Here is a 72,089-nt window from a genome sequence, read left to right as displayed (position 1 = left end):
TGACCGTTTAAATTAAAAAAAAAAAAAGAATTTTTTTTTATAAATTAATCTCTATATATATATAACACACACCATTTCCTTCAAATCAAATACTCATACAAACCAATTCCTTCAAAAAATTTATCTTACAAAATGTCGGACGACCTCCCCCCGTTATGGTTCCCACCCATGAGTAGCGATTCATCCGATAGTAGCATTCTTTTTTTTCAAAATCTTATCGAAGAAGCCGAACTTCAAGATACCGGCACATCTAACCGAAGGAGATATATTGAACGTCAACGTGAGGAGGGGCACGAGACACTCATGGCGGATTATTTTGTCGAAGACCCGAAGTACAACGAAGATATCTTTCGACATAGGTTCCGTATGTCAAAACGTTTGTTTCTACAAATTGTGTCCGATGTGGAAGAGAACGACCCGTGGTTTGTAGAGGCCCCCGATGCGCGAGGTAGGCAGGGCTTTACGCCCTTGCAAAAGGTGACATCGGCTATTAAACAGCTCGCAACTGGAAACACTCCAGACGAGAACGACGAGTACTTGCATATGGCCGAAAGAACTTCCCGCGAGTGCCTAGAATATTTTTGTGACACGGTTTGCAAAATATACGGTCCAGAGTTCTTACGTAGACCGACAAGCCACGACATGGCACTTTTATACCAAGCTCATGAGGAAAAACATCACCTTCCAGGTATGTTCGGTAGCCTTGATTGCACCCATTTCGTTTGGCGTTTTTGTCCGACAGAGTATCGAGGCCAATATATGCGAGGAGATCATAGATACCCGACTGTTATGCTCGAAGCGGTTGCTTCTCAAGACTTATGGTTTTGGCATGCTTTTGCCGGTCCACCGGGTTCTCAAAACGATATCAATGTTCTACAACAATCTCCGTTATTTTTAACGGAACGAAATGGAACCGCGCCAAAATGTCCATTTTACGTTAACAACCATTTATACAAACGTGGTTATTTGCTCGTGGATGGAATCTACCCTTCGTGGTCCGTGTTTGTGAAGTCTATCCCTTACCCTCACGAAATAAACGAAAAGAAATTCAAGAGGCAACATGAGGCGGCAAGGAAAGACGTCGAACGGGCTTTTGGTGTTTTGAAGGGGAAATGGGGTGTATTGAGTCGACCGATGCGAGCAAGATCGGTTAAAAAAATTAGGAATGTCGTGTACACGTGTATTATTTTACACAACATGATTTTGAAAGACGATGGAAAGGCGATAGCACCGGTGCACATTCGGGATCCTCCGGTCGAGCCGGCTCTAGACGATACGGTGTTGGGCGAATTGTTGAATGAAGACACCCATTGGAGACTCAAACACGATCTCATAGATCATCTCGCAAGTCAAGATTTGCCCCATCTTTTGGCCGATTCCGACGAAGACTAGTTTAAATTGTTTCATGCTAATGTAATTTTATTGTTTTTTAATTTAGTGTAACTTTGATGTTTTTAATTTAATTTATTATGAAAGTTTATTGTTTTTTATTTATTTATATTAAATTAATTATTGCAAAAAAAAAAAAATAATCATAAAAGTTTACCACTTCAGCAAGTGTTTAAACCAATGCCAACACTTTTCAGCAAAGTTTAAACACTTTTGCCAAATTGACATGGCACGCTCTGATTGGTCGGTTCAATGTTTTGCCACTCTAAACTGTTTAACCACTCCTTATACCCTTATACCTGAAAGATAAATAATAAAGCACTAGAAAACAACAAACCTAATAAAAGATCATAACGCGATGATAAGAAAATAACAATATCATATAAAGGGTCGGCCCTAAGAATTTGTGTACCCTGTTCGAGCTCAAAAAAATGTACCCTTAGGCCTTAACGAAATAGGGTATTGGGCTCAATAAAGGTCTAAACCTAATGCGAAAGGAGTTAATAACTAATCTAAACCATAAGAATAGTTTTTTAAGGGGGCATTTGTTGATGTTTGTATGGGTGTACCATATTAAAAAATTATTTTACATATACATATCGAGTTTTTTTCATAAAAAAACGTGTCACTCAAAATATCGGGCCCTCCCCGTCCACCCCCAGGGCCGGCCAATATAATATAGTAAATATATAAAGTAAAGGTAAACAGAAAATGATCTCATGATCGCACACGGAGTCAGCTACCTGGAAAAATACAATTAGTATGAGATAGAAACATAGCTATATTTGGCTTCTTATGGTTTTGATTGAATCAACTTGATCATGAGGCATTATCTTTATAAAATTGAACCAGTTTGGCCATCGACATAAAACCAAGTTGATCATTAGGCATTAAGCTTACACGACATGAACCAACTTGACCATCAACATTAAACTAATTTGACCATCATGCATTATGCTTACAAGATTTAACCAATTTGATGCCATAAATCTTTGATCATCTTCTCTCGAAACCCATAAATCATCGTCATTGCTTCAAAAGAAACGAGGGGCCGGGTCTGATTTCATCTTTTAATAGTAAAAACTTACACAACCTACGTTCCATCGAGCGCAGGATTTTATTTTATTGTATTTATTTATTTTGCCCATGGTAGTAGACCGATGTAAATGTTTTGAACCCACTTAAGAGTTTCTGGACTAGCGGAATAAAGTGAAGTGAATCTAATATTACATTTTTAACCTTGTTGGATTTTATTTTATTTGTTTGGTTGATGGTCTAGTAAAACTTAATTTTGAATTTTATTTATACATGTTTGGTTTATCCGGTTTGTTGAAGTTACAATTGTAATTCAAAAGGATACATGTTTTGTTGAAAATAAGATGAGTATATATAATTTTCTCAATTGTTTCATGTAGTAACTTAATCACACGATATCCTTCTTCTTCTTCACCACCACCACCACTTTCTTCGCCAGCACTGTCATCGTTTGTTGTTGCCACCACCGATGTTATTGACACTATTGCCTCTATCTTCACCATCACCACTACCACCACCACCACAATCCAATTTCTTTAACAAATGTATATCATACAAATAACTATTTTGTCAACTAAATGCATTAGGTGTTACGGTTTCTTTCATAGATTAAAATCCCTTAGAATTTCATTTACTTGTATTGAGTTTAGTTCCAATTCATTTGAAAAATACAATTCAATTATTTTAAAAATTATGTGAACCAAGCATCCTTTTTTGTTAAGTTTTGATAACGAGTTTAAATCTGATATCTAAAATGGATGTAATAACATTCATTATATTTTAGGAAACCATCAACTTATCTTAATTACCCTCGAAAAATGATACGGTCCTTATCACTATTCATTTATTCTTTTTTTTTTAAACGGGAAATGTTACTTCTTTACACTAACTGTTCTAAATTATTTCCCCTTACTTAGGTTTGAACTTAAAACCTTCTCTTTAAGAGACATGCGCCTCTACCAAGTGTGCTATTCGTTTATTTAAATAAATAAATATAACAACTTAGAATACCAATTTAACCGATTTTTGTCCATAAAAACCAATAATTGTATCTGCTATATGAGAAGTATACATAGACGTTGAAGTGTAAAGGATATATAATACTTGTGAGCTTAGAAAACAGCAAGAAGCAATTAAGCATTTGTCTTTCTCCTTTGCAAGTGTTTCCCATCTCTTCTTCATAACCAATGTCACCACCGTCGTCTTTGCTGCAAAATGAAGTCGGAAAAGCTCATCACCACCATAATCCACCACTACCAAAACCAGTCCAACGAAAGCCTGGTGGATGGAGGTCCATGCCTTATATTTTAGGTATTAATATTATTAACTTCTCTTTAGATACGATAACATTTAGACTATGGTAACTTGTATTTTCTTGTTTGGATACTCTATTCATTTTCCTTACTTTTGAAAATATCAACTATGCATAGGAAATGAATCTTTTGAAAGACTCGCGTCAATTGGGTTGGTAGCTAACTTCACGGTGTTTCTAATGACGGTATTCCACATGAACCAAGTATCAGCGTCAAACCTAATCAACATTTGGTATGGAATTAACAATTTTCTCCCGCTCATTGGAGCCTTCATCTCTGATGCTTATGTTGGCAAATTTTGGGTCATCGCCTTCTCCTCTTTCGCTACTCTTTTGGTAATTTTCATCAACTTTGCTAGCTTGCATACACCAAACATAATATTAACGTTTTGCAACTAATGGTATAGTGGTAATATTCGAATTCCGTTTGTAGTAATTTTTGGGGTGAGTTTACATCAAGAACAAATCATCACGTTATTTATTTCGATTATTACGTACAACCATATTGGTTGGACTTTTTTATTCGTCAAGTAAACGACAAAGTCGTTTGCCAGACATTTAATACGGATACCATATATTCATTGGATCTACTGTCATTTTAGCTCAAAATTATTGACCATACAATACCCGTCTAGTCGTCTTCGTCTTTATTATAATTATAATAAATAAGCAATCAAACATCAACAATGTTATCAGTAACTGTTACTAACTATTTTATTTAGTTTATTATCAATTTATTTTTTATGCATGCATGATATATATTAATTACGGATTGGTAATTAAGTGTTTTCGGGTAATATAATATAAACAAACAACTGTTTATATATGTATGTATTAAAAGTAAACATGATGTCATTTCTATCATGATTAAAAGATTATAAGGGGAAATGTTTAGCCTGTATGTCAAAAAGTGTAAATGAATTTGGATGGCCATGAATGTCATGAACGATGAAAGTGAGGTATGATTTTGCTGGTTCTGTTTTCGGACTTTTATCATTCGATTAATCTTTTGATTTAACAAAAATATGGAAATGGTTAAATTACATGATAAATAAACAGATTTTAGACTCTAACATTAATATGAAAACTCGTATTCCACTTTTATTGTAGTTATATTATAATGACAAAAAACATATAAATTACCTTAGTAATATTTTTATGCCGGTTTCTTGGTCCAGACGGTTCAAACAACGTATCAACAAATATGAACACGAGATATTGGAGAACAAACCCACGACTCTTTCTATAACGAACTTACAAAGAAAAAGGATAAATAAAAATATTAACCTAGACCCCTATTTATAATACTACTAAACTTGCTCTCCAAGAAATTAAACCTTTCCTAAATCAATTACAATATAATTCCATAAAATACACCAAACTTTGATAAAAACTAATTATATCAATCTTTCAGTATGGCCCTTCAACTTTCAACTCATATAAGTTTTAAGATTAACTTTGAACAAGGTTTCGTTAAGAGAGCATATGTATCTTGCTAGCATTTGTTTTATATATATAGCAAGTGAACCATAATCTTGAATGATTAACTCTGTTGTTTATCTAGGGAATGGTGACCATGACCTTAATAGTAGCATTGCCAAAGTTGCACCCACCATCATGTGCCCGTCAACAAGCCCTACTCAACCAATGTGAGGGTGCAACCACTAGACAGTTTGGCTTCTTGGTCTTGGCCCTCGGGTTCCTGTCCGTAGGAACGGGTGGGATAAGGCCTTGCAGTCTACCATTTGGCGTGGATCAGTTTGACCCAACCACTGATGAAGGTAGGAAAGGCATTGATAGCTTCTTCAATTGGTATTACACCACCTTTACTATCATTATGCTCATATCCATGACCGTAGTCGTCTACATCCAAGACTCGGTGAGTTGGGTCTTGGGGTTCAGTATCCCAACTATACTCATGGCATGCTCCATTGTGTTGTTCTTTGTGGGTTCTAAAATGTACATTTACGTCAAACCCAGTGGTAGTATTTTCTCTGGGATGGCGCAAACGCTTGTTGCGGCTTACAAGAAACGTAATCTTCAAGTTGAAAAGGCAATGCTATATGATCCGCCTATGACTAAAGGAACATACCAATTTCAAAAGTTGCCTCTGACTAATCGATTTAGGTAAGTTATTTAAATTCAAATGCGTATACTCTGAATAATTATATTTATAACGATCAACGAAAGTTTATTATTATTTTTTTTTAATTTATTATGTAGGTACTTGAACAAAGCAGCTATAATATTGGATGGTGAAACAAACCCGGACGGATCTCGAGTAAGTTCTTGGAACTTGGCAAGTATACAACAAGTTGAAGAAGTAAAATGCCTAATAAAAGTTATTCCTATATTAGTCTCGGGTGTTATATGTTACACAGCGTTAGTCCAACAATGGACTTTCACTGTGACACAAGCCCTGAAAATGGATCGTCATCTTGGTCCACACTTTCAGATACCAGCAGGGTCAATAGGTGTCATATCCATGATCACCATCGGGATATGGCTCCCAATCTATGACAGGATCCTTGTCCCATCTCTTCGAAAAATAACAAAAATAGAAAGTGGGATAACGCTCCTCCAACGTATCGGAATTGGTATTGTTTTTTCTATCTTGGCGATGATTGCTGCTGCAATGGTTGAGAAAAAGAGACGTGATTCTGCAACTTCTCACAACCGGCCAGACGGGGTGGCACCCTTGTCGGTCATGTGGCTCGCACCACAACTGATCTTGATGGCGTTTGCCGAGGTGTTTAACCTTCTCGGCCTATTGGAGTTTTACTATAAGGAGTTTCCGGATAACATGAAAAGTATGAGTACTGCGATGTTCTGTGTGATGGCTGGGGTGGGAAATTATTTGAGTAGTGCATTGGTTACTACGGTGCATAAGGTGACCGGAAAACATGGACAACCGAATTGGTTAGCCGCCGACATCAACGCTGGCAGGGTCGATTACTTTTATTATGTGATAGCTGGATTGGGGGTGTTGAATATGGGTTATCATCTTATAGTCTCATCTCAATATCAATACAAGGAAAAGATCCAAGGTAGTGAAGAAGAATCCAAGTTGGATATTGAGTTAAATGTGTCAAAAAAATGATATCATTTTGCTTTGTAGAGATTGGTACAAGAATATATATGTGTTATAATATCTAGTTGTAATGTAACAAAACGGGAGATGAATATGGTTATAGTTATGATATAATGTATGCATATGGTGCACTTTTTAAAATTGAATATGGTTATAGTTATTATACAATGTAATTTTGCTTATGTGATATGAACCAATCGGTTGATAGATAATCCATTGAGTGGATCAAATTCAAAATAAATTAGCAAGAAGCAAGACTTGAGATAATTCTCTAAACCCACATTGGCATTTTATGAAACAACTTACTTGTAGGCAAAGAAATTAACTAGTAATAACGATGAGATGAGAAGAGCAACAAACCTTGTCTTTATTCTCCTTGGAAATCGAAGGCTCAGAGCTTTCTTCACATCATGTAACCAAATACCCTTCTTCCCATTTGTTTGTTAAATGTTATTCTAAAAAAGTCAAGGTGATAAAATTATCCAGGTTGTTTTATTGTCAAACTAGATGTTTTTAACTTAATCAAAACAAATACCACACTTATACTGCAGCTAATCGCTACAAGACTTCAAACATTGAATTAACACTTATATGTACAATTTTGATTCAAACTCCAAGAAGTAAAAGCATCAGTGCTCATAATTCCAAAATCAGCAGCACTCTTCTTCGTCTCTTCTTCCTCTATGGTCATGAACGATTGATTTAGGGTTCAATCGTGAATTAGGAAGGGTGAAGCATGAGTAACCGAGTTAGAAAAATCAATTTGGGGTTCAATCGTGAATTAGGAATTTGAAGCATGATGTAGTGATAATTTTGGTGCGAGGTTTGATGAGGAATGCATAGGTAGTCTTCTTCTCGGTGGCCTTCTTCTCTTTAGTGATTCCCCCTGCAATGTTTGTTTTCAATTGTTCCATTAGATCGTGGTAGGTTGTACATGGCTTATGGAGGTAGGCGACGTGGGGAGGAAAAAAAGTGGGAGGGCGGTAATTGCTCAACTGAACTGAGAAGACTACCTAGATTTGTAGGAGGTTTGAGTTATAGAGAGCATGGGCAGGAAAATGTGGAGCTAACCACCGACTAAGGAAATCGTAAATAATCGCCCTAAATCGTCACAACGGTTATTTTTATTTAACCTCTACCGGATTCCCTCCAACACAATCACCACATTTGAAATTTGAATTGCGGTCAGTTATGGGATTTTCTTCCTTGACTTTAGCCTCTAATTATAGACTGAATATACAGTTACCTTGACCCTAGGTTGTAGAGATTATTCCATGATTTTATATTCATTTTTATGTGTATCTATTTGACCCAGTTGTGTAATGAAAAAATCGATTCAGTTGAAGCTTTTATATGGTATCTAAGCAGAAGATCAGCCACCCATCATCACCACTAAACTTCTTTTCCGGCCATTGCAATCCCTACCATGTCTACTGAAAGCTCTCTATCTTCTTCATCCATTCCAACAACAAACCTCAATATCACTCTTGTAACCTTCCCCTCCTCCATCAAACTAACATCCACCAACTACTTAAGTTAGAAAACCAAAACCGAAGCCCTCCTTCTATTAGCGGACTATATTATCATATGTTTAGAAACGATTGTATCTCCATATTTATAGGGAATTAGTTAGTCTTGTAATCCCTATATATATCACATTGTATTATTGTATTGGATCAATGAAAGAAATACCGTAAATACTTTTATGGTATCAGAGCCCCAAAATCCTAAAACCCTAAGCCACTGTCGCCTGCCCCCTCCTTCCCTACACCCTGTTCCAACGAGATCATGGCTGGAAAAGACAAAGAAGACTCAGGATCCAAATCGGTTACGACCGATCAGGAGGCTCTTCACCCGGTTTGTTCAGTGACGAATATTTAAAACAAAGTTCGAACCCTAGACGATGTCAAGGTTACCTACACTTCGTGGGTAAAGCTCTTTAAGCTTCACGCTAAAGGCTATGAAGTACTCAACCACATCGATGGTACGGAACCCCCATCAAAAGATGACGAGAGTTACGACTCTTGGGTCAAGATCGACGTGATTGTGTTGCAGTGGATCTATGGTACGTTGTCCGATGATCTTTTGGTTCGAATCCTCGACTATGAAACCACAGCCCAACAGGCTTGGAACAAGATTCAAACAATTTTTCAAAACAATAAAAACTTGCGGGCATCGTCTCTCATGCATGCGTTTACAACAACCACGTTGGCCTCCTGTTCGTCGCTGAATGATTACTTTAAAAAGCTCAAAGACATCGCCGAACAACTTAGCGATGTAGACCAACCCGTTACAGAATCAAGACTTGTGCTTTAGATGGTTCAAGGCCTTCCGCCGGAGTTTGATACCACTGCCCAGTTCATCAATCAATCCAATACTTCGTGGGATGATGCTCGGGATATGATCGACCGGGAGCAGCGAAGACAAGCGGCTCGAGAACAACACTCAGCTTTCACCGTTCCACGCACGGGTCAGACACCAGGTACTGGGGCGGTCGTGGCCGTGGTTGTGACAACTCGAGTTTCCAAGATTTCCATCTTCGCATTAATTGCACGTTAATTGTTTGTTACACGACTTGTTGTTTCACAATTGTACACGTTGTAATATGTTAAATCGTATTGTGGTTGGTATGTTAGATGTGGTGTGTATTAAGTGTGTATGTATTATATGTGTGTGTGTTTATTTGATCTTGAAACCCATCGGCATAATTAGTCGAACTCGGCCCAAACACGACATTGAACACCAATAATTAAACCTTTGGACTTGGCCTAAATATTGAACTGCATGGTTGTGTAGTCTCGGCCCTAAAATCACAGTTTGACTAGCCCTTGTAACCGGCCCAAGTCCTTTAACCATATAATTACTTATACGTAAATGACTAGGAATGCAAACCAAAACAAACCCTACATCTACATCTGTTGTGCGACGGCAGTAGTAAAAGACCCCCCACCCCTCTCTCGTGACATCAACCTAGCAAATCAAATTACTGGTTAGTGATTTCTCTTGTTTGAGTTGTTTTGATAATCATACTTGTGTGAGTAAGATTGATGTGTCGCATGAATATGATGTATAACCTATTTGTTGTGTTAGTGATGTGCGTACGAAATGTGTTTCGGTTTGGCAGAGAGGGATAATATGCTAATTAGTATGGATGGTCGATTAAGTGCATATTATATATTTAAGGTTGTTGTCCGATTTGGCAGTTTTCATCAGTAATAATGATATACTTCTTCATTATATGCATTGAATCCCTTGTGATGTTATTTATAGATTTCATGATTTAGTTGATTTTAGATCACTTGATATGAACATTGTGTACATGATTCGGATTTTTTGATTGGACCGAATACATTAACAGATCATACATATTTTATTTAGGCTATATGCTTGTTAATGGAATTGTCAGAAAGCATGTGATGGGTTATTTGTTTTCAACCTTGATCCTTGTTTAGCAATAATGATGATCCGACAACTGGTCATGCCGTTGACTATTTAGTATGAACTATGTTGGAGGTCCAATAAGAAGTGGTGATTATGCACCTTTGGTCCAATCAAAAGAGTGTCACCATACATACTTGATTACATTTGTGATTGTACTCAAATTAAAAAAATAAGGAACACCACATGGATTTGTCGGATGATATTTCAATAGAGTGATGGCCGACAACTATGTTGTTAAGCAATTCTTATTGGACCGCACCATAATAGCATGTGATTGTCCTATCTTTAATCTGATTCTATGTATGTTGGTTTTGTAAACACCTTTCGTATTGATGAATAACGATTACTACTTACTTACATGTTCAATATGATTGGTGGCTTGATCCTGGTCATGTCACGCCTCTAAGCGGTGATACTCCGCGGGTGGATTTTGGGGGTGTGACAGATTGGTATCAGAGCCATTGGTTATAGAGAACTTGGTTTTAATATGGGAAAAACGTTTTTATTAAAACCAGACTATAACCAGAACAGTGCTCTCAACGATCCACAACGACGCTTCGCTCCACGTGCAAGACTCCACATCCTAGGTAATAAGGTTTATGTTTATTACCTGCTTGCTAGAACTATATAGAACTTTGCTCGTAGTATGCTTAGATTACATTGCCTACTATACGACATTGCATGAGAATACCTATGTGCTTACTCTCTTCTGTCATCGCACTACTCGCGAACCATTCTCACTTACACTACTTTTACTATGAAGAACAATGGCTGGACGCATTAACATGACTCAAGCCCAGTTGACGGCTCTTATCAATGAACAGGTTGCTGCGGCACTTGCAGCTGCAAACGCAGGAGGTATACCCTGCAGTCGTAACTCATCCTAGGATCTTTAGATCCTACGTTCCTAAACCAACTCTTATGTTTAACCTCATTCTGTTCTTACACATTAGGTCAACACGTTCAGCAGCCTGTATGTACTTTCAAGAACTTCATGGACTGTCGTCCAAGCACATTCAGTGGCACCGAGGGGGCAGTGGGACTCCTCCAGTGGTTTGAGAAGCTAGAGTCAGTATTTGAAATGTGTGAATGCCCTGAGGCTCGCAGGGTGAAGTACGCCACTGGCATTCTCGAAGGAATAGCGCTAACTTGGTGGAACGCGCAAGTGCAGATCTTAGGGTTGGCAGCTGCTAACGCCACCCCTTGGAATGATTTCAAGGAACTCATTAAAAGGGAATACTGTACACGGGAAGACATCCACAAGTTGGAAGATGAGCTTTACCATCTGAAAATGACTGGGTCAGAAATCGAAGCCTATACCAAAAGGTCAAATGAGCTGGCCGTGCTGTGTCCAACTATGGTGGACCCTCCAGTTAAGCGTATTGAGTTGTATCTCAAGGGTTTGGCGCCAGAAATCCAGAGCCATGTGACATCGGCTAACCTTGACAACATTCAGGCCATTCAACGCCTCGCTCATCGCCTCACAGATCAGGCAGTGGATCAGAACAGGCTGCCTAAACGTATCAGCGCTACTGCTACCGTTCCTACTTCTACTACACTTGCTACTCCCAATGACAACAAGAGAAAATGGGATGGGGATTCCAGCAGGGGATCAGTTTCTGTTCAGTCTCAAGCACAGCAGCGTAAGACAAATGACTACAAGAATCCGGTTCAGCAATCATCAGGCAGTCAGGGGCAGGGTGGATATCGGGGAATTCACCCATTGTGTAATAGGTGCAACAGACACCACAGTGGACGGTGTCGCAAGGAACGTTGTCAGAGATGTCTCAAGATAGGGCATGAAGCTAAGGACTGCAGGAGTTCGCGACCTGCAAATCAGAATCAGCAACACCCACCACCAGCTCCACAAAACCCGCAGCAGCAGCAACAGCGGGGCAACAGGGGATGTTTTCAGTGTGGGGCTGAAGGTCATTTCAAGCGTGATTGCCCCCAGTTAAACCAGAACCAGAATCGCAACAACAACAACAACCAAGGCAATGGCAACAATAATGGTGGGAACAACAACGGCAACGAAGCAAGGGGTCGTGTATTTGTGCTGGGGCAGGGAGAAGCGAGAAATGATCCCAACGTAGTCATGGGTAAGTTCCTTCTTGACGACTTTTATGTTACTGTATTGTTTGATTCGGGTGCGGATACAAGTTATGTGTCTTTGAAAGTTAGTCAAATGTTAAAACGTACACCAACTCCCTTGAAAACCCAACGTGTCGTAGTGTTAATTAATGGTAAAAGCCTAGAAGCAACACACATAGTTCAGGGTTGTAATCTTATCCTCGCTGGTCAGACTTCCTCCATCGATCTTATTCCTATAGTTCTGGGTAGTTTCGACATCGTCATTGGCATGGATTGGTTATCCGAGCAGCAGGCAGAGATCCTTTGTAAGGAGAAGACCATTCGTATTACTCGTTCGGGTAAGGAACCTCTCGAAGTTCAAGGCGACGAGAGTGGTGCTGTGGTTGGCATCATCTCTTTCTTGAAGGCTCAGAAATGCTTGCGAAAGGGTTACACTGCCATTTTGGCACTAGTTACGGATGCATCGACGAAAGAGAAAAGAATAGAGGATATTCCAGTTGTACACGAGTTTTCTCAAGTGTTTCCTGAAGATTTACCTGGACTACCGCCTCATCGTCAGGTCGAATTTCAAATCGAGCTCGCTCCGGGAGCAGCACCCATAGCTCGAGCACCATATCGTTTAGCTCCAACTGAACTGGAAGAACTGTCAAAGCAGCTACAAGAGCTCTTGGAAAAGGGCTTTATTCGTCCAAGCTCTTCGCCTTGGGGAGCTCCAGTGTTATTCGTGAAAAAGAAGGACGGTACCTTCAGGATGTGCATTGATTACCGGGAACTTAACAAGATGACATTGAAGAACCGCTACCCTCTTCCTCGTATAGACGACTTATTCGACCAGTTGCAAGGGTCGAGCTACTACTCCAAGATAGACTTGAGGTCGGGTTATCATCAGCTGAGAGTCCGGGATGAGGACGTCTCCAAGACAGCATTCAGAACTTGTTACGACGCATGATTTAGAGCTGGGAGCTGTTGTTTTCGCGCTTAAGATATGGCGACACTACCTGTACGGTACCAAGTGCACTATCTACACCGATCACAGGAGTCTCGAGCATATCCTTAAGCAAAAGAATCTGAACATGCGTCAACGAAGATGGGTCGAACTTTTGAACGATTACGAATGCGCTATTAAGTACCATCCAGGCAAAGCCAATGTTGTGGCTAACGCCCTTAGTCGGAAAGACTCTACACCTAAGCGCGTACAAGCATTGCAACTCACCATTCAATCCAGTCTTTCAGCACAAATACGAGATGCTCAGGTAGAAGCATTGAAATCGGAAAACGTCAGGGCTGAAGCCTTACGCGGCTCAAGGAAACGAGTAGAACAGAAGGAAGACGGTGCCTACTATGTAGCATGGCATATTTGGGTCCCACTTTACGGCGACTTGCGTGAGCTAGTGATGGATGAAGCTCACAAATCGCGCTACTCGGTACATCCAGGGTCGGATAAAATGTACCACGACATCAGAACAACGTATTGGTGGCCTAGCATGAAGGCCCACATCGCTACCTATGTCAGCAAATGCTTGACCTGGGTAAGAGTCAAGGCAGAATATCAGAAACCAGCGGGCCTACTTCAGCAACCCAAGATACCGCAATGGAAATGGGAAGAAATTTCCATGGATTTTGTTACAGGCCTACCCAGATCTCAGCGTGGGAATGATACTATATGGGTGATCGTGGATCGACTCACCAAGTCTGCACACTTCCTGGCTATTAAGGAAACGGATAAGTTCTCCACCCTCGCAGACGTTTATCTTAAAGAAGTTGTTTCGAGGCACGGGGTGCCCACCTCCATCATTTCGGATCGGGATGCACGATTCACGTCAGAGCTATGGCAAGCGATGCACAAATCTTTTGGCTTACGGTTAGACATTAGCACAGCATATCATCCTCAGACGGATGGGCAGTCTGAGCACACGATTCAGACTCTTGAAGACATGCTTCGGGCTTGCGTTATCGGCTTCGGCAACGGCTGGGAAAAGCATCTCCCTTTGGTGGAGTTTTCGTATAATAACAGCTATCACACCAGCATTCAAGCCGCTCCATTTGAGGCATTGTACGGGCGTAAATGCCGGTCACCTCTCTGTTGGACTGAGGTGGGGGACAGTCAGATCACGGGTCCAGAGATTGTAGTGGACACCACGGAGAAGATTGCACAAATACGACAACGCATGGCGGCAGCTCGCGACCGTCAGAAAAGCTACGCGGATAAGCGTAGGAAGCCATTGGAATTTCAGGTCGGGGACCGGGTTTTACTCAAAGTCTCACCCTGGAAGGGTGTGGTTCGCTTTGGCAAACGGGGCAAACTCAATCCGCGGTATGATGGACCGTTTGAAATTGCAGAAAGAATAGGCAAAGTGGCCTACAGACTAAACTTACCAGCTGAACTCGGTGCAGTTCACAATGTTTTCACGTGTTGAATCTGAAGAAGTGTGTAACAACTATTATTAAAATCAATAATTAGAATGATAATTAATCAATAAGGAAACCCTAATTGAAACACCCAAGTAATTCTGCACTAACCCTAAAATTTTCGAAACAATCAGAATCAGGATCAGGGCCCCTAAAACTTAGGGGGGTTAAACCCTAGTAGATGTTTATCTTTCAATTTTGCTGTAAAAATGAAATTAGTTCGTGCAAGTTACTCAGCCAAGCTACTGGGACACAAAGCAAACCTAGGGTAGATTAGGGCCTGTCGCGCCACGCGACAGGAACAGGAGAACCCCTCGCGTGGCGCGAGGGGGGTGATTTTCTAACTATAAATAGTAGGCTGTGGGACTGGAACTTCTGCGTTGATTTGACGTTTAAATTCCAAATACACTTCGAGTTATGATAGAAATAGTCTGAAAACACCCACTAATATCGAATCGCTGCCGCAGAACAGGGTAATTACTCGATCGCTATTACGATTCATTTTCCGGGATCAATATATCCAAAGAATGTCTAAGTGCCGCCCACATTGGGTTATACTTTGTCGTTTGTCGTCAATTCGATAAATGAGTTGAAGTATTATACTTTGTCGTTTGTCGTCAATTCGATAAATGAGTTGAAGTATTGCACTTTGTCATTCATTGTGAGAATTTGATCTCGTGAGTTATCGTAACTGCTGTATTGATCACTAACCCTGTTTTGTGTGCATTATTGTTGAATTTAGGTTAACAGGGCTAAAATCATATTCTGTCAGTACTAAATCTGCAATGTGGGTTATTCTTCTTTTATAAACTCTTTTCTCACAGTTTGTGAGTTGTTAACTATTTTACAATACTCCAAATTCATTTTTCCGAGATTATAATACCAGTGATTAAGTTGATGTAATCACCAAATTACAGCCAGTATGTGGGGTATTGTGCACAGTATTATTATTATTGTTTCCTTCACATTAGGTGGGCGAGCCTAAATGTGACATACGTCATTCATTGGGGCAGCCAATGGTGATATGACCACTGTCACAGATCCGGTCGAGTGACAAATACTGTGGGTAGTTGGTTGATATCAGAAACATACGTAAAAGATCTTAACACTGTGAATAATCATAAAATGTGTCATTTTCAGTAACTAGAATAATTCACTCAGTATTTCCCGCTGACAAAATCTTTTTCAAACATGTTTCAGGTAATCTGCTGTAAATCAGGAAAAGTGCTGAGGAGCATTTCAAGCTTAAAATAGTGGCTCAGTATAAAATAAAGAAAGATGTTTTGAAATAAAGATTTATCACTAAACTTATGTATTGTAAATTATCGGGGTTTTATCCCGAATTGTGAAATACAAATAATCGGGAAAAGTTTTAGCTTTACAACGGTCCTAATATTAAAAATTTCCGCTGCTAAACTCAATTAAACAAATATCACGGGGTTTATGTCCCGCGGCTCCAGAAACGGGTCAAACCGGGTCGGGGGCCGTGACAGAAACAAGGTGGTATCAGAGCCACTGAGTTAAGCTAATTAAGTATTTAAAATACTTAATTTTCCTGATTACTATTATGTAATTATGTGTTATGTGCTTTTAACTGATTATTTGTTAGTTATAGTATGGGTAAACAAAAGTTGCAAGATATCTATCTTAAATTAGATAGATCAATTTACGAAGAGGGAAGTTCGTCCAAAACTAAATTTTCAAAGCTCCCTACAATTCCTGAAGAAGGAATATTTGTGAAAAAAGCGAATTATGAATATCCGCTTTCTCCTAGAAAAAGGAGTATGATTATTAAGAAAAGTAAGGAGCAAATCCGAGAAAAGAGGATTAAAAAGGAAACCCAGGATTTAATCAATAAATCACCTTGGGAAGATAAGTTAGATGAAAAATGGGCAAATTTATATATGCTAGCTACTGTAGCAGAAAATGCAAATCTTTAAAGTACTCTAAATATAGTACTAGTATTTCTCAGTAAGTAAATAAATAAAACTGAGTATGTGTTTCCTTGTATTTAGTACAAATAGTGTGCAATAAAACTTCCATGTTATTTGTTAAACTTTGCTCCAAAGTTTTAACTTGAGATTTTGTGCATTTTGCATATATGCCACACAGCATGAACGAGATATCTGAAGCTTTTCAGAACCTCAATCTGTACCCAGTGAATATAGAAGTTTCTCATGAATTTACGGGATATGTTGCTGATGTGGACCAACCTATAAAATCTCCTACTCCACCAGTGACCAAACCAAAAAGAAAGAAAAAGAAAAATTATGTATGGGGAAGCCGTATACGTAAGAAAAAGCCAGTTACAAAACCTCCTAAAATTAGTAAACCTTTAGAGAAAGGAAAGGCAATTATAATCCAGGAAAACCCTAATCAGCGAGAACAGGAAACTGAAGCCAATAATGAGTCTAGGCAAATGGAGGAACAGTTTGATCAGTATTCTCAAGAAATAGAAATAGAAATAGGGCAAGAGTCTAGAACAACTCAGGTAGAAGTTGGAGAGAGTTCTAATCAAAACAAGAGAATTACTTTTCAAGAGCAGATAGATATTTTACTAGAAAAATGTGAGACTATGCAACCTGCCAGTCCGGGTATTTTTACCTATCCTATCGAAAACCCAATCCCTATGAATTTTGCACCAACCATCACTGAACCAATAGTCCATAACCAACCTGTAGAAATGGAAGAATGGTGGACCAACGATTGGCAATTTCAAAATATTGTCAATAGCCCTTACTCGTTTCTTCCACAGTTCGACCCAGAACCCCTACCTAATCCACCAATGAGCAATGAAAATCTGGCTGAACTTCGCCATTTCGGTGAAGAGTTGATGGATGCAGGAAATAGAATTAGGGAGATAGGGGGACAGATTGCCTGGAAGTATGACGAGAGGGAACTCCGTTTCTAGAATAACAAATAGGAGGATGGTAAAACTATCTTTGTATAATAGTAAAAGTAAATAGCGAAACCAGTTGTAACATAACAAATAAAACCTTGTACAATATCGGTGTGTATTGATGCATACTATACTGATATAAAATGGAATCGAGAAATCGATAATTTTGGCTTTATGTGCTTTAAATTGTTTGAATTATTTGTATAAATTGCTAATTGCTAATTACTTATAATAAATTATCATCAGATGGCAAATAATAACGAACCAGTAAATGAAGTTAATCAATCGGAGCAACACCCAGAAGATCAATATATGACCAAACAAGATATTGAAAATATGGTTGCCCAAGGAATAGCTAACGCAATTCCAATGTTCGTTGCTGCTATGAAAAATCCAAACGATCCACAACATATCGTTCCTAGTAAACATACTATCGAAGATAATTTCAGTAATAGTATAAACGGGGGCAATGATCATATGAATCATGACAATGAATCTCAGCACTCGCCGCGCCCTAAGAAACGAAAGGCTGCAACACCTGGTTGCACTTTCAAAGAATTCCTTGCTTGTAAACCCGCTGAATTTGCAGGCAACGAAGGAGCAACTGCAACACTGCGATGGTTAGAGAAAACCGAAGCAGTAATTGCAATAAGTAAATGTGCTGAAGAAGATCAAGTCATGTATTTCTCAAACCTGTTTAAGGAAGGAGCACTAGAATGGTGGAACACAGTACTACAGGCAAAAGGAAGACGGATGGCTTATGCTATCACTTGGGACGAATTTAAAAATCTTGTCGAAAGGAAATTCTGTCCTGAGTATGAGAAGGAACAAATGGCAAATAAGTTCCTAAATCATCGAATGACCGGGGTAGATTGTCGTGGTTATACTTCGACATTCTTCGAATATGCGAGAGTGGTACCTAACTTGGCTTCGCCAGAACCGGTACTCATTTCTCGCTATATTTGGGGATTAATTAGCGAAATTCGCAATATCGTTAAAGCTGCGAGACCTCGCACTATTGACGATGCAGTAGAATTAGCTAACACCTTAACGGATGAACTGATACGCACAAGGGACGAAGATAAGAAGAAGGAATTAGCTCAGAGAATTACCCAAGGATTTAGGATGGGTAATAGTAGTAATTCCAAGAAGAGAGGGACAGGACGATCTGCAACTATGCCATTTTGCAAAATTTGCCGTAAGAGCCATTTTGGAAGATGCAATAGAATTTGCAATTTTTGTAAAACAACAGGACATCGTGAGGAAAACTGCAGGAAGAAATCTGTAATTTGTTACCATTGTGGAGAAGCTGGCCATTTCAAAACTGAATGTCCTAAGTTAGTTAACCCGGTAGACAACAAACCCAAGGCAGCTGAAGGAACTACTAAGAAGAATGCCAGAGCTTTCCAACTGACTACTCAAGAAGCAGAACTCATTCCGGATGTGATCGCTGGTACGTTCTTAGTCCACAACGTCTATGCAAAAGTATTATTTGACTCTGGTGCAAACCAAAGTTTTATAAATACTTCATTCTGTCAAGCTCTTAAGTTACCATTCACTACCGTTAGGCAGATTTTTACAGTGGAAACTGCAGATGGGAATTCTATAGAAATTAATCAGGTTTTGCAAAAAGTAGAAATAGAACTTTCAGGTCATAAATTTGTTGCAAACCTATTGCCTATGAAATTAGCTGAGTTCGATGTTGTGTTAGGAATGGATTGGTTAATAGCCAACCATGCTCAAATCATTTGTGATAGGAACTCTATAGAAATTCAAGCACCTAATGGACAGGTAATTAAGATTTCAGGAGATAAACCTCGGAAGCCATTAAAATTCATATCAGTAATGAAAGTTGCTAATTATGAACGGAACCAAGGAATAGTATATATGATTTCCGTAATCATCTGTACTAAAGGTAAGGAACTCAAGGAAATCCCTGTAGTCTCAGAATACCCAGATGTATTTCCAGAAGATTTACCTGGATTACCACCAGATAGAGAGGTAGAATTTAGGATTCATCTAATTCCAGGAACTACACCGATAGCCAAAGCACCTTATCGATTAGCTCCTACCGAAATGCTAGAATTAAAGAAACAATTAGATGAATTACTAAGCAAAGGATTTATACAACCTAGTTCATCCCCTTGGGGTGCACCAGTGTTGTTTGTGAAAAAGAAAGATGGATCAATGAGAATGTGTATTGATTATAGAGAGTTGAATAAGGTTACAATCAAGAATCGATACCCATTACCTAGGATTGATGATCTTTTCGATCAATTACAAGGAGCTAGGTATTTTTCTAAGATAGACTTAAGATCCGGATACCATCAGTTGAAAGTACAAGAGGAGGACATACCTAAAACTGCTTTCAGAACTAGGTATGGACATTATGAGTTTACAGTCATGCCCTTTGGATTAACTAATGCACCCGCAGCATTCATGGACATGATGAACAGGATCTGTAAACCATATTTGGATAAATTTGTAATTGTTTTCATAGACGATATACTTATTTATTCCAAAAGTCAAGCCAAGCATTGTCAGCATTTGCATGCACTCTTAACTTTGTTAAGAAAAGAAAAATTGTATGCTAAATTCTCAAAGTGTGAATTTTGGCTACAAGAAGTGCAATTCTTAGGCCACATGGTGAATCACGAAGGTATACACGTAGATCCCGCTAAGATCGAAGCCACTACCAACTCGAAAGTTCCACAAACTGCAATGGAAATTAGAAGTTTTATAGGTTTAGCCGGTTATTATAGACGGTTTATTAAGGATTTTTCCAAGATAGCTGTACCATTAACTAAGCTAACCTGTAAAGCCACTAAGTTTGAGTGGGGACCAAAGCAAGAAGAAGCCTTTAGAATTTTAAAGCAGAAATTAACCAATGCTCCAATCTTAGCCTTACCAGAAGGAACAGAAGATTTTGAAGTATATTGTGATGCTTCGAAATTAGGATATGGATGCGTGTTGATGCAACGCAAGAAGGTAATTGCGTATGCTTCCAGACAATTGAAAAAGCACGAAGAAAACTATACAACTCATGATTTAGAATTAGGAGCTATAGTTTTTGCCCTTAAGATTTGGAGACATTATCTGTATGGAAGTAAGTTTACTGTTTATACGGATCATAAGAGTTTAAGGTATATATTCGGGCAAAAAGAGTTAAACATGATACAAAGAAGATGGATGGAAGTTCTGAGTGATTACGACTGTGATATTCAATATCACGAAGGAAAGGCCAACGTAGTAGCAGATGCCTTAAGTCGTAAGTTCCATGAAAAGCAAAAGCGAGTCCGTGCTCTTAGAATAAATCTACAAGTAGATTTACGGGAACAAGTGAAGGAAATCCAGAAAACGGCAATCAAGGACGATGCCGAAGGAATGAAAGGTTACCTAAAAGAATTGGAACAAGGAAATGATGGAATTTGGAAATTTCACCAAAGCAGAATTTGGGTACCTAAACAAGGAAATTTAAGATCGAAAATTTTAGAAGAAGCTCATAAATCTAGGTATACTGTACACCCAGGAAACAACAAAATGTACCAAGATTTAAGAAAGAATTTCTGGTGGATAGGAATGAAAAAGGATATAGCTGAATACGTATCTAAGTGTTTAACCTGTTCACAAGTTAAAGCCGAACACCAGAAACCCTCAGGTTTACTACAACAATTAGAAATGCCTGTATGGAAATGGGAACTCATAACAATGGACTTTGTTACTAAGTTACCCAAAACCAGAAAAGGTAATGATGCAATTTGGGTAATCGTGGATCGATTAACCAAATCAGCTCATTTTCTACCAATAAAAGAAACCTTTAACATGGAAAGATTAGCCAAGCTGTATGTGGATGAAATAGTATCCTTACATGGAGTCCCGCTCTCCATTGTATCGGATAGAGATAGTCGTTTCACTTCCCGATTTTGGACAAGTTTCCAAGAATCAATGGGAACCCGACTCAATCTAAGTACTGCATATCATCCACAAACCGACGGACAAAGTGAAAGGACGATCCAAACTCTGGAAGACATGCTCCGAGCATGTGTAATTGACTTTGGAGGTAATTGGGATAACCATTTACCATTAATTGAATTCTCCTATAACAATAGTTATCACTCAAGTATTGAAGCCGCTCCATTCGAAGCACTGTATGGACGCAAATGCAGAACGCCTGTATGTTGGGCGGAAATAGGAGAAAGTCAATTATCAGGTCCAGAAATTGTGCAAGAAACCACAGACAAGATAACTCAAATCAAGGAAAGATTGAAAACAGCCAGAGATCGCCAGAAGAGCTATGCCGACAATCGTCGCAAACCACTTGAATTCCAAATAGGAGACGAAGTACTACTGAAAGTATCTCCTTGGAAAGGTGTTGTAAGATTTGGTAAGAAAGGAAAACTGAGTCCCCGATATGTTGGACCATTTCCAGTGATTCAACGAATCGGACCAGTTGCTTATCGCTTACAGCTACCAGAAGAACTAGCTGGAGTACATGATGTATTTCATGTATCCAATCTCAAGAAATGTTTATCAGATGAATCTCTGGTAGTACCTCTTCAAGACATAGAGGTAAATGAGAAGCTGAAATTCATAGAAAAACCTTTACAAATAGAAGACAGGAAAATCAAGTTTCTCAAACACAAGCGACTTGTATTGGTGAAAGTCAAATGGAATTCCAAGAGAGGACCAGAATACACTTGGGAACTGGAATCCGAGATGAAGCGCAAGTATCCTCATCTATTTCAGTGAATCTCGAGGACGAGATTTTTCTTAAGGTGGGGAGGATGTAACAACTATTATTAAAATCAATAATTAGAATGATAATTAATCAATTAGGAAACCCTAATTGAAACACCCAAGTAATTCTGCACTAACCCTAAAATTTTCGAAACAATCAGAATCAGGATCAGGGCCCCTAAAACTTAGGGGGGTTAAACCCTAGTAGATGTTTATCTTTCAATTTTGCTGTAAAAATGAAATTAGTTCGTGCAAGTTACTCAGCCAAGCTACTGGGACACGAAGCAAACCTAGGGTAGATTAGTGCCTGTCGCGCCACGCGACAGGAACAGGAGAACCCCTCGCGTGGCGCGAGGGGGGTGATTTTCTAACTATAAATAGTAGGCTGTGGGACTGGAACTTCTGCGTTGATTTGACGTTTAAATTCCAAATACACTTCGAGTTATGATAGAAATAGTCTGAAAACACCCACTAATATCGAATCGCTGCCGCAGAACAGGGTAATTACTCGATCGCTATTACGATTCATTTTCCGGGATCAATATATCCAAAGAATGTCTAAGTGCCGCCCACATTGGGTTATACTTTGTCGTTTGTCGTCAATTCGATAAATGAGTTGAAGTATTATACTTTGTCGTTTGTCGTCAATTCGATAAATGAGTTGAAGTATTGCACTTTGTCATTCATTGTGAGAATTTGATCTCGTGAGTTATCGTAACTGCTGTATTGATCACTAACCCTGTTTTGTGTGCATTATTGTTGAATTTAGGTTAACAGGGCTAAAATCATATTCTGTCAGTACTAAATCTGCAATGTGAGTTATTCTTCTTTTATAAACTCTTTTCTCACAGTTTGTGAGTTGTTAACTATTTTACAATACTCCAAATTCATTTTTATGAGATTATAATACCAGTGATTAAGTTGATGTAATCACCAAATTACAGCCAGTATGTGGGGTATTGTGCACAGTATTATTATTATTGTTTCCTTCACATTAGGTGGGCGAGCCTAAATGTGACATACGTCATTCATTGGGGCAGCCAATGGTGATATGACCACTGTCACAAATCCGGTCGAGTGACAAATACTGTGGGTAGTTGGTTGATATCAGAAACATACGTAAAAGATCTTAACACTGTGAATAATCATAAAATGTGTCATTTTCAGTAACTAGAATAATTCACTCAGTATTTCCCGCTGACAAAATCTTTTTCAAACATGTTTCAGGTAATCTGCTGTAAATCAGGAAAAGTGCTGAGGAGCATTTCAAGCTTAAAATAGTGGCTCAGTATAAAATAAAGAAAGATGTTTTGAAATAAAGATTTATCACAAAACTTATGTATTGTAAATTATCGGGGTTTTATCCCGAATTGTGAAATACAAATAATCGGGAAAAGTTTTAGCTTTACAACGATCCTAATATTAAAAATTTCCGCTGCTAAACTCAATTAAACAAATATCACGGGGTTTCTGTCCCGCGGCTCCAGAAACGGGTCAAACCGGGTCGGGGGCCGTGACAAAGTGCCTGTCAGACGAGACCCTCATAGTTCCTTTAAAGGAGCTCACTATCGACGAGCGGTTGCAGTTCGTCGAGGAACCTGTTGAAATCACGGACCAGGATGTTAAGGTCCTCAAGAACACGAGAATCCCTCTTGTTCGAGTTCGTTGGAACTCCCGTCGTGGCCCAGAGTACACCTGAGAACGAGAAGATCAAATGAAACTCAAGTATCCTCAGTTATTCGAAAACCGTGCAACCACTACTGAGGCTGAAGCTACTACTACAGAATTTCGGGACGAAATTCCAAATCAACGGGGGGATGATGTGACACCCCAGGAAAACCAGTAAACGATACAACTTACCTAGCTTCCTCAGAAACCGCATGCTAAATTTCGGGACGAAATTTCTTTCAAGTTGGGGATAATGTGACAACTCGAGTTTCCAAGATTTCCATCTTCGCATTAATTGCACGTTAATTGTTTGTTTACACGACTTGTTGTTTCACAATTGTACACGTTGTAATATGTTAAATCGTATTGTGGTTGGTATGTTAGATGTGGTGTGTATTAAGTGTGTATGTATTATATGTGTGTGTGTTTATTTGATCTTGAAACCCATCGGCATAATTAGTCGAACTCGGCCCAAACACGACATTGAACACCAATAATTAAACCTTTGGACTTGGCCTAAATATTGAACTGCGTGGTTGTGTAGTCTCGGCCCTAAAATCACAGTTTGACTAGCCCTTGTAACCGGCCCAAGTCCTTTAACCATATAATTACTTATACGTAAATGATTAGGAATGCAAACCAAAACAAACCCTACATCTACATCTGTTGTGCGACGGCAGTAGTAAAAGACCCCCCACCCCTCTCTCGTGACATCAACCTAGCAAATCAAATTACTGGTTAGTGATTTCTCTTGTTTGAGTTGTTTTGATAATCATACTTGTGTGAGTAAGATTGATGTGTCGCATGAATATGATGTATAACCTATTTGTTGTGTTAGTGATGTGCGTACGAAATGTGTTTCGGTTTGGCAGAGAGGGATAATATGCTAATTGGTATGGATGGTCGATTAAGTGCATATTATATATTTAAGGTTGTTGTCCGATTTGGCAGTTTTCATCAGTAATAATGATATACTTCTTCATTATATGCATTGAATCCCTTGTGATGTTATTTATAGATTTCATGATTTAGTTGATTTTAGATCACTTGATATGAACATTGTGTACATGATTCGGATTTTTTGATTGGACCGAATACATTAACAGATCATACATATTTTATTTAGGCTATATGCTTGTTAATGGAATTGTCAGAAAGCATGTGATGGGTTATTTGTTTTCAACCTTGATCCTTGTTTAGCAATAATGATGATCCGACAACTAGTCATGCCGTTGACTATTTAGTATGAACTATGTTGGAGGTCCAATAAGAAGTGGTGATTATGCACCTTTGGTCCAATCAAAAGAGTGTCACCATACATACTTGATTACATTTGTGATTGTACTCAAATTAAAAAAATAAGGAACACCACATGGATTTGTCGGATGATATTTCAATAGAGTGATGGCCGACAACTATGTTGTTAAGCAATTCTTATTGGACCGCACCATAATAGCATGTGATTGTCCTATCTTTAATCTGATTCTATGTATGTTGGTTTTGTAAACACCTTTCGTATTGATGAATAACGATTACTACTTACTTACATGTTCAATATGATTGGTTGTCACGACCCCCGACCCCATCCTGGCCGGAATCGGTGCCGTGAGCAGTCCAGTGGTACCGGTGATTATTTTGAAAAACATTGCAGCGGAAATTTCATCAGGACCGTGAGTTAGGAAAAATATCAGAGTTTAGAAACACCGGATTTTATTTAAAAAGATAGAATAGATTCCATGTTTTACAAAGGTAGCTTTTAATGAAAACAATATTTCTTAAGTTGATTTAATTAATAAAATAAGCCACTTCTTGAAGTCTTTTAGTGCCGGATCCAATCCTTACTCCAATCTACTATAATTACCTGAAACGCGTTTTAAAAAGGTTTTGTCAGCGGGAAATACTGAGTGAGTTCATTCATTTTACTGAAAACAACACATTTGTTATAATTTACAGTATTAAGGGTTTTTACATATGTTTATTATCAACCAACATTTCAAGAATAGGTATTTGTCACAGACCAGCTCTGTGACTGTGGTCATATCACCATTGGCTGGCCCAATGAGTGACGTATATCACTTACTTTTAGGCTCGCCCACCTAATGTGATTAAAACAATAATAATACTGTGCACAATACCCCACATACCGGCTGTAATTTGGTGATTACATAAACTTAATCACTGTAATTATAACTTTTGGAAAATGATTTGGAGTATTGTAAAACAGTTAATAAAAAGAGAATGACTCACAAATCAGTATGCAGGATTGAGTTAACAACTTCTTGATTCTATTTCTTCCGATAATTAAGCATGCACTTTATTATTCTGGATCTTCTGATGATTTAATAGTTTATTTGATTGTAAGGGTGTAGTTGGGAGTATTTCTGGTGGTTTAACATAATGGAATACGTATTGGTGAAAAACCTAAATCAACCTTAACGAATTTTACAAAAACCGGGTTAATGCTCAATACAGCAGTTACGATAATTTCCCGAGATCAAATTCTCACAATGAATGACCAAGTGCAATACTTCAACTCATTTATCAAAATGACAAACGACAAAGTACAATGCTTCAACTCATTTATCGGATTACCGACAAACGACAAAGCATAACCCAATGTGGGCGGCACTTAGACATTCTTTGGGTATATTGATCCCGGAAACTGAATCGTAATAGCGATCGAGTAATTACCCTGTTCCGCGGCAGCAATTCGATATTAGTGTGTGTGTTGGACTGTTTCTATGATAACTTGATCTACGTAACTCGGATTTACGTCGTTCCAAAGACAGAATTCAAGTCCCAACCCCCTCTATTTATACCCGAAATTTGACACCGTCGCGTAGCGCGAGGGGGTACTCCTATAGGCGTCGCGCTACGCGAGTGATCACCCTACTTTCATAGAGTAGCCCTTCGTGCATGTAGGCTTGCTGTGTCAACAGTTTTTAAATTTTCGAATTTTATAATTAGTTATGAGGATAATCGTTGGCTAGGGTTTATCCCTCTCTGAGTTTTAGGGGCCCTGATCCTGATTCTGATTGTTCTGGAAATTTTAGGGGTTGTGCAGGATTACTTGGGTGTCTCAACTATGGTTCCCTATTGGGTAAATAAAATAATAGGCATGACTTTTGATAAAAGTTTGTTTATAAAATAGAAATAATAAATAATAGTTTTGGGTAACTTACAAAAAAAAAGAATAAAATGGTGAGAAAAAGGAATGGACCCACTGGGTAACTTTAGGGTTCAATTAGAAGGATTCATTGTATAAATTTTGGGTATAACTTTTAAGCTATTAAAAATATAATGCACTCATGTTAAGTATAGTACCCCTAATTCAACCTTGTCCCGAAGTCCCGAGATAGAATCCAAATGAACTTAGTCGGGCAGAGCCTTGACATGCGTTATGGGACTCAGATCAATCGGAAAGGGTAGCGGTGATCGGGAGTTAAAACACTTAAAACGGGGCAGAGCCTTATTATTATGGGATGAATTTAAAAAGTATATATAAAATAGAATGAGAGAAATCGAGCTATGAAAGAAAAAAAAATGGACTGAGCAAAGTTTAAATGGTGCTACACCTTCCTATTTATAGCTATTTTGAGAAGCTGCGTAAACTTCAAGCTATTTGACACGTATCCATCAAATATTACAAGTATCCACCAACCTTACTTTGTTTAGTTGATTTCTTTTATATGAAAGACACGTATACTGTCTATACACACAAATTTCAATTTGAAATGGAATATTATTATTATTTTATTTATTTAGGGCAAACGTATATGTACTTACATGTAAGTTTATTTAATTTATTTTTCTTTTTATTATATATATTATAATTAATTTAACTGCTTCATTTATTTGGCGCTTATAACTTTTAAAATATGACGTTCTAGAAAATAATAAATATGTTATTAGAACGAGTATATTTTTGTCTACATTTAGGTCTAAGTTTTATTAAAAATAGTATAGGTTAAAATACAATGTATTTTTATATCTTAATTATTATACGGTTCATGGGTCCGTCTAGTTACTTCATATAATTATAACAGTTGACATACCCATAATCTACCCGTCTAATAATATAAGCTTTTTATAGACTTTTATTTTATTAGGAAGGTCACCCATATACAGGCCAATTAATTAATATAATATTTCAACCCACTTTATAAAATAGTGTTTAAAACTATTTGGGTTGAATATTTATATTAAAAATAAACTAGTTACTAGTTACTAGTGGTTAATAAATTTAACCAAACCTTATAATTTATATGATAAAAATTGGTATGTTACATCCTCCCCACCTTGTTTTAAATCTCGTCCTCGAGATTTGAGCTACGATATTTCTTTTTAGGGTTATGTTACTTTTTTTTTTTTAAATAATATTAAGGTAAATGATATCAAATCAAAATATCAAATTTTGTGATTATGAGTTGTTCAATAGATAGGACTTAGTGGTTCAACTGAATTAGTGTAAGAATTCGATGATAAACGAATGAGATGAAATGGTATAGTTTCCAGGATGACTAGGTTCAGGCCAAAAGGCATGAAAATGATTTGTCAAATAGTAAATTATGATATGAGAAATTCCATGTGTTGAGATGAGTGAATTATAAAGATACACCAGAGGATAATAGAGTTAGTGTATCATTATTTAGAGTTCCAAGTAAATTGTGAAATAATGTGATAGTATATTATTGGTGACTATATTTTTCATATTATGTTATAGAGATGGAAATATAAAAAGAACAAGTTGTTTTGGCATGACCAACTATTATATTATATTACTAAAGCAAATGTAATATATATTATTTGTTACGCAATTTTAGTATATGTAAATGGTTACTACTTTTAAATAGATAGTATTGTATTATACTATGTAAAATAACTTATTTTTATTATGTAATATAGATTACAAAATATTATAGCGAAGTTATTACATTTACAAATATTTTAGTATTATGATTTTGTAAAAGAATCGCTTATTATTTATAATGTTTAAATGAAAATTGTGAATAAAAGGGGTAAAAGTATTTGTAAAATATTTCATATAACACTGGGTCAATTCTAGGTGATTACTTATTTTTATTTCGAAATCATATAGCGTTGTAAAATGTAGTTACAAATGTTGTGGTGATTATTCTTCATGTATTACAATGTTCTTCTAACTCAATGTAGTTGCTGACTACTATATTATTCTTATATGGTTATTTTTTTTATTAGAGTGTTATGGTGCAAAATTACCACAATATAGGTGATACATAATTACTTATTTTATTCGTCCCTTTAATTCTGGTATTGTTTTATGAAAATATGTTTTCTCTTTACAGTACAAAGTAAAATATATGATTAAGATTTACTAAATAAGTGTGATGACTTAATTAACTAGTCATTATCATGGCGGATATTGGTTAGTGCTGCCTTGTTTAAGCATAGGTGGCCAGTCCATGCCTAACTAAGGCTAGGCTATTCAATACATGTCCCTGATAATAACTTTAGTATCTAAAAATAATAATACTAGTAATATTACTAATAATAAAACTAATATTAATTACCAATAATAAATGCATAAACTTAAATGAGAGTATACTTTAAACAAAATTTTATATTTAAAAATATAATTTCTTTACCTTAATGGTTTTAACAAAAATTTTAATTACAGAAATACTATATTGTAAGTTTTTATATATAATCAATTAAGTTTATACAATGTTTTTCGATTAATGAAAGGTAAGAAATATTACGAAAGGCTCGATTGGTTGTAAGGACTACGGAATTTAGGACATGAAATGGTGGATCATTATTTTAGCACATAGTTGTGTTAAGATTGCTTTTATAAAATAAATCAATAAAGCGGATTCAATATAAATAAATAATTAAATCTTAGATTAGCGTAATTTTTAATTTTGTGAAAATGTCATCACAAAGTGATCGTGATCAAAGAGATGATTTGATGAATTCGAAGACTAAACAAGCATGTTATGGTTTAAGAGAATTGGAGTGCTTGTTGGGACTATTTTGTATATGATTGTTTCAATCCATCATATGGGATTTCGAATTGAATACGTGATACGGGCAAGTTTAAACAATTGAACTTGGTGTAAACAAAACGAGTTCATGTATGAATAAGAAATTTTGGATATGGTTATAACAAAACTTATGTATGCTAAAGGAAATTGACTCGATATTAAAGAGTCAATGTTTTGCAACAACCGTGGTTTATAAATGCAAAGATCAAGTATAGTAATACGATATTTAAACTTTTGATAAAAATAACAAATTGAAAGGATGCCTTCCTAGGGTCTTATAACTCAAATGAACCACATGCAACAAATAGTGCATGTGTATCGTGTGGATTTACCAAGAAACGAAATGGATCAATATTTGCTATTATGAAAGAATTCTTTATGGTATGATGACCATTAAAAGAACACGAAAGTCAACTTATTATAGGCAGAAGTTAGAATTGCAACGAAAGAAATATAAGAACTTTATCTGAAATCTCGTGTGATAACCGTTGTTACGTGACAGTGCCAAGGAATGTCGAATGAAATGAAATGAAATAGGGAATTTGCAAAACTATATGACTTCTTTTGTAGTGCTAATAATTATGACTCAGGTTAGACTATGCACCGATGTTTGTGAAATATTGTTCCAACGTACCTCAGCGACCTTTTGATCGTTTGTAAGATCATGTGGCAAAGTGCCGATTTTTTATTTAGGAGTTCTTTTACTGATGGAATTAGTGTAGGTATCATCGTGCCTAATTTATATTTTTCAAAGATCTTGCCTTTGGAAGTCGTGTGTGATAAACTTCGACATCTGTGGATGTATAATTTAAGTTTCATGTGTTTTCTTGTGCATTAACTTTACCAGCTTCTTACTGGCGTTAGTAGTTTATGGTAACGTATTGGAAATTCTTATATTTTTGATGGTGTCCCAACTTAATGGGTTTCCAGTATTATTTTGTTGCACGAGTTACGAGGTAGATGATCAAACGAAAGAATGTTTGATATCAAAATTAAAGATATATGCGAAAGAATTCTGATAAAGAAATCTATATACATATGCTTGTGCTTTATTCTTAATTGACTTTTGGAATTCCTTATAGTATACATATCTATATTATATATTTCATATGTTGTAATATACATACCTTTCATAGGGTTAAATGTATATAATAGATTCATATTCCCAAAAACCAGTTAGATATTTGGTCATGATACTATTTAGGGAAATCTTGTTACTGGTTTGACATACCATTTATCCCGTCTTATCCGGTTCGCGCCGGAGCGGTAATTTCAGTATATCCGGACAAGCTGGAGAGTCTGCTACTCTATACCCAGTTTTGCCGGAGAAAATTTCCTATTTCCCATAAATAGTATCTTTTTCAAAAAGTGCCTCTTTTTATTAGGGCTTTAATCCAGAATTAAGGAAATTTATATTTCCATAATATATTTTTACTCTTGACCAAGTAATACCAATAAACAAAAATAGCAATTAAATGCTATTGCCTGCTAGTCGTTATTCTTATTGAATACCAATTATACTTATTTATACTCATATAAGTAATTTTATCTTGAAGCTTATATTAAGACAAAATTCTTAAGTTCGAGTCTAAATATCATTCAGAGTGCTATCAAATAATATTAAGTTTCTAACTTTCCGTTTAAGCTTAGGTATTATTATAACACCTATTTGCGTAAACAAGTGGCTTAGCTTATACTAAGGCATTTTTTCTTATGTTCAAGTCTAAATACTATCAGATGTACTACCAGTTAAGTTAATAGCAATTTCCTAACTCTTATATTTAAGCTTAAGTATTGTTATCACAACACTTATAGGCTTAAAGCAGTGGCTTAGTTCTGATACCACCTTCTGTCACGACCCCCGACCCCATCCTGGCCGGAATCGGTGCCGTGAGCAGTCCAGTGGTACCGGTGATTATTTTGAAAAACATTGCAGCGGAAATTTCATCAGGACCGTGAGTTAGGAAAAATATCAGAGTTTAGAAACACCGGATTTTATTTAAAAAGATAAAATAAATTCCATGTTTTACAAAGGTAGCTTTTAATGAAAACAATATTTCTTAAGTTGATTTAATTAATAAAATAAGCCACTTCTTGAAGTCTTTTAGTGCCGGATCCAATCCTTACTTCAATCTACTATAATTACCTGAAACGCGTTTTAAAAAGGTTTTGTCAGCGGGAAATACTGAGTGAGTTCATTCATTTTACTGAAAACAACACATTTGTTATAATTTACAGTATTAAGGGTTTTTACATATGTTTATTATCAACCAACATTTCAAGAATAGGTATTTGTCACAGACCAGCTCTGTGACTGTGGTCATATCACCATTGGCTGGCCCAATGAGTGACGTATATCACTTACTTTTAGGCTCGCCCACCTAATGTGATTAAAACAATAATAATACTGTGCACAATACCCCACATACCGGCTGTAATTTGGTGATTACATAAACTTAATCACTGTAATTATAACTTTTGGAAAATGATTTGGAGTATTGTAAAACAGTTAATAAAAAGAGAATGACTCACAAATCAGTATGCAGGATTGAGTTAACAACTTCTTGATTCTATTTCTTCCGATAATTAAGCATGCACTTTATTATTCTGGATCTTCTGATGATTTAATAGTTTATTTGATTGTAAGGGTGTAGTTGGGAGTATTTCTGGTGGTTTAACATAATGGAATACGTATTGGTGAAAAACCTAAATCAACCTTAACGAATTTTACAAAAACCGGGTTAATGCTCAATACAGCAGTTACGATAATTTCCCGAGATCAAATTCTCACAATGAATGACCAAGTGCAATACTTCAACTCATTTATCAAAATGACAAACGACAAAGTATAGTACTTCAACTCATTATCGAATTATCGACAACGACAAAGTACAATGCTTCAACTCATTTATCGGATTACCGACAAACGACAAAGCATAACCCAATGTGGGCGGCACTTAGACATTCTTTGGGTATATTGATCCCGGAAACTGAATCGTAATAGCGATCGAGTAATTACCCTGTTCCGCGGCAGCAATTCGATATTAGTGTGTGTGTTGGACTGTTTCTATGATAACTTGATCTACGTAACTCGGATTTACGTCGTTCCAAAGACAGAATTCAAGTCCCAACCCCCTCTATTTATACCCGAAATTTGACACCGTCGCGTAGCGCGAGGGGGTACCCCTATAGGCGTCGCGCTACGCGAGTGATCACCCTACTTTCATAGAGTAGCCCTTCGTGCATGTAGGCTTGCTGTGTCAACAGTTTTTAAATTTTCGAATTTTATAATTAGTTATGAGGATAATCGTTGGCTAGGGTTTATCCCCCTCTGAGTTTTAGGGGCCCTGATCCTGATTCTGATTGTTCTGGAAATTTTAGGGGTTGTGCAGGATTACTTGGGTGTCTCAACTATGGTTCCCTATTGGGTAAATAAAATAATAGGCATGACTTTTAATAAAAGTTTGTTTATAAAATAGAAATAATAAATAATAGTTTTGGGTAACTTACAAAAAAAAGAATAAAATGGTGAGAAAAAGGAATGGACCCACTGGGTAACTTTAGGGTTCAATTAGAAGGATTCCTTGTATAAATTTTGGGTATAACTTTTAAGCTATTAAAAATATAATGCACTCATGTTAAGTATAGTACCCCTAATTCAACCTTGTCCCGAAGTCCCGAGATAGAATGCAAACGAACTTAGTCGGGCAGAGCCTTGACATGCGTTATGGGACTCAGATCAATCGGAAAGGGTAACGGTGATCGGGAGTTAAAACACTTAAAACGGGGCAGAGCCTTATTATTATGGGATGAATTTAAAAAGTATATATAAAATAGAATGAGAGAAATCGAGCTATGAAAGAAAAAAAATGGACTGAGCAAAGTTTAAATGGTGCTACACCTTCCTATTTATAGCTATTTTGAGAAGCTGCGTAAACTTCAAGCTATTTGACACGTATCCATCAAATATTACAAGTATCCACCAACCTTACTTTGTTTAGTTGATTTCTTTTATATGAAAGACACGTATACTGTCTATACACACAAATTTCAATTTGAAATGGAATATTATTATTATTTTATTTATTTAGGGCAAACGTATATGTACTTACATGTAAGTTTATTTAATTTATTTTTCTTTTTATTATATATATTATAATTAATTTAACTGCTTCATTTATTTGGCGCTTATAACTTTTAAAATATGACGTTCTAGAAAATAATAAATATGTTATTAGAACGAGTATATTTTTGTCTACATTTAGGTCTAAGTTTTATTAAAAATAGTATAGGTTAAAATACAATGTATTTTTATATCTTAATTATTATACGGTTCATGGGTCCGTCTAGTTACTTCATAATTATAACAGTTGACATACCCATAATCTACCCGTCTAATAATATAAGCTTTTTATAGACTTTTATTTTATTAGGAAGGTCACCCATATACAGGCCAATTAATTAATATAATATTTCAACCCACTTTATAAAATAGTGTTTAAAACTATTTGGGTTGAATATTTATATTAAAAATAAACTAGTTACTAGTTACTAGTGGTTAATAAATTTAACCAAACCTTATAATTTATATGATAAAAATTGGTATGTTACATTGGTGGCTTGATCCTGGTCATGTCACGCCTCTAAGCGGTGGTACTCCGCGGGTGGATTTTGGGGGTGTGACAGTGGTCGTTAAAATCAGGGAGGATATAAGCAATGGCAGCAGCAAGGACATTATTAGCAGCCCAACACTACGGCCCAGCCGCCACAGGCCCAGGCAGCAGGCTCCCCCTCGCCGGGCTATGGCTGGTGGCACACTCCGCCACCATGCCCTTACCCGGCCCAATCCCCTTGGCTTTCCAACTGGGCCCAACCTGCTGCACCGGCTCCACCGAACCAGCCCCCTGCATACGGTCACCTCCACCGAACCAGCCACCAGCCGCTCGCGGGTATGGTCTCGCAACCCAACAACAGCAGCCTGCTCCTTATGCCCCTCCATATGGGCCACCACAGGTCGACCCGCTTAATCCCACTACGCTTGGAGCTGCTCTTAGCACGCTTTCTCTGAATCAGTATGATCGTCAATGGACTATGGACACCGGCGCGTCCTCTCATGTCACACCGGACTCGGGTAAAATCACTGCTCCCTCGCCTCGTTCCATTAATGCTAATATATTTGTTGGTAATGGCCAAACGTTGCCAATCACGGGTTCAGGTATTGGCACTCACACTTTGCCAAACAAAACCTTTAAACTTAACAATATACTCCTTGCACACACTGTTATCAAAAATTTACTTTCCGTTCGCAAATTTACTCATGATAACCAACTTTCTATTGAATTTGACCCTTACGGTTTTACTTTGAAGGATCTCAAGAGTGGACAACCCCTTTCCCGCCATGATAGCACCGGTGATCTCTACCCATTTACCGCACCGACTCAAGTTTTTCCCACATCATCTTCTGACAAGTGGCACAATCGTCTAGGACACCCTAGCACCCAAGTTTTACAATTGCTTTCTAGTCATCATTTAATTTCATGCAATAAAGACTGTTTTGATTTTTGCAATTCTTGTCATTTATCGAATAGTAAAAGACTTCCTTTTGTTGAATCTAATTCGTTTACTTATGCTCCTTTCGATATTATTCATTGCGATTTATGGACATCTCCCGTCCTAAGCAAAACGTCGTATAAATACTATATGGTGTTGATTGACAACTTTTCTCATTTTATTTGGGTGTACCCCTTAAAATTTAAATCAGAAGTATTTGCCACATTTGTTAAATTCCATAAACTTGTTCAAACACAATTTCACAAACACATCAAAGCTTTCCAATGCGATCTAGGGGGAGAATTCGATAACCACGCTTTTCATAACTTCGCCTCCACTAACGGGCTTGTTTTCCGCTTCTCATGCCCACAAACTTCCCCGCAAAAACGGTAGGTCCAAACGTATGATACGCCGACTCAATGATATCATACGGGCCTTACTTATTCATGCTCACTTACCACCCACCCTTTGGGTGGAAGCTCTTCACACTGCAGCGTATTTGCATTTTGCCCACCAAAAGACTAAACTATAACACCCCCACCCATGCCTTATATTAGTGCCATCCTACTTATGACCACTTACGTGTCTTTGGGTGTGCATGTTACCCTAACATGTCAGCTACCCAACCCCACAAATTACACACCCGGTCGACCCGATGCATCTTTCTTGGTTATCCCGAAAACTTTCTTGGCTACCGTTGCTTGGATCCCACAACCGGCCAGGTACATATCTCTCGCCATGTGGATTTCGATGAGTCCACATTCCCATTCGCCCACCCAATGCCATCCACTACATACGACTTCCTAACAAATATGACCACTTGCCTACCACATCATTCCAATTTCCTCACACACCCACCTCTACACAGCCTATACCATCACCTACCTCCCCAACACCCACCCCTACTCCATCCGTCCCACCTCCGCTCAACCCGAACCCACTACCACAACCCCCTACGTCTCCTTCGCAACCTACCTCACCACCCCCTCACCCAAACCACCCGACCCAACCCACACCACCAGCCCCCATCTCTTCCGCCACCCACAATACTCACACTATGACCACCCGGGGTAAGGTCGGGATCTCTAAACCCAATCCCAAATATAACCTTCACACAACTACCACTCACATCTCACCCATTCCCACATCCTACCCTCGAGCTATAGCCGACCCGAATTGGCAACTGGTAATGGTTAACGAATATAGTGCCTTAATGGATAACAGTACGTGGGAGTTGGTTCCCCGACCAGAAACTCATCCGGTGATTCGTTGCATGTGGTTATTCCAGCATAAATTTAAACCGGATGGGAGTCTAGGCAGATATAAGGCCCGACTTGTTGTTAATGGGAAATCTCAAACGGTCGGGATCGATTGTGATGACACTTTTAGCCCGGTTGTTAAGCCGGCTACTATACGCACGGTTTTGTCTCTTGCTTTGTCATGTGGATGGGCAGTTCATCAATTAGATGTTAAAAATGCATTTCTACACGGGGATTTACAAGAAACTGTTTTCATGCATCAACCTCCGGGTTTTGTGGACCGGGTGAACCCAAAGTATGTATGTCGCCTTCGGAAGTCGTTATACGGGCTCAAGCAAGCAGCACGGGCGTGGTTTACCCGTTTCTCCACGTTTATCACGTCACATGGATTTTAGGGGAGCTTATGTGATACGTCACTTTTTATTTATCGGCGCGGTCCTAATACAGCGTATTTACTTTTGTACGTTGATGATATTATACTTACCGCTTCGTCCACATATTTTCTTCAGTGTATTATTCGGCTTCTTTCATCCGAATTCGCTATGACCGATCTGGGAGATCTACATCATTTTCTTGGTGTAACTATTCAACGTGATGCTCACGGCATGTTTCTTCATCAGTCATAATATGCGCGCGATATATTACACCGCGCCAACATGAACTCATGCAAGCCATGTGAAACCCCGGTTGATACTTCTTCAAAGTTAAGTGCCACGGAGGGTGATTTGCTGCCCGATGGCACATTATATCGCAGCCTCGCAGGTGCGTTACACTACCTTACGTTTACGCGGCCAGATATCTCTTATGCAGTGCAACAGGTATGCCTTTTCATGCATGCTCCAAGGGAGCCACATTTTGCTTTCATGAAGCGGATTATTCGATACATTCAAGGTACTATTCATTACGGTTTACGCTTAACGGTATCTCCGGCCACCACCCTCACGGCTTACTCGGACGCTGATTGGGGTGGATGTCCGGATTCTCGACGTTCAACTTCGGGTTATTGTGTTAATCTTGGTGATAATCTCGTTTCATGGTCTTCAAAACGACAACCTACAGTATCTCGTTCTAGTGCTGAGGCAGAATACCGGGGCGTCGCTAATGCGGTTGCTGAAACAAGTTGGTTACGCAACCTTTTACTTGAGTTACATGTTCCTCTTCGCCATGCAACAATTGTGTATTGTGATAATGTATCCGCGGTTTATCTCTCGGAGAACCCAGTTCAACATTAGCGGACGAAACATGTGGAAATCGATCTTCATTTTGTTCGTGAAAAGGTTCGTCTTGGTCATGTTCGTGTCCTCCACGTCCCAGCCGCCTATCAATATGCGGAAATTTTTACCAAGGGCCTCTCAAGACAGTTGTTTCACAGTTGTCGTTCCAGTTTGTCCGTGTGTCGTAACCCCCGTTCAAACTGAGAGGGAGTATTAGCGGACTATATTATCATATGTTTAGAAACGATTGTATCTCCATATTTATAGGGAATTAGTTAGCCTTGTAATCCCTATATATATCACATTGTATTATTGTATTGGATCAATGAAAGAGATACCGTAAATACTTTTACCTTCAAGGTCTCGATTTATATAAATACATAGATGGCACACATCAAGCCCTTAAACCTTCTGTTAATTTTGATGGAACCTCCACCCCACACACCGACTACCCTATCTAGTACCAACAAGACAGGCTCCTCTATGGTGATCTCGTCGGTAGTCTCTCCTCAGCCATTATGCCTGTAATCACCAATGCCACATCTTCTTCGGAAGCATGGAAAATCCTTTCCAACACATACGCCTCCCCTTCCCATGGCCACATTAAACAACTTCAACACCGCCTCAAACACACCTCCAAAACTTCTTATCAATCCATTACTGATTATATGCAAGCTATCAAAACTCTGGTTGATGAGCTATCTATCCTTGGTAAGAAAATGGATGCCGAAGATGTCACCGATACCATCCTAAACGGATTAGACCAAACCTATTATAAATCCGTTATTGAATTTGTCCATAGCCGTGATACACCAATTTCTTTTCTTGAGTTACATGAAAATTGATCAATCACGAATTATCCCTAATGCAACAACAACCACCAACAACACATCTACATCAACCTGTCTCAGCTTTTGCAACCCACACCAGGTCCAGATCAAACTATAAACCATGGTCCAACCGTTTTCACAATGACCAAAAGTCGGCTCCTGGTCTGCTGCCTACACCTACTATAGCTTCTAGCAAACCATACCTAGGTAATTGCCAAATTTGTTGCACAGTGGGACATTCTCTCATTTGTTGTTATGCATTTAAAAAGGCTCATCCCCAATTACTTTACTTACATACTAACGCGACACTTCCAACACCAAACCGCAGACAAACATGATGGGTTTATCAAACAAGAACACCTACAACCCTTCTTGGCTCTTTGACAGTCGTGCATCTCACCATATCGCCAACGATCTTAATGTCTTATCGTTTCATGCCCCGTATGACTGTACTGAGGAACTTGTCATTGGTGATGTTTCATTGCTCCCTATTACTCATGTTAGCTCTATTATAATTTACTTTTCTAATGTTCCTTTCAAACTCACTAAGTTCTTTGTGTTCCATCTATATCTCACAACAACATTTCTATTTCTCGATTATCCATTGATAACAACGTACTAACTGAATTTTTCTCTTTTAATTTTGTTATCAAGGACAACCACTCCCAACGCCCACTCCTTCGAAGAACAAGTAGTCATGGGATTTATGAGCTTCGTCCTACCTTATCACCTCAAGCTTTCCATTTGCATACAAATAAAGGATACTCTTGGCACCATCATCTTGGAGATCCACATTCAAAAGTCATGCTTCTTTTATCATCTTTTATTTCTTCTATTTCTAAACATCAACAATCATGTAATTCATGTTGCATCAATAAAAGTCACCAACTTCCTTTTCATACTTCTTCTATTACTTCTAATGCTCCTTGATAAATATTATTTTCTGGTGTATAGACATCCCCGATTCAGCCCTTTAATGGTTTTAAATATTACATAATATTTGTTGACCATTTTACTAAATATATTTGGATTTATCCCCTCAAACATAAATCAAATTCACTTACTAGCTTCATTCATTTTCAAAACCTTGTTGAAAATTACGTTAACTCTAAAATTAAAATTCTTTTTTTTATAATGGTGGAGAATACATCAAACTTTCATCTCACCTTGCATCTTTTGGAATTTCCCATCTTATTTCACCACCTTATACACCTGAACATAACGGCTATGCTAAGAGACAACATCATCACATAGTTGAAATGGGTCTTACCCTTTTATCTCATGCCAAAATGCCTCAGAAATTTTACTTCGCATTTACCACGGCCACTTATCTCATCAATGGCTTACGTACTTCTACACTTGATAATAATTCCCCTTTATATCTTCTTTTTCAAAAACATCCAAATTATGAAAAACTACATAGCTTTGCCTGTCTCTCATATCCATGGTTACGACCTTATTCTAACCACAAACTCCAACCAAGATCGAAACCTTGCGTCTTTGTTGGTTATTCCTCATCTCAAAGTGCTTATTACCTTCTGGAACCTCTCACAAATCGTGTTTACTCTTCACGACACGTTCACTTTGTTGAGGATATTTTTCCATACGAATCCTTCACAAAATCCTCCACACCTCCTCTCCCAAACCCCGATTCATGGATGCACATAACTCTCCCTCTTATACATCTAACACCCACAAATTATCAGTCTACCACCACCTTTACCATAACTACACCTACTGCTCTTAACGTTCCCCGCCTTACCTACCATCGTCGTCCTCATCCCACTGAACCACCAGTTTCATCCGAACACCATACTACACCCAGATCTACTTTTTCCAGCCGAGTTTCTACAGCCCATTCTCCACCTGATTCACTTATTCCTTTCTACACCAATTCACCACCGTCTTCCCTTACTACTTCCCCTACTACCACTACTTCAAGTTTCCAAAATACCCACACGCCTTCCAGTCCCCCCACCCCCTACACGTCCAGCTAGAGATTGGAAACCCAACCCAAGATACCAGAACCCCAACACTCTTTTATATACTATCACATCCCAACCAATTACCGAACCCACAAAATGTTACTCAAGCATTAAAACACCCTCTTTGGCGTAAATCAATGCAAGAAGAATATGATGCTTAACAACGTAACAACACTTGGTCCCTTACACCACCCGACACCGCACCAAATCTTGTTGGTTACGAATGGATATTTAGAACCAAATTCAAACCTAATGGTTCTATTGATCACCTCAAAGCCCGTTTGGTTGCTAAGGGCTTCCATCAACGGCTAGGTTTAGATTATCGTGAGACTTTTAGTCCTGTGGTCAACCCAACCACTCTTCGTCACATATTATCTATTGCCACCTCTCATGATTGGTCTCTTAGACAATTAGACATCAATAACAAATTCCTCCAGGGAACACTTACTGAGGTTGTCTATATGTCTCAACCACCCAATTTTGCCGACCATTATCTTCCTAACCATGTTTGCAAACTCAATAAGGCTATTTATGGCCTTCGCTAAGCCTCACGAGCATGGTACGATAAACTCAAGTCTTATCTTCTCTCGGCTAGTTTCCAACCAACTAACTCAGATCCTTCTCTCTTTCTTAATCGCTCCACCACCTCTCCCATCCAGTGGCAGACCCAGAAAAATTTTTCATGGGGTGCGGAAATTTTTTAAGCATCATTTGTCTATTACTATATAATATTTTTTCGATTCGATTCCGGTTAGATCGGGTCGGGTCGGTCCTATTTCTATATAATAAAATATCGACACGTGTTTTAAATCGATTGAAAAAATAAGTAACGGTTCTGATAATATCGACACCTTACAAATGTTGTTCACGACACTCACCATATAAAAAACACTTTATTTTGATACAACTCCGTTTCAACAAAATTTTATTAGGTTGTTTTAGAAAAGTTAAGAAAAGAAAGTTATTAAAGAAAATTCACATCGAATAAATGTAAAATGTTTTAAAAGCGTATATTAGTTATCATATTTACAAATGTAAAAGGTAGGTTATATTAACTAAAGCTCCAACTATTCATACACCCCTGTATTTTATTCTTACACTCTTTATATAGGGTAATGCTAGACAAAAAACCCTTAAATTTTTAGAAAACTCTGGAAACTCAAATCTCCCCCCATTTTTACCCAACCTCCCGACATTTTTTTTTTTTGAAAAAAATAACACATGTAATATACATGTTTTAAAGTGTTTTGGGCCAAAAAAAACAAAAAAGCGCCGAAGAGATTTAAAAAAAAAATAAACAAATTTCAGCAATGTCCGGTTGCCTAACATGTGTTAGGCACAAAAGACAGAAATTGCTGAAATTTTTTTTTAAATCATCCCTTCGGCGCTTTTTTGATTTTTTTTGGCCCAAAACTCTTAAAAACATGTATATTACATGTGTTATTTTTTTCAAAAAAAAATGTCAGGAGGTTGGGTTTTCTAAGGTTTTTTATATATATAGGGTTTTCTATATAGCCCTACCCTATATATATATATATATATATATATATATATATATATATATATATATATATATATATATATAGGTCAGGAGTTAGAGAAAACGCTCAAAACTGTGAGAACAGAGAGAACGCTTATGGATCGTCAGATCAAAACAATCTATAGACTAGATGACGCGGTGGTGTTTTCATAAATAAAATCACTTTTATTAATCTGGCGCGCTTCATTAAGGGTAAAAGGGTCTTTTGACTGAACATAAAATGCCAAACTCACGCTATTAAAATCCCGCCTCAACACACATAGCACACTGCATCATAATATAACGCCAAACTTTGTTTTTAACCGATAAAGCTGAACAAACAGTACTGAAACGACGGAACTTTATTACTAGCATTTAGTGTAATAAATATCGCGCCTAAATTACGCGCCAAAAACTTCCTATATAAACAAACTCTCAGAACTACTAAAATCCACACCAAAACCACAAAAACCTATATTTTCCTCTATACCATTCGTCTTAAACGCCAAAAAACAAAATATCAAAGATTCAAATCCATGTTTCTTTGATATACACTATTTTCTTAATAAACTTTCGCTCTATGTAGTGAGCAAGATCCTCAATATAAACGCCAAAACATACAAAAACCACAAAACTTCAAAAAAGTCATTTCATGGAGATTCTGTTTTTGTTCTCTATAAAGTTTAGCTAAACGGGATGGATAACATTGTTACACATCTTTCTTGACTGAGGATTAACAATTTTATCCATTTCGTTCAGCAAAACATTATTGAGTTTACAACGACCAAAATTAGAAGTTTATGGTAGTTTTATTTAGTGGCGTTATTGGTTTTTTTAGCGTTTGATTTCCTTGCCCGATTTTATATTGTTTGTTATTTAACTTCGAAGTAGCATGTTATGAAAAAAGGGGTAGAAAAAAGAAAAAGATGCAAAAAAAATGATTTAAAACGCCAAACTGATAAATGTCTATGTTCTATAGGATTGAAATTAAAAAAACGACAAACTACTCTACACTGGCTCTCGAAGACCATCTGTATGTGTTCTATAAGAATGACAAATACAAAACGCCAAACTACTCTTCACTGGCTCTCGAAGACCTTGTTGATCTTCTTTTAATTACGACCTATTTGCATGTTGATGCGTAGTGTCCATAGGCTTTGCAGATCTGACACTGTCTTTCTTTGGCCCCGGGTTTCGACTTTGATTTCTTTTTGTCGATTGCTATCTCCTGTTTAGATTTTAAGCGCTTCCGAGAACCAGAACCTTTGGATTTATAACCTACAGGGATTCTTGTCGGATTCTTGTCGTTTTTATATTAACCGGTTATCTCGGCAAATCTATCCCTAGAACTAGCGGGAGGAGCAACAATCTGCATATCTTGAACCTTCTTCATATAAGATTGAACATGATCCTTGTATAAGGGTAGCTCCTCTTTATTACCAGATAAACGGTTCAAAGTGTATTCAGTTGAATAAATAGTATCTCGCATCATACTTTGTACATCAGGATCAAGCTCGGTCATATATTCACGACTAATTGAGAATTCAGGAGAGCAGTTTGGGGAGCCTCTTTGCGCCATCTATTCACAATGTATTGTTTTAGAAATTCCCTAATGTCCATAAGTCTCAAAACATAGAATATATGTCTACATAGCAAACCAAACTGTTCAAAACGCCTGCATGTGCAATCAAACTTATGACACATTACCTGAAAAACGCCAAAAACAATATCTCTAAAACGCCATGTATAGAATGTTTGTCCAAAAAAGAAAAAAAACACATTGCATATGATAAAACGCCATTAATAGAAAACGCCATTATTTACCTCAAATAAGGATGTACAAGGCTGTTGGAAGTCATTTACATAAAACTTAACAAACCCATCAGGCTGATCTTCGTAACGTTGATTTATGCAATCCGCAACTCCAATAAGCTCAGCTTGAACGTCATAAAAAATACTTTTTATATGTCAACAGCTTGCCCTTCCAACAATTTGTAACTACTCTTCAACTGGGGTCTTTTGTATCGAGATTCATGATCATTTTTACGATGTGTGTGACGTTGTGCTTCTATTGCAGTCTCATAATGCGTCATGAACTCAACAAGAGTAGCTTTCGAATTGCAAACTTGACCAAAAAAATGATTCTCACTCTCCGACCTGGATGTCGTCACATAAGACCAGACATATGCTCCATTCTATAGTATGCAGGGATCCAAGATTCCCTAAGTGCAAAAACATCAGATAGTCAGTCATTATCTTCTAAATTGAATTATGCGATAACTGCTTCCCATTCTGATTCAAACTCTTCAGGTGTGAGAATATCTGTCCACACAACACCACAAATACGTTCTTTAAAATTGGTCAAATTGCATAGCCTAACACCAACCTATATATAACACGAAAATGCCATGCATAAATAAAAAAACAAAAGAAAAAATTTAATTAAAAAAACAGTAACAAGGTACAAAACGCCATGTATTTCAAAACGTAATGTATCCTAAAACGCCAAAGATAAAAATAAGCATAACAACCTTCAGAGAAAGTTTATGCATCACATGCCACATGCATAACCGATGCCTCGTGTCAACAAATACAACAGAAATAGCCTTCTTCATCGCTGGATCTTGGTTAGTGACAACTACTTTTGGTTGAGAACCAACAGTTTTTAGAAAAACTCTTAACAACCAAATATACGTAGCAGCAGTTTCCGACGCCAATAATGCTGCACCAAATGTAACATTGCAGTGATGATTGTCTATACCAGTGAACAGTACAAACACCACAGAGTATCTGCATATGAAAACGCCAAGAGAAATGAAACAATAATAAAACATCATTGAATGTAAACTAATAAAACTCCATTGCATGTAAATTAATAAAACGCCATTGCATGTAAAATAAAAAAACGCCATTGCATATAAATTAATAAAACGCTAAAAACAGAAGAAGTTGAATTATAAAATATTACTTGTTGGAACGATACGTGGCGTCAAACGAAATCACATCACCAAACACGTGGTAATTATGTTTGGCTTGATCGTCACACCAAAAAAGACCCTTCAAACGATTCTCTTCGTCTGTGATGTAATCATACGAGAAATTAGGCTGGGAATGTTTTTTTTCATTCAAATGTTTCACAACCATATCGGCGTCATATTCCCCTATGAACAAGTTAATTTGCCTCTTATAGTTCTTAAATTCAACTTTGCTTGCACCCATGTCTTCAAAACCGCCAAAACAAGTCTTCATAACATTAAACGCCTTGACAGGACCCAAATTCAACTTAGATATGCTGTGTATAACATGCTTCTGGAGCTGAGTGAGGTGACGTTCAGTTAGAAGAAAATGCTTATCATGACGTTCAACAAGTTCATGATTGTGCTCCTCGACAAACTTATACACCTTCCATGAACCTTCCTCAAAAAGTACACATAACAGTGCACCACAATCAGTCCTCTTTGAAAAGTTAGATTGCACTACTCAGATCTCGTATCAACCTTCTTGTCCTTGTATAACCCAGATCTCGTACACAGGTAATACTTAATATGTAAGACACCTTTAGAGTTTGTCTTTGTAGTCCCTTTCCTGACTGAAAACCCACACTCCTTGGCATACTTAACATACATTGAATAACAATCATCAAGGCTTGAGAATACCATGTCCTTTCTGGGCTTTAATTCTTCACTGACGTTAGTAATGATAAATGGTAATCCAGTTTTGGGGCAATGGCTTTGACTCGAGGAAGACACTTCGTCTGAGAAAACACAGGGAGGAACAGAAAATCAGAAAAACAGAGTGATGTCTCGTAATAACATTATACATTAAAACGCCATTAATTGAATAATAAACAAGACATAATAAACACATAATTTAAAAACGACATGATACAAAAGCCATGAGATGAATAATTAAAAACACTTAACAACATAAATAATTAACAAAATATAACATCATAATGAAAACGCCAAAATAAACAAAACTAATGTTTACACAAATTAACAAAATAGTAATAACTGATATTCACAAATACTACTAAATAAAATTCAAAACTAATCAAAATAGATGAAAAACGCCAACGATCGTAAAAACATAAGAAATACGCTAGAACGTAAACGACAATTAAAATTAATATTGAAAACTCCAATTGCAGTTCTTAATAATAGATTAAATATAAATTAAAACGCGATTAAATTGCATAATTGAAATAACGCTATTGAAAATCATATAATACATTATAAAAATAATAATACAAAAAAAACACCATAGAACAATGATAAAAGAACAAAACGCCATATCTGTTGCATGATTTGCTGGAACGAAAAATAGAAAATGCCAATGAATTTTACTTTGTCGAACAGAATCCACGTTAAACGCCATAGATCTGCGAAAGCTTGCAAAGGAGGTAACAGCTAACAATAAATCTTTGTAGTTTTAATTTGAAAGAGATTTATAACGCGAATAAGGAGGGAACGTATAAACGGACAATCGTACCCCCGCAGAACAATTAGGGCCCCTTGCCACGTGTTGGGCCAGAATCCGTTCTCACACTTTTTACCGTTCTCTCCTGAACCCGTTTCTATATATATATAGAGAGTAGGAGTTCGGCGAAAAGTGTGTTTTTCCTAGAAAGTCTAGGAAGCGATATGGGCCCTCCGATTGGTGTTTTTAATGGCTTAGATCAAATGGATGGCATTTTCATAATATCTGAGTTATATAATTAGAGACTTTTAATATAGTGAGGGTATTTTGGTAATTGGAAGTGTTTTAAATCAATCAAGAAACTGCCATGTGAATAACCAATCCCTAAAATCATGGGATTTCCCCTCTTTCTCTCTCTCTCTCTCTCTCCCTAGCCGAACCAAAGAAGAACACTATCTACGCAAGATATTCAAACTGGCTGCCCTAATATTAATCGAAAGACTGTTAATTCAGGGAAACATTTGAGAGCACATTTACAGCTAGATGAAGGAGACGTAAGTTATTTTCATACACCACTTTTTTTCGTATTAAATTAGTTTACACATTAAAAAAACATGTATTTGATTTTGGTTTATCTACATTTTTTAGTGTAGGTATGTGGTACATGTGTTTTCCAAGGATCATGTGACAGGGCCTTGCTGTTAAAACACAGCGTCAAGAAATCTGCTTGCTGTTAAAACATAGTGTCAAGGAAATCTGCTTGCTGTTAAAACACAATGTCAAGAAATCTGCTTGCTGTTAAAACACAGTGTCAAGAATCCTCCAGCTATCTGCTTGCTGTTAAAACACAGTGTCAAGAATCCTCCAGCAATCTGCTTGTTGTTAAAACACATCGTCAAGAAATCTGCTTGCTGTTAAAACACAGCGTCAAGAAATCTGCTTGCTGTTAAAACACATTGTCAAGAAATCTGCTTGCTGTTAAAACACAGTGTCAAGAATCATCCAGCAATCTGCTTGCTGTTAAAACACAGTGTCAAGAATCCTCCAGCAATCTGTTTGCTGTTAAAACACAGCGTCAAGAAATCTGCTTGCTGTTAAAACACAACGTCAAGAAATCTGCTTGTTGTTAAAACACAACGTCAAGAAACACAGCCTCTTGTACGATTTAAATTGAAACTGTCAATTTGATTTAAATGGAATATTTAGTTTCCATAATTTTCTGGTTAGTTAGTTATCCTAATAAAATAATCTATAATTAAAATAATATTCAAATTACACAATTGCCCTTTTAGTTAAAATCCTTCAATGCCACATGTCGCGTTCTTATTGCTTCCTAGACTTTCTAGGAAAAACACACTTTCCGTAGGAACCCTACTCTCTCTCTCTCTCTCTCTATATATATATATATATATATATATATATATATATATAGGGTAAGGTTCATGCGAGAACCACCTTTATTGCGAGAACCGCGAGAACCAATGTGAACACAAGCTAAAATAGCTAAAAAAACCTAAAAAAACCCTAAAAAAAACCTAACCCCCACCCCCCAAAAACCTAAACCCCCCCACCCCCCCCCCCCAAAAAAAAAACCTAACCCCCCCCCAAAAAACCTAACCCCCCCCCCCCCCCAAAGCTAAATGCTAAAAACTAAAACCCTCAAAAAACCTAAAAAAAACCTAACCTCCCCCCCCCCCACCCACCCCCCCCCACCCACCCCCCCAAAACCTAAACCCCCCTCCCCCACCCCCAAAAACCTAAACCCCCCCACCCCCCCCCCCCAAGCTAAAATGCTAAAAACTAAACCCCCCAAAAAACCTAAAAAACCTAAAAAATCTAAAAAAATAAAAAAAAATAAAAAAAAAATCTAAATTTTTTTTATTTTTTTACTATTTTTTATGTTCAAATCGCTACTTTTAGTAGCCAAAAAAAAAATTTTTTTTTTTAAAAAAAAAAAATTTTAAAATTTTTTTTTTTTTTTTTTGGATACTAAAAGTAGCGATTTTTATATAAAAAATAGTAAAAAAATAAAAAATAAAATTTTTGGGTGTTTTTTAGATTTTTTTAGGTATTACTGTTTGTGTTCACACTGTTTCTCGCGGTTCTCGCAATAAAGGATGGTTCCTAACGGATCTTTGTCCTATATATATATATATATATATATATAGATATATATAGAGTGAGAGATAGAAGGGATGGGTATGTGAAAACTAACTGCCTAATTAAATTAGGGTGTTAATAAAGTCCCACCTCAAAATCTTATTTTCACACCCTCTATAACCCGTATAGAATAATCTGACATGAAAAATATTTGGTCGTATAATGTTATACGGCTCATATAAATTGAAAAAATATTAGGTCGTATATCATTCTATATGGGTCGTATAACATTATATAAGGTTTGAGCCGTATAACATTATATAAGTCGTATAACATTTTATACGGGTCGTATAATGTTATACGGCTCGTATACATAAAGACTAAAAAATATTTTTTTGATATTTTTTGAAGGTGTAGAAATAGTAGGTTATTTGTGAAAGTGACCTAATGAAAAGGAGAATAGCTATTTGTGAAATAAGAAATAAAAAGAAAAAGACTTGCTCCCGTGTGGCAGCCCCTTAATGGCTCCACCGATAATTTAAGACAACTTTACTGTATTCTGTATATTCCACACTACAAAAACTTCTATTTACATAAATACCCCTAAAGACTAAAGTCACTTTCTTCTCCACACCTTCTTCTCCGATCCTTCCCTGCAACTTTTTTTTTCAGGTGACCTTTTTTATTTCTTTTGCTTCATATCTTCTTTATCATGATGGTTAAAGGATAAGGGGTGTGATTGCAAAATTCCAAGGGGTGCGGTCGAGATTTTACCAAAAAATTAACACTAAAAAATATTTTTTCAAAGGGTACGGCCGCCCACCCACAAGTGTGGGTAGGTCCGCCCCTGCTCCCATCTACATTCTCGTCTATGTTGATGATATCATCACCACTGGACCAGTTTCTCTCTCAAAGATCTAGGCTAACTTTCCTAACTTAGTGTCGAGGTATTACCTCCAATTAAAGGCATTTTCTGTCTCAAACAAAATACATACTCGATATCCTTAATAGAGCTAACATGAGCAACTGTAACCCAGCTTTCACCCCAATGTCAACCTCAGTGTCCCTCACCAAAACTGATGGCAAACCCCTGTTATCTCCAACTGAATATAGAGCTTTTGTTGGAGCCCTACAATATATATCTTTAACTCGTCCTAATGTCGCATTTACCGTAAATAAACTTTCACAGTTTATGCACTGTCCAACTAATTTTCACTGGGCTGCTCTTAAAAGGTTACTTAGATACTTACCACCATGACTCACAGATTACTTATACAACGCTCCTCCCTATTAAATCTTCATGCCTTCATCGACGCCGATTGCGCTGGTTGTAACACCCGCCAAAAACAGGTCTCGGGGTGTGACCCTTGCGACATGAACACTTATCGAAGTACAACATGTTTCATTACATACCTTGGTTCTAATTCGGTCTCATGGAGCTCCAAAAGATAAGCTACTCTTGCGCGTTCTTCAACAGAAGCAGAGTTTCGGGTTGTTGCATCTATAATAACCGAAGTTCAATGGCTAACATCTCTTCTATCTGAACTTGGATATCACTCAAATGTAACACCAACCATTTATTGCGATAACTTAAGCGCATGCATTACTCCGCTAATCCTGTTTTCCACTCTAGAATGGAGCATCTCGCTCTTGATTTTCATTTTGTACGAGAGAAAGTTCACGATGGTTCTAACCGTGTCACTCATATTTCAGTAGATGATCAGCTTACAGACGCCTTGACTAAACCACTGCTCAAACAAAGATTTATTCACCTTCTTTCAAAGATTGGTCTTCTCTCACAATCATCCATCTTGTGGGGGCATATTAAACCTCTACCAGAGATCCCCCCCCCCCAAACACAATCACCACATTTGAAATTTGAATTGTGGTTAATTATTGGATTTTCTTCCTTGACTTTAGCCTCTAGTTATAGACTGAATATACAGTTACCTTAACCTTAGCTTATAGAGATTATTCCTTGATTTTATGTTCATTGCTATGTGTATATATTTGACCTAGTTGTGTAATGAAAAAGTCGATTCAGTTGAAGCTTTTATAATTTTTGTGAGTTTAAGTAGCTTAGATTTATGCCTAATCCGATGGTGGAGGTTACGAGAGGGTTTTATCGAAAACGTGAGAAAACATCGAGAAAACAACAAAGATTTTTTGATTTAAACCCTACGACATAGAAGGAATAGGAAAAGGAGTTATCGAAATCTTTTAAATTTAAAACCGACCAGTCTGCCGGGTCTACGAATCTATTCTAACTATCAAAGAATTCCTAGAATTCTAGGCGGGATGGGAGTTGTATTTCTTTCTACCTCGCGGAATATAATGACATACCGATAGGCTCGACTACAAAGAATAGGCGGAGAAATTTTGTGTTATATATGGTAATCTTTCTAATATCCGAATTGAATAGGAAACTTCTTTTTTGTGAAAAAGAAAAGAGAAGGAGTGGGTTGTCTAATAGGGTTCTTCATCCACTAGTTGATACTTCAAGAAGGTTTTACCTAGAATGAAAGAACAAAATGGATTCATGAAGGTTTAATTACTATATCGCTTCCCAATGGCATGTTCCGGGTTCGTTATATGAATCTAGGTTATGTTTCAGGAAAGATGCGACGTAGTTTGATACGAACGAATATTGCTTGGCGATAGAGTCAAAATTGAAGTAAGTCGTTATGATTCAACCAGAGGTCGTATAATTTATCGACTCCGCAACAAAGATTCGAAAGATTAGGTTTTTTTCAACTTCACTATTTCTTTTTCTTTCGCAGGAATACGACTCAATATCGAAAATTACAATAAATTTATTTTCTTCCAAGAAATGGATTCAAAATTAAAGTAAGGAGTGGCAAATATGAATATAAGAGCTTCTGTTCGTAAAATTTTTGAAAAATGTCGACTAATCCGTCATCAGGGACGAATTATAGCAATTTGTTCCAACCCAAGACATAAACAAAGACAAGGATAATAAGACTCGTTAAAGACACAATATACAAATAAGAAGGGGGATCATTTTTGACATGAAATGGATATATCCATATATTTCTGACTCAAATTTATGAGATGATAAAATATGGCAAAAGCTATACCGAAAAAGGGTTCACGTGGACGTATTAGTTCGTGTAAGAGTATACGTAAAATACCAAAGGGGATTATTCATATTCAAGCAAGTTTCAATAATACCATTGTGACTGTTACAGATGTACCAGGGCGAGTGGTTTCTTGGTCCTCTGCCGGTACTTGTGGCTTCCAAGGTACAAGAAGAGGGACGCCATTTACTGCTCAAACCGCATCAGCAAATGCTATTCGTGCAGTAGTAGATCAAGGTGTTTGGGAAGGTGATTAGACTATATGAGCTCATAAAATCTATAATACGTCAAAGTGTCATGTCAAAAACACTAAGACAAAATTTAAACAAGGCACCATGAGACATGGTAAACTATCATGAAACATAAAAGAGTAAATTGCCAAAATGGTTCCTGAGGTTTGGTCGCTTTTGCCACTTTAGTCCAAAACTCAAAGAATCTGGGTTCCTGTGGTTTCAATTTTGTTGCCATTGTCATCGAAAATCAAAATCTGGTCAGATTTTTCAGTTAAGATCCAGTTTTTTTTTGTCTTTTTTCTCCCTTTTAATGAAGGGCAAAATGGTCTTTTAATATTTTATTATAACAAATTAAAAAATCTGACAATTTTGCCCTTCATTAAAACGGAGGAAAAAGACAAAAAAGTTGGATGTTAACTGAAAAATCTGACCAGATTTTGCTTTTGGATGAAAATGGCAATAAAAGTGAAACCACAATGACCCAGATTCAAAAAGTTTGAGTTTTGGATTAAAGTGGCAAAACCGACCAAACCTCAGAAACCATTTTGACAGTTCACTCAACATAAAATTATAAGCAATTGTACACTGAGAAACCTTTATAACGGGCCACGGTAAAGTAGCTTGAAACATCCCATAGTAAACAATTATACAATGAAACCTTCATAACTAACCACGGTAAACTAGTATGAAACATCATATCATAAAAAATTATACATTAAGAAACCTTCGTAACGGACTAGTTAAAGTAGCATGAAGCATCATATTATAAACAACTATATTATGAGAAACCTTAATGACGAACCAGTGTGAAAATCGATACTTTATAAAATTTGAAAAAAAAAATAGTGAGAACAGTTTAAAATAAAAATAAAAATAAAAATATTATATATTTTAAATAACTTATCAATTAGAGAAATTAGTGTTTTAAATAAAATTTATAAAAATGAGTTCTTTGATAAATAAACGAGTGCGAGTAAAAAATGACAGTATTTTGAAAGAAAATATGATAAATAAATAGAAAATAATCGGCGAGCGTATATATCTTTAAAGTTCAAAATCTAGCCTGCATGCCACACATTTAAAACTTTACTTTTTTCCCACAATAATAAACCATTCCAAATCATCGTCTCATTATCCACCTCATCACATAATTTTCCTTTTATTTAAACTATTTATAATTTATATATTCTATTTATGAATTATATAAATATTAATTATTTATTAAAGTTTAAATACTTTATAATAAAAAAAAATAAATTATTTTTTTTATTTATTATTCTAAGACGGTTTTTCGCACTTACACTAATGTTGTGTGACCTTTCACATAGCCAATCTAAGGCATTATCCTTGTTCAAGGATGTTTAAGGAGGTCGGTGTTCTTCAGCACCCTTAACAGCGTTGTAAGACTAGAAGGTATGGGGGCCGGCTTGGCCCGGTTTGGCCCGGCGCCGGACCCCCACACCGCCCCCTGGCCCGGCTTCCATCACAATCGGCCACCCATAGCCGGGTGGGCCGACCCTCCATTCAAAAATTTGACCGTTATTAAACGGCTATATTAATAAAAAAAATCAATTTCCTTTTAAATAAATACCATAATCCCAATCCATTTTTATACCAATTTCTCTCATTCTACTCCCATTCTTCTCCATTTCTCATCCTTTTTTATAAAAATACTCTATATTTTTTACACCATTCTCTCCCAAACATGAATCCATTCAACCCAAACAACCCCAACCCAAACAACCCCAACCCGAATAATCCCAATCCGAACCAACCTAATTTTTTTTTCTAGTCCCGCTTACACTCCGACTATGGATCCTTCGTGGGGGGCTTCGCAATTTCCGTTTTCGGGTTTCCAACAAACACCCAACGCCTTCTCACAAATGTTTCAACTACAACAAGTTCAACAATATCAAGCGCTCCAACAAATCATGCAACGCAACACGTTTGAACAACTCCAATCCCAATCGCAACCCCCGGTTCAAGTTGAAGATGATGATGAAGAAGTCGTCCCCGAATCACCACCGCAAGAGCTCACGCGCAAAAAAAAGAAGGGGAAGGGAAAGATGGTTGAACCCGAAACCGCGCAAAAACCGAGAGCAAAGGGGAGGCAATGGACGAAAGTAGAAGAGGAGGCGCTAGCTATGGCGTATACTAAGGCCTCTAATTGCCCGATAGTCGGTATAATTTTTTTTTTATTTTCGGTTTCTATTTTTTTTATAAAATTTAATTTTTTTTACTAATGCACTATTTTTTAAATTTTAGGAAACAACCAAACGGGTAGTAGTTTTTGGAAGAAGGCAACGGATAGGTTTAACGCGATTATGGAGCATGGGGAGGCTCGTGATGTCGAATCCGTCTCGGGCAAGTGGCGTAAAATGAGCAAAGTCATCAACAACTTTAACGCGATTTATAACCAAATTTACCTTAATCCTCCAAGCGGGAGTAACGAGCAAGATATTCTTAACCTTGCTATCGCCAAGTGGGACTCCCAAAATCCAACGCCTTTCCCGCACTTCCGAGCATGGAACGTTGTAAGGAAAGAACAAAAATGGAAGCCGGTTCCAAATGAGGTCGCAACGGCCAAACGCACTAAAACTTCCGAGTCCGGAAGCTATAGTGCGGGAGGCTCCACCGCTCGATGTCAAATTGACATAAACGACGACCCGGAAGATGACGAGGATGCGTTGCCCATTCACGAGTCGGAACGTCCCACCGGGAGGGACAAAGCAAAAAAAGAAGCGGCCGGAAAGCGAAAAGTGTCCGGCTCGAGTGGAGGTGGCGGCTCGAGTGGAGGTAGAGGCGAGAAGGCATCGTAAAAAATGGACGACTTGATAAACGAATTCCGTTCGTTCAAAGAGTTCGCGACCGAAAAGTATAGTCACAAGAAAACCGTGTCGTCCGACTATGCTCGAGCGGAAGATTTTAGGATTATGCGGTTGGATCTCGACTCGGTTCCGGAGGATGAACGTGAGGTTTATCGGAGGATGAAGGAAGAGGTGAAAAAAAATGGACGTCGTAGGTTTTAGGAAACGTAAATTTTTTTATTTTTTATTTTCGGTTTCTTTTTTATTTTTTAGGAAATGTAATTTTTTTTATTTTTGGTTTCTTTTTTTTTAGGGAATGTAATTTTTTTTATGGAATGAAATTATTTATGTTGTTTGATGTGGTGTTTTTTAAATTTTATAAAGTTTTTATTATCTTGGTTATTAAATTAAACAATAGAAAATTATAAAATAATGAGGTGGGGCCCCATCCTCCATCCCCCTCCATCCCTCATTTGGCTCATCCTCCACGGGCCGTCTACGTGGAGGCTCATCCCCGTGGGGATGAGCCGAACCATACCCACTAGTCTAAGAGGAAGAAATGATGTATCTGGAAGAGTTAATTCTAGGTTTGTGTAATATTAAAACTAGGTGTGTGTATGTTAACAATTTAGGTTTGTTTAATAGTTTAATTAGGTTTATGCTATTTTATATAATTTGTTTTATGTAGTTGGATCATGTACAAGGCAACTTTCCTGTACGAAGCGTACATGAGAAGAACACGAGGACAAGTGTCATTGGCATGAAGGGTAATTTCGACATTTCCCAAGTGAACAACTTCCCTTTTTGGTTTTTAACGGCTCTAACTTTTTCATACGTTAATATTTTTTTTAAAAAAAAATTACACCATATTAATGGGCATTTCATTCTCTTTGATTCTAGCAGTCTATTGCTATAGTTTACAGGATTTTGAATATCCATTAGTCCGTTACGTGATTACATGATTTTGAATACCCAGCATATGACTACGTGATTTTGAATTGTCGTTACGTGATTACACATTCAACATAAACCATTACGTGAATACACATTCAATATAAATCCCTTACTCAATCACACGTTCAATATGATTTGTTATAACTGATGTTATTACAATTATGTTTATTACATGATTACACACTCAACAAGAGTTTTTTCTCATAATGGTGTTGGTGGGTAAACTATTTACCAAAATGGTATTGGTGGAAAAGTATTTACCAAAATAGTGTTTTTAATAGATTCTTTTGTTTCTCATTACTAATCTCATTGAATAATTCTAATAATTTGAATACTTATAATTTAATCATGGTATTGTGTCTTTTTACTTAACTTATTTTTATTAGAGTAAATTACAAGTTTTGTCCTTTATCTATATACCAAATTTCAGGCGGTGTCCTTTGTCTTTAAAATTGATGAGTTTTGTACTTAATGTTTCCAAATGCGACACGTTATGTCCTTTAAGCCTAACTCAGTTAATTATTTATGTTAAATGAAGGGTAAATTGGGCTTTTTATTTATTTATTAAAATAAACCATTTTAATGTTTTTAATAATTAGGAAAATGAATTACATTATATATAAACACACTCCTCTCTGCTCTCTCTCACTGCGAAGAACTCCCACCCTCACCACAATCTGCCGCCGCCAGCACCACCACCTCCCACCTCCCACCATCCACTCCCACACCAGCAACACCACCGCACCACCCCCACACCACCACTGTCACACCGGATCTGTTTTAACCCGGAAAAACGACCTTAAAGAAACATTAAAATCGAGTCAAGCTGAAGTTAACTCGCTCAATTAAAACCATCCATGATTTTCCTTATCTATTATATAACTGAGATTGTTTTAAAACATATTATTCGAGAGTTGTGCATAAATATAGAGACGAAAATAAGAATTCAGGTGAATATGATATGTAATAATATATATATACAGAATCCCATACTCTAGAAACGATGGTCCGGTACAAGAAGAAATTCAAAAACTCCGATTCAAATTAGATCTCGATAACAGATCTAAAAGAACAATAACTAAACATTCACAGACATTAAAAACCTAGGAATGCAACTAATAAGCCAGATTACGGTACAAACATGAAGCCCTAACCGCTCAGATCGGTTTCCACAGCGAAGCTTTCCTCTCTCTCAACAACATCAGCAATAACCACCGTCCTTACCCTCTGCCGCTGTCGCCTCCGACGCAACAGATCTGGACTTCACCGGAAAAGGCCTCTTGTTAATCTTTTTTGATGCGGCATTGAAGGCCTCTTGTTTGATCAGCCTCGGCGCTAATGGTGGCAGTGGTGGTTGATGTTGGGATTGGGGTGGAGAACATGAGAGAGAGGTGGGGAGAGACGAGAGAGAGGTTAATATATGCATATGTATTATAATATTGATTTTTTACATTTAACTATATTTTTTTCTTTAAATATTTTAAATATATAGGTAAAAAGACTTAAATACCCTTGTGCAACCTGATTTAACAGAAAAAATTAACTGAGTTAGGGTTAAAGGACATAACGTGTAACATTTGGAAACATTAAGTACAAAACTCATAAATTTTAAAGATAAAGGACAGCGCCTGAAATTTGGTATATAGATAAAGGACAAAACTTGTAATTTACTCTTTTTATTAAATCTTAAAAAAGCTTTTTGGTAATCAAACCTACTTGTATAAAAAAAACCTTCGTGTGATCTCATTAACTTTATTTATACACACTTATACTCTCATAACTATATAATTAATTAAAAAAACTGAATATTATATTAAAACTCTAGTTGATAGGACTTGTTAAAAAACAATTGAACTCATTCTCATAATATTATTCGTGTTTGTTTTTTCTTCTACACAACATATTGATTTTGTTGCATTATTTTTTGTCAAGTTACGACATTAATATTAGTGGGATAGTTAACACATCAACTTCATAAAAAAAATTTAATTAACTGTTTCATTGTAAAAATAAATAAATAAAAACATTGTTATTTACCTTAAACTGTAAATTTTATTTATCTTATTTTAATAGAGGGAATAAATGTCGTGTAACTCAGACATTAAAACTTGATTTAAAAAAAGTTAACAACAAAATGAGTGACTAAAAAATCTGAATTACCTATGTATTAAAAACACAATGGAATGAATAGTAATAAAAATAGAATTGAATGAATGGTATCGGGTACCGGTATTAAATTTATCAAACTGGGTGTATTTTCGGTACCGGCTCGGTACCGGTATTCATCGGTTTTTACCCTCAAATACTGGTGTCGTACCAGTACCGTACCAGGTATATTCGGTACCGGTACCCACTTTTTCACGATTTTTTTATTTATTTTTTGATATTCGGTATCTGCTTGTCGTTACTGACACGCGTTTTGCAGTCATTGGGTCACCGCCGCAACACGCGGGCGGAAAATCTACTAGTTTGATTTATAAAAAAATAGGCTTTTTTTAAGATTCTTAAAGAAAATAAGTTAGGTGAGAGACATAATACCATGATTAAATTAATAGTTATTCAAAGAATTCGAATTATCCAATGAGTTTAGGAGTGATGAATAAATAAATCTTCAAAAACACTATTTTGGTAAATACTTTTGCAACAACACCATTTTGGTAAATATTTTATTCACCAACACCATTATGGGAAAAAACTCCACTCAATAATAAGAACTTGATTGTTTATGCTTTATTACGTGATTATATCTCTAATATACAGCATTATGTGGTTATTATAGGTTGGTTTGGCTAATGTTTTGTATATAATTTACTCTTAATTCGTGATTAGTTCTGAAATATTTGATATTTCATATGAAATATTATGTATTACATGTTTTTGTTTTTATGTAGTTACGTGATCACTCAGTGTGATTTCACATAAAATACCATAATAAAATCATGTAATCACGAACTGGATATTCAAAATAACGTAGTCACATAATAATACATAGTCAACTATTGTTATGTAATTACGTAATCACTTAGTGTGGTTTCACATACTACAATGAAATCATGTAATCACGTAATGGGTATTCAAAATCACGTAGTCATGTGATGGATATTCAAAATCACGTAATCACGTGATGAACTAATGGAGGCATCTCAAATTAAAGAGAATGAAATGCTCATTAAATTAATACGGTGTATTTTTTTTTAAATATTAACGTGTAAAAAATTTATAGCAATTTGAAAATCAAGGGGGTTAAAGTGAGAAAGGACCAGAATACCCTTTCTCTATACGTTTCTTCAATTGTTTTAATTTCATATTTATGAAAATGGCATCGCCTAATTTTCAGCCATTGATCTTGGGATCTCAAAGGCTAAGCTTGTCACCCACACTTCGTACACAACTTTTGTCTTGTACAGAATATCCTCTCGTTTTATATATTTTATCTATCAATTTTATTAAGTTTTCTTCAACATAAGAATTTTTTATTAAAAAAAAAACATAAGAATTCTTTAAAAAAACATAAAGAAAAGGGTTTTTTCTTATATATTTAACCTATACCCCACCTAAGAGAGCCCATCAATCCACCATCGGACTATTCTACTCGAGCGGACCAAACCCCCGCCGGACTGCATCATGTCACCTCCTCCAACTAGGGTGGTTCGTTGAGTGGTGCTCCGAACCATGGACTCGGGTAGCGGACTTCTTGTTGGAGATGTTCTAATACTGAGTAATAGAGTATTAACGATCTTATAATCTTGAATCTCATAATACAGAGTAATAGAGTATTAATGATCTCAGTGGCGGACTTATAGTACAAATAGGGGTAGCACGGGCTACCTCTCAACCCCGTTTCCGTAGTGTAAAATTACCCCTTAACTCCATTTTCATAGTGTAAAAATATCTCTCAACTCCGTTTCTGTTATATAAAAGATACCCCTGAGCCTAAAAAAAAAAATAGGATACCCCTAACTTTTTGAGCTAGTTCCGCCACTGAATGATCTTATAATCTTGAATCTCATGTGAGAAAATTGGTGAACATGTCCAGATTGGTTTGAAAGACACATGTGTAACACTTATCCTAAGGTTGTTATTGTTAACCATGGCCCTAAACGTTGCACACGAATAGCTGTGTGAAGCGGTTTTACATTTGTTGTTCGGGCTTGGAGGCCCAAACGGCCTTGAAGATAGGCCTACAAATGCATTTGGGTGCAGTCCCAACGATTAACTTAATTATATGAAGAATTTAGCTGCAAACTTTAAGAAATAATATTCAACATATACAAACCATATGGCAGGGAATAGTATCACCTTGCCATTGGTTCAAATGGGCGGCCGTTCCTTCCCTATTGGACCAACCAGTTTATTATTTTATACACACTTTAAAATTACGTTTTTGCCTTGTAATAGTGTTTCTCTACCATTGGTTCAAATGGGCGGCGAGCAATTCCCATTGGACCAACCATTTTATTATTTTATATCCACTTTAAAATTCCGTTTTTGCCCCCAGTTAAAAAACACGGTTTTCCCTCAACTTCAAAATACATTTACCCTTTTGCCCGGAGCTAAAAAATACGATTTCGCCCCGGTAAAAAAATTACGTTTTTACCCTCAGCCAAAATTACGTTTTCTCCCCAGTTCAAAATAAAATTTTGGTTCCCCCGGCTCAAAATTACGATTTTACACCAGTTTATTATTTTATACCCACTTTAAAATTACGGTTTTGCTCCCAATGTAAAATTACGTATTTGCCCCTAGTTCAAAATAAAATTATGCTTTTGCCCCCAGCTAAAATTTACGAATTTCCCCTCGGTTCAAAATTACGATATCACCCTAAATTCAAAATTACGTTTTTGCCCCCAGTGCAAAATAAAAATATGGTTTTCCCCTAGCTAAAAAGTAGGATTTTATCCTCCGGAAAAAATTCGATTTTTCCCCCAAGTAAAAATAAAAATATAGCTTACTTTGCCCCCAGCTAAAAATCGTGTCAAGGTTTCTAGCAAAACTATAGTACTGCTTTTTTAATTGGTTGAGAATTATGCGGACATTGCTCCGCAACGCAGGCGGGGCATCACCTAGTTATTATTATACATATTAGTGGTGAAGGATGATGAATAGTTGTTTTTGTCTTATAGTAGCTTTATTTTCCGTATGTATGTATACTAGATGGTTTTCCATGCGCGCGTTGCCGTGCCTTTTTTCAGCTATGTTTTTGCATACATTTAAGCAGCTATCTGTATCAACTTTAATAACCATGCAATTAGTTGAGGCGGTATGGTTTTGTTACTAAAAATACTTGCTTTACGTGTGCAAATGGTTGCAAAACATATGAATAGATGTTGTGCGGCTCATTTCAAAAAAAGATGTTGTGCGGGTTAGTAGCGCCATATAGATGCTTTAGTTGGTATTGTTTGGTTACAGAAGACACTTACTTTAGGTGTACAAGTGGTTGCAAAACATATGAACAGCTGATGTGCCTTTTATGGCCCAAAAGTGGTGTTTTTTTTAATTATTTCGTGAGTCTGGGTATCAAATCCTTGTGTCGCTGATGTCGTGAGCAGATGTATGAGAAGGCAGACACCAAACCTTGTAGCCAAAGTTGCATTTCAAAACATATACAATGAATCAACATTAAATAACATGAAAAGTTATATAAGATAAGAATCAGTGATCTTCAATTCGATTTGCAAAAACAGTACCTAACATAAATAGTTCACAGAGATCCACAATAATTTGAATAAAATTCAATATATAAAGAATACTAATTCCATTTGTAAATAACAAAGAATAGCAATATTCTTTCCATGGGTATTAGACATAATATTGTTTGGTTACATTATTGTGCGTGCATAAACATGAATTTAAGGCTCAAAGAAACCATATATACAAATAATCTAGTTGCCTATATACCAACCCAAATTCATGATAAACATAATGTAATCCTCAAAGATAGCAGATCTACTGATAGTTTTCCCTGCACCTTTTGTTTTTGTATGAAGTGATAAAGGATGACTAAAATTAAAACCTCAAAGGCTACAAACATAAAAGAGATGAGCTTTTTCTTTGTTTTATCTCATATTTTTTACTATTCTTTTTTCAAAATAACTACATCAGTTTACTATTCTTTTTTCCCATATATGATATCATTCATGTTAACTTTCTCTCTCTATCAATCTCTTTAACTTCTTTTGTACCGTATTTTTTAAAAATTTTAAGTTTTTCAAAAGATTTTAACATCACTTGTCTTCTCATCCCACATGACCTCATCATCTCTCCACCATCACCACCCACCATCATGAGATGTTATCACCACCAGTCCACCGCCAACTGCCATGGCGTCTCGCCACCGCGACCTCATGACCAGTCAGTGGCGGAACCAGAAATTTTTGATCGGGGGATCATAATAGAACTGTTTACAAATTTTCTAGTAGGTATATTAGAAAAAAAAGACGTTTCGTTATGTACCGTCTTCTTACTTTTTCTCGTATATTAGTTGAATAAACATTAATTGGTTTACACAATGGTGAGTTACCAACAATTTCTTGTTCAGATGATTCAAATTCCTCTCGACTTCTTTTATTTTTATTTTTATCAGAGTGGGATTTGATGAAGTTGTGATACTTGGTTTGAGATTTTTGTTAAAATACCTTTCTATATTTGCATTTCGCAATAAAAATAAAAATAAAATAGGATAAAAAAAGTTTATATAAAACAAAATATACATTTGAAAATTTAATTCATAATAAAAATATTAAATAAATTTAACTCTAAATTTAATTTGTTGATTGATCATGGAAAAAGTTCATATAAAATAAATTTAATTCATATAAAACAAATTTATAAAGTGTTTATCCACATATTACTGATTGACTGCCATTCACTACATGAATATAAAATAAAATGAATATTTAAATACAATAATAAAAAATAGTTGATAGATTTCATTAGCAAACGATTAATAAGACCGTCTGGTATGGGGGTCGTCCCCGGATCGGCGCCGTCCCGGTAGATCGTCCCACACCGCCCCCCGGGCACGTCGGCGGCACCTTCGTTGGAGTTCAGACGGTGGAGACGGAGCAAACTGGTGGGGCCCCATCTGACTTCTCTCTCCTCCTTTATATATATATATATATATATATATATATATATATATATATATATATATTAATATATTATTAATGGTTGGGTAGTCTTGGCTAGTCCCCACACCCTTGGGTAGTCCCCAAAAGGATGCTCCTCCTCCCGTGATGACGTGGCGCCTACGTAGCGGGTAGTCTCCAAAAGACTATCCAAACCATACCCACCAGTCTAATTAAAAAACATAGGAAAGAAAAGTTACTTCATGATGATAAATGGCTAAATGATGTATGGAGAACACTCAACCAGTGAGCTGCCCACCTCAAATCTTCAAAATCAAGAAATAAGGGGATTTTTACGCTCTTTTGAATTTTGATGTTTGCGGCAGTAATGTTCAGATATAGACCAGTAACTTTATTGAGAGAATAAAATATAACATTAAAAAAAAAATTTATTTGAATGGCCAACTAACAATTTTATTAAAACAAGTGGGATAACAAGAACAGTTAAGCCCACCAAATTACAAACACCAAACATTACAGGTTACACACCCAAACAGTTTACATCAAACGTGCACCAATTTTCCCTAAAGCCGTCGCTTTTGACCGATGTTTTACCCATAAGAAGCTCAACACTTTTACCTCCTCCACCAGTCTATCCGGCGAACTCCTCTTCCGATCGAACACCGCATTATTACGACTCGCCCAGATGCACCAAATTGTCGCCTGAAAGATGGAATATATCAGCTGTTTCCATACTTTTGACCCACGTGTTTGCTCATGGTAGTGTACCAGATCCTCCACGCCAAAGAAGAATAATGGTGACAGTTTACACCACCTTGCTATCCCTTCCCAAACCCTTTGTGAAAACCGACAAGATGCGAAAACATGGTCTGTTGAATCCTCCTCATCTTGACATAGCTCACAACTCAACGACAGTACATTAACACCCCTTTTCCCAAGAGACACTCTTGTGGGAAGTGAATCTAAATTCAGCCTCCATACCAAAAAATTTACCTTAATCGGCATCCATTGGTTCCACATAAACGCCCTCCCAACTGCCTCATGATCACTATCAGCCATGCGCCTTCGTAACCCTTTTACAGTAAATGACCTGTTCGGATCCAAAGACCAAATCCACCTATCATTTTCAGCAGACAAAGCGACTGAGGACAGCAACGAAAACAGTTGTGCCCAATCATTGTGTTCCTCAGTCGTTGCAAGCTGCCTAATCCAATGCGACCTGATACTCCATACCCCGTTTGTCACTACAATCCAGTCAGAAACTACTGCTCTTTTATACCTCTCTTGTGTCAACTGGCACAAAACCGGTAACTTCCGTACACTTTAATTATTGTTTAATGACTGCAATTATTTGCTTAAATGTCAACATTGACTGATTAGATGCTAAGCAAGTGAATTCATGCACATTGTATACTACAAAATATTGCTTTATGCAAAAACGAGAGCGTTGCGTCAGAAATATTAGTAAACTCCCCGGTAAGACACACTGTGTCAACGAAACTGCAGAAAGCAGTCAGACAATAAAATTGGAGCCTAGGTGTAGATCCAATAACAAAAATACATTAAAACCCAAGAGTACATACAAGGGTTAATATAGATACATTGCGAAAGCAAAAATAAGCACTAAAAAGCACCCGGAACGCACTTTAAGTGCAGAATTTATATAATTCAGCAATAATTCAGCATTTAAACATATGAATACTTTGCAGAGATGTCGTTTTATTATCCATAATATTTCCCTAAGTGTTAGGAATTGAAAGGGTACAAGAAAGGTACTTAAAAGACACTAAAAAGTGTAAACTAGCACTTTAACGAACCGGTATTTACCCGAACAACCGGGCATTACCCGGAACATAAAAAAATAGTACTAGAAGCATTGTTTTAATGTTTCCGAACTAGTTATGGTCCCCGAACACCATAACACCTCTTATAACATAATAACACACAAGTCCCTAAAAACTACACTTGTAAACTAACTTGTTTATAAATTAGAGTTGGAATTTACACATTACCCCCCCCCCCATCCTAATTGTGGACGGTTCACATGGGGTGGCCCCACCAAATATTTGCCAACATCCTACAAAATCCCATTAGATTTATTATGATCTTTCTTGGATTTATTTGGATATTGTAAGATCTATATAGATTTGATATGATCTTGCTTGGATTTCTTTTGATTTCATAAGCTATTACCAAGATACTCTAGGATATTGTAAGATCTAGCTAAATCCTTTAATATCTTGCCAAGATTTATTTAGATATTATGTGATATTTCTTGGATTCTATAAGATTTATAAAGATCTTGAAAGATATGGAGAAAGATCATGAAAGTACTATAAGATAACTTATGATTAAAATTTACAACTAGACCCCTTCCCCCCTAAACTTAAAATCGGCCCACATGCCTAAATTGGATGATCTTGTATGATCTTACATAATCTCCTTGGATCCACTTTGATTTATTTAGATATTAACTAGATCTTGTAAGATTTCAATAGATATTTTGGAAGATCTTGCAAATATTATAAGTACACAAGATCTCACCACCATCTTCACTTCACCACTCACTCCCTTCCTCTCTCTCCCTTTACGGCCGTGAGCCACCACCCAAACCACCACCATCTTCGTCAATTGTTCAACCATCCCAAGCTTTACATAAGATGCAGGAAGGTGTCTAACGAAGTGTGGAGCTTGTAGATCTTGAAGAACCTTCTTCATTTGCTTTTATCCACTTCATTTGATCTCTTGAACTTCCCTAGCCTTGTGGTAGTAGTAAGTATTCCTAATCACCCTCTTGATCTATTCTAAAGTGGTTAAAATGAACTTTGTCGGTTAAAACTCATGAACTTACAAGATGACATGATAAAAGTTTACAAAAGTGTTAAATGTTTTGGATAAAAGCTATGAAGTTGTGTAAAACTTGTAAGACTTGTTGTGTTGTGATTATTTAGTGCCGATCTATGTTAGTAGTAACTCGGGTCATCATCTAACCCGGATTAGTCATGTCCATGAAACATGACATAAAGTATGTTTAAGTATGTAAAGGGTTAAATGATGAACACTACTACTTACTAAGCATGAACTTGTGTAAAATCAATTTTTCCTATGAAATAGTGTTGTAAACTAGTAGATCTACGGATCTACAAGTGGTATTTTCGAAAAACCAACTGTAAGACGAAACCATGTTTTATAACCGGATCTTACACAAACAAAAGTGATTTTTGTGAACAAACAAGTGTGTGAACACTTGTGTAACAAAAGTTTTAACAAAGAAATAATTTTCATAAATACCGACTAGAAGTTGTGGAACTTCATATTCTTTAAAAATAAAGTTTTTAAGAAATTAAACTTATTTTTAAAGATAACAAGACTTACTAAATGTGCTAGTAAATTACTACACATTTTTGTAAATATTCAAGTTCATGAAATGGGGAAAATTAGTGATTTTTGGTTGATGATTATTGCTGATAATTGTTGTTGATGATTGTTGACGATTTAAAAGAAAATAAACACATGTTTTGAAAACATGGGAAACCTCCACTTTTAGGGGAAACTCTGTCAAAATTTTTATAAATATTGACACTTAGAAAAATATAAGTTTTTGAAGAACTTATTCCCTAAAAAATGTATTTAAGAATATTACCAAGGTTTCCCTAATTTTTGGTGATAAGAAGTGAGGATTTCTTCAAAAAAAAATGGATATAAGTATGTATATTTTTGAGAGAAAAATATATATTATTTTATCACCAACTTTTGTGCTAAGTGTATATAGTATGTGTTATACGTGCTAGTGTATAGAGACTTAAAAATACACATACAACATACAAGATACATAATTCGGGTGCAAAGTGCAAAACACGAGATACTTATATTAAATTGTGAGAAAATTATACAAGTAAGATGCTTAGTTAAAAATATAAAATATTTTTAACACAACAATACGAATACAAATGAGAGTGACTGTACTTGTGCGAAGCAAGTCTAGTGACTAACGTTAAGAAAACGCGTATAGGTTACGATGTTAAATAAGCAAACCGGTGAAGTTTACGACGCACAGGAACGCAAAGTTATGAGTTCATGTTCTCCCTTTTCTCTTAACTGTTTTCAGTTTTATAACTTCGGGGGTGAAATACATGTTACAAATATTTTTATGTTTAACAAATGGTATGATAATAAAAAGCACACTTGGTGAGAACGAGTACCAAGTGTGTAGCGATATAAGAATACAAGAAACACACTTGGTGAGAAACGAGTACCAAGTGTATGTGATATAAGAATGCAGGAAGCGCGCTTGGTGAGAAACGAGAACCAAGTAGGATGCGCTATGAAAAATGATGCGAGAAATCGTGTCACGAATAGGGTACAGAAGCACCATTAATCAACAATATACCTAGACCGCAGAACAAAAGGTTAGATCTAACGGGTGCCGGGCAGCCACACTCTCGGTGAGGGCGAGTATCGAGTAGTGCTTTTGTGTCTCAGAATATACCAATTAAATGCCTAAGGTTTGGTGACTTCCTATGTCGTGTCACATGTTAATGGCTTTGCAACCCATTAACAATCCTGATACTTACAGGAATACTTTATTTACATAAAATTTCATACCATACTGAAACTTGACGAATACTTGAGTACGTGGGGTACTCAAGAAAAGCTTGAATTATACTTGAGTACGTGGGGTACTCAAGAAGAATTTGGATTATACATGAGTACGTGGTGTACACATGAAACTGGATTTATATATATGAAAACTTGATTAATTCACAAACTATGTTTTTATACAAAGTATACAAACGTGAAATACAAAACTGCATGAATTCACACCAACATTATGTTGACGTTTTTCCAAAACTCACATGTATTTCAGGTAACTAGGATGGATGTGCGCGTGGTCTTACTTATGCTCGTGGATGTCGCTTATGTTTGTCTTTAAATAAAGTGTAAACCTTTTAAGACAATGTTTTATGTTAACTCGCGATGTAAACGCTAACTTATGATTTCAAATTATGGTATTTGAAGTTATTTTCATGAGCATGTAGTATGTTTACCTTTCGTATGCAATGAGAACCTTTCATGATCACACCTCGTGCTTCCGCCGCATGAAGGGGTGTGACACATTGGTATCAGAGCTGCGATTGTAGTGAACCAGGATTCCTTCTCGAGTCTAGTCTACAATCTCTAGGATCCATTCACGAAAACAATTTTTCAAAAAGGTTTTCATTGCATAAAACGTCCCGCGACATCCACTGCCTGAAACTGTTTACATGAGTCTAGAAAAGACACTACGAGACTTAGGGTGCACAGGAGTAGCACTTGTCTTAACTGAGAAATTACTTGCAATTATGTGTGATAATTAGCATGTACTAGAAGTTGGATGTCACAAGTATATGTGACTTTACCTGAAAGCAATGGCCCATCCGAAGGAAGAAATACGAGGATGAAATGAACTGTGCGGACTGTGCAAGGAGTTACGTAATTATGGATGCATACATAATTATGGAATTCAGTGCACAGAAACCACAGCAAGTCTCGTCACGTATAGATTCCCTCAGTGCAAGCCTACTATGTACTCTGCTGGAGTAATAATTGTTTGATGTCACTTATGTGGTATATATACCTGTGAATATATATGCTACTAATGTCTAGGGTAACGATATCAAGCAAATGTTTAACCCTGTCGTGTTATGTTCTGCCAGAGCATGGCACCCAGGAGAGCTGTGAATGCTCGCAATGGTGATCAACCTCCTCCTCCCCCACTGCCAAGAACTGCTGAAGAGCTGAACGCCCTACTGGAAGAGAGAATCTCTGCTGCTATCGCCCAGTACGAGGCGAACCGTACCCAAGACAGTGGAGGGCTAAGCAATGCCAGGCGTAACGGACATGGAGATTCGTCAGGAGGAAACGCAGCTCAAGGTAACCTTAAAACAATTTGCTAAGAATGAAGAAATTTATGAACGGTCCTTGTTTCATTATTTCTTCGATTGCTCATAAGTGAATTGGTTGGGTTAATTACAGGCTGCACTTTCAAGCAGTTCCTCGACTGCAAACCAATGAACTATGATGGCACTGGAGGAGCAGTGGCATTTGTGCGTTGGACGGAGAAGACCGAGGCCACTATCCGCATGAGCAAGTGTACCGCGGATCAGCAAGTCACTTTCGCTACTGGACTGTTTGTCGATGAAGCACTGACATGGTGGAATTTGCAAGTTCAAACGCTGGGTGATGAAGCCGCGTACGGCATGACCGGGGATGAACTAAAAGAGAAAATGAGAGAGAAGTACTGCTCTCGTGCCGAACTCCAAAGGTTGGAGACAGAGTTCTGGAACTTGACGATGGTAGGTGCTGACATCACTGGGTATACTCGAAGGTTCCATGATTTGTCCAGAGTGATTCCTTACATGGTTACCCTGGAATTTAAGCGCGTTGAACGCTACATTTGGGGTCTGGCCCCGGAATTTCGCGGCATGGTGACTTCAGCCAAACCCCAAACAATCACTGAGGCTGTAACTCTGGCTGTTAGCCTTACTGAAGACTGTGTTCGCATGGAGAAGCTATCTCTGAACCCGGCAGAAAACACCGTGACGCATGCTGAGTCGTCCGGTGACAAGAAAAGAAAACATTCAAACCTGAATCAAGCAACTCGAAACAACAAGGGTTCCAACAAGAAACGTGACACCAACCCCTCTAAGGAGGCAAATGCTGCAGCGAAAGGGTACCAAGGCACCATGCCTAAGTGCCAAAAATGTAAGTATCATCATGATGGAGCTTGTCGCATTCCAAGGTGTGACAAATGTGGTAGGTTGGGTCATCAAGCGGAAGACTGTTGGGGTAAGGGAAAGAATCGAAATGGAAACGGTGCTGGTAACAAGAATGGTAACGGGAAGGGGCGGAACCAAGGATGCTTCCGTTGTGGAAGCAATGATCATTTCATGAAAGACTGCCCAAAGAAAGACAATGCTCAGGCTCGAGCATTTGTGATTGGAGCAAAGGACGTACACGAGGACCCTAACGTGGTCACCGGTACGTTTCTCATTAACAATCACTTTGCATCCATATTATTTGACACCGGTGCTGATTATAGTTTCATGTCCGTGGAATTTAAACGTACGCTTGGGATAGAGTCTAGTAGATTGGATATTCCCTATTCCATAGAACTAGCCAATGGTAAACTTGTTGAATCGGGCGAAGTTGTTAGAGATTGCACGCTAGAACTTGGTGAACGAAGATTTAGCATCGACCTCTTACCTATTCAATTGGGTAGCTTCGATGTGGTAGTCGGAATGGTCTGGTTGTCCAAAAACAAGGCTGAAGTTATTTGTCATGAGAAAATCATTCGCATCCCTTTAGCGAATGAGGAAACTCTCATCGTGCATGGGGAAAAGCGAGACGCGCCTCTTCGAATCATCAGTTGCATTAAGGCACAAAAGTGCTTAAGGAAAGGATGTGTTGCCTTCCTAGCACACGTTGTAGATAAGAAGGCTGAGGAGCCGAAACTCGAAGATATTCCTGTGGTGAAGGAATTCCCGGATGTTTTTCCCGAAGACCTGCCAGGACTACCTCCGCAACGACAAGTCGAATTCCGTATAGACTTGGTTCCAGGAGCCGCACCTGTAGCCAAGGCACCCTATCGACTTGCACCATCCGAGATGCAAGAATTGTCTACACAACTTCAGGAGTTGTTGGATAAAGGATTCATAAGGCCAAGCTTCTCGCCCTGGGGAGCTCCAGTATTGTTTGTGAAGAAGAAGGATGGAACTCTGCGAATGTGCATCAATTACAGAGAACTGAACAAACTCACTATCAAGAATCGGTATCCACTACCGAGGATTGATGACTTATTTGATCAGTTGCAAGGATCAAGCTACTATTCCAAGATCGAACTTCGATCTGGATATCATCAGTTAAGGATACAAGAAGAAAGGGTACCAAAGACTGCATTCAGAACACGCTATGGACATTACGAGTTTCTTGTGATGCCATTCGGGCTGACGAATGCACCAGCGGTCTTTATGGATCTGATGAACCACGTATGCAAACCATATCTTGATAAATTCGTGATTGTATTTATCGACGATATCCTGATCTACTCTCGGACGAAAGAAGAGCATGAGCAACACCTCAGGACCATTCTAGAGCTACTGAAGAAAGAGAAACTATTCGCAAAGTTCTCAAAGTGCGAATTCTGGATTCGCGAAGTACAATTTCTTGGTCACGTGGTGAATGAGAAGGGCATTCATGTAGACCCGTCCAAGATTGAAGCCATAAAGAATTGGGAAGCTCCCAAAACCCCAACTAAGGTTCGCCAATTTTTGGGCTTAGCAGGCTACTATAGGAGATTCATCGAGAATTTCTCGAAAATAGCTCAGCCGCTAACTGCCCTTACGCAGAAAGACAAGAAGTATGACTGGGGTGTTAAGCAAGAAGAAGCTTTTCAGCTACTCAAAAGCAAGCTATGCGATGCACCAATATTGTCACTACCCGAAGGCACGGAAGACTTCGTGGTATACTGCGACGCTTCGCGACAAGGATTGGGTTGCGTGCTCATGCAACGCCAAAAAGTCATCGCTTACGCTTCAAGGCAATTGAAGGTACACGAAAGAAACTATACCACTCACGACCTGGAGCTGGGCGCAGTGGTATTCGCCTTGAAAATCTGGCGACACTATCTATATGGTACTCGATGTACAATCTTCACAGATCACGAAAGCCTGCAACACATATTTGATCAGAAGGAATTGAATATGCGCCAACGGCGATGGGTCGAGCTGCTAAATGATTACGACTGTGAGATTAAGTACCACCCAGGAAAGGAAAACGTTGTAGCGGACGCGTTGAGCCGAAAGGAAAGAGTTAAGACCCTACGGGTTCGAGCATTGGAAATGACTATCCGATCGAACCTCACTTCACGCATTCGTGACGCACAACAAGAAGCCCTTAA

The 72,089-nt window shown here is 37.2% G+C and overlaps 6 protein-coding genes across 6 annotated transcripts; 4 read left to right on the top strand and 2 right to left on the bottom strand.

The window, feature by feature from the left end:
* The first annotated feature begins 135 nt into the window (after positions 1–135).
* LOC110923965 lies at positions 136–1,403 on the top strand. The gene is made up of 2 exons (XM_035986830.1): positions 136–743; positions 1,044–1,403. Exons 1-2 carry the CDS (start codon positions 169–171, stop codon positions 1,390–1,392), a joined length of 924 nt encoding a protein of 307 aa, XP_035842723.1. The 5' UTR covers positions 136–168; the 3' UTR covers positions 1,393–1,403.
* Positions 1,404–3,446: 2,043 nt separating this feature from the next.
* On the top strand, positions 3,447–6,968 carry LOC110921464 (protein NRT1/ PTR FAMILY 2.13). The gene is made up of 4 exons (XM_022165789.2): positions 3,447–3,735; positions 3,855–4,072; positions 5,301–5,863; positions 5,960–6,968. The coding sequence occupies exons 1-4, from the start codon at positions 3,612–3,614 to the stop codon at positions 6,834–6,836; spliced, it is 1,782 nt and encodes a 593-aa protein (XP_022021481.1). The 5' UTR covers positions 3,447–3,611; the 3' UTR covers positions 6,837–6,968.
* A 30,592-nt stretch (positions 6,969–37,560) lies between these two features.
* Positions 37,561–38,136, top strand: LOC110923967 (uncharacterized mitochondrial protein AtMg00810-like). Its single transcript, XM_022168019.1, has one exon. The coding sequence runs from the start codon at positions 37,561–37,563 to the stop codon at positions 38,134–38,136; it is 576 nt and encodes a 191-aa protein (XP_022023711.1).
* Positions 38,137–44,721: 6,585 nt separating this feature from the next.
* LOC110923968 (protein FAR1-RELATED SEQUENCE 5-like) lies at positions 44,722–46,829 on the bottom strand. The gene is made up of 4 exons (XM_022168020.1): positions 46,799–46,829; positions 45,421–45,865; positions 44,984–45,242; positions 44,722–44,838 (listed from the first exon to the last, which is right to left on the bottom strand). Exons 1-4 carry the CDS (start codon positions 46,827–46,829, stop codon positions 44,722–44,724), a joined length of 852 nt encoding a protein of 283 aa, XP_022023712.1.
* Positions 46,830–53,934: 7,105 nt separating this feature from the next.
* Positions 53,935–55,320, top strand: LOC110921937 (glutathione S-transferase T3-like). Its single transcript, XM_022166261.2, has 2 exons — positions 53,935–54,483; positions 54,568–55,320. The coding sequence occupies exons 1-2, from the start codon at positions 54,114–54,116 to the stop codon at positions 55,119–55,121; spliced, it is 924 nt and encodes a 307-aa protein (XP_022021953.1). The 5' UTR covers positions 53,935–54,113; the 3' UTR covers positions 55,122–55,320.
* An 8,368-nt stretch (positions 55,321–63,688) lies between these two features.
* Positions 63,689–65,869, bottom strand: LOC110923970. Its single transcript, XM_022168021.1, has 2 exons — positions 65,684–65,869; positions 63,689–64,444 (listed from the first exon to the last, which is right to left on the bottom strand). Exons 1-2 carry the CDS (start codon positions 65,867–65,869, stop codon positions 63,689–63,691), a joined length of 942 nt encoding a protein of 313 aa, XP_022023713.1.
* Between the last annotated feature and the right edge of the window lie 6,220 nt (positions 65,870–72,089).

This window comes from Helianthus annuus, chromosome 17, assembly GCF_002127325.2.
Source record: "Helianthus annuus cultivar XRQ/B chromosome 17, HanXRQr2.0-SUNRISE, whole genome shotgun sequence".
NCBI lineage: Eukaryota > Viridiplantae > Streptophyta > Magnoliopsida > Asterales > Asteraceae > Helianthus > Helianthus annuus.
This window is presented reverse-complemented; position numbering and strand designations above follow the sequence as displayed.

What these genes read in the sequence shown, in the direction of transcription:
- LOC110921937 (XM_022166261.2), top strand. Translation starts at nt 54,114, where the DNA reads ATGGATCCTTCGTGGGGGGCTTCGCAATTTCCGTTTTCGGGTTTCCAA. An exon ending in CTCTAATTGCCCGATAGTCG is followed by an intron (nt 54,484 to 54,567) that starts GTATAATTTTTT and finishes TTTAAATTTTAG; the next exon opens with GAAACAACCAAACGGGTAGT.
- LOC110923970 (XM_022168021.1), bottom strand. Translation starts at nt 65,869, where the DNA reads ATGAAGAAGGTTCTTCAAGATCTACAAGCTCCACACTTCGTTAGACAC. An exon ending in AGATGGTGGTGAGATCTTGT is followed by an intron (nt 64,445 to 65,683) that starts GTACTTATAATA and finishes GTTTTGTGCCAG; the next exon opens with TTGACACAAGAGAGGTATAA.
- LOC110923968 (XM_022168020.1), bottom strand. Translation starts at nt 46,829, where the DNA reads ATGGCGTTTAACGTGGATTCTGTTCGACAAA. An exon ending in CGTGGATTCTGTTCGACAAA is followed by an intron (nt 45,866 to 46,798) that starts GTAAAATTCATT and finishes TTTTTGAGGAAG; the next exon opens with GTTCATGGAAGGTGTATAAG. An exon ending in TGCATAAACTTTCTCTGAAG is followed by an intron (nt 44,839 to 44,983) that starts GTTGTTATGCTT and finishes TGTTATATATAG; the next exon opens with GTTGGTGTTAGGCTATGCAA.
- LOC110923967 (XM_022168019.1), top strand. Translation starts at nt 37,561, where the DNA reads ATGAACTCATGCAAGCCATGTGAAACCCCGGTTGATACTTCTTCAAAG.
- LOC110923965 (XM_035986830.1), top strand. Translation starts at nt 169, where the DNA reads ATGAGTAGCGATTCATCCGATAGTAGCATTCTTTTTTTTCAAAATCTT. An exon ending in TGGCGTTTTTGTCCGACAGA is followed by an intron (nt 744 to 1,043) that starts GTATCGAGGCCA and finishes AATAAACGAAAA; the next exon opens with GAAATTCAAGAGGCAACATG.
- LOC110921464 (XM_022165789.2), top strand. Translation starts at nt 3,612, where the DNA reads ATGTCACCACCGTCGTCTTTGCTGCAAAATGAAGTCGGAAAAGCTCAT. An exon ending in GTCCATGCCTTATATTTTAG is followed by an intron (nt 3,736 to 3,854) that starts GTATTAATATTA and finishes AACTATGCATAG; the next exon opens with GAAATGAATCTTTTGAAAGA. An exon ending in CCTCTGACTAATCGATTTAG is followed by an intron (nt 5,864 to 5,959) that starts GTAAGTTATTTA and finishes TTTATTATGTAG; the next exon opens with GTACTTGAACAAAGCAGCTA.